Genomic DNA, 72,089 nt, shown 5'->3' with positions numbered 1-72,089 from the left:
TTAGCAGTGGGGTACCACAGGGGTCTGTTCTGGGTCCAGTGCTCTTCAATTTATTTATTAATGACCTAGTAGATGCAGTAGTGAGCAATGTTGCTATTTTTGCAGATGACACAAAATTGTGCAGAATCATCAACTCTCAGGAAGATAGTGTCATATTGCAACAGGATCTGGATAGGATGGCTATATGGGCACATACAGTACATGGCAGATGAAATTCAATGTTGAAAAATGTAAAGTCATGCATTTTAGTCGTACCAATGGTCTAGCACCATACACAATAAATGGGATACAGTTTGGGGACATCAAACTTTGAGAAGGACTTAGGAGTACTCATCGACAACAAGTTAAATAATCGCACTCAATGCCAAGCCACCGCAGCTAAAGCTAACACAATTTTGGGATGCATTAAAAGGGAAATAAAAACTCGAGATGCTAGCATAATGTTGCCCCTGTTTAATAATGGCCCATACTCACGAGGGACTTTTGTCGCCTCAACACGCGGCGCGCGCGTGTTGCGGCGACAGGTCGCCCGTGAGTATGGGCCGTCGCACGCGCGCGCACCCCGAACTGTCGCCCGCCGCTCTTGTCGCCATGCGATTGAAAGTTTCAATCGCATGGCAACAGTCGCCGCCGCACCTCCGCCGCAACTGTCGCTAGTCCGCGTGAGTACGCGGACTAGCGACAGCAACCTCCATAGAGGTGAATGAAGCTTCCGGCGGGGGGAGGAGGAACGTCGGCGACAGCTTCCGTCTCGCCGCTGGTCCCTCTTCCGCGTGTGTACGCGGAGGGACCTGGAGAGAAGCTGTCGCCGGCCTGTCGCTAGCACGCTCACGTGTGCTGGCGACAGGCCACTTCTGCAGCCCGTGAGTACTCTCTAGTGAGGCCACATCTGGAATATGGAATTCAGTTCTGGGCACCACATTATAAAAAAGATATTGCAGTTTTAGAGCAGGTGCAGAGACGAGCAACAAAATTGATACGTGGGATGGAAGGTCTCTTACCTAGAAAGGTTAGATAAACTGGGTTTATTTAGTCTAGAGAAAAGACACCTTAGAGGGGATCTAATTAACATGTATAAATACATCAGAGGGCAATATAATAGCTTGGCGGATGAGTTTTTTGTCCCTAGGCCTTCTCAAAGGACTAGAGGACATGATCTGCGCATGGAGGAAAAACGTTTTAGCCATTTTTTTTAGGAAAGGGTTCTTTACAGTAAGAGTAATTAAGATGTGGAATGCATTGCCACAGGAAGTCGTTATGGCAAACTATACCTGCATTTAAAGGGGGCTTAGATGCTTTACTTGCGTTGAAAGACATCCATGGCTACAATTACTAGGTAATGCCTAATGATGTTGATCCAGGGATTTTATCTGATTGCCATCTGGAGTCAGGAAGGAATTTTTCCCTTTTGGGGCTAATTGGACCATGCCTTGTAAGGGTTTTTTCGCCTTCCTCAGGATCACCAGGGATATGTGAGGGAGCAGGCTGGTGTTGTACTTTATACTGGTTGAACTCGATGGACGTATGTCTTTTTTCAACCAAAATAACTATGTAACTATGTATCACTGGGTAATGAGATGATTAATACCAGTGAGCAGTGAACACAGTACAACGTAAGTGAAGGGAATCACTGGGTAATGAGATGATTAATACCAGTGAGCAGTAAACACAGTAGTACAACCTACGTGAAGGGTATCACTGGGTAATGAGATGATTAATACCAGTGAGCAGTGAACACAGTAGTACAACCTAAGTGAAGGGTATCACTGGGTAATGAGATGATTAATACCAGTGAGCAGTGAACACAGTACAACCTAAGTGAAGGGAATCACTGGGTAATGAGATGATTAATACCAGTGAGCAGTGAACACAGTAGTACAACCTAAGTGAAGGGTATCACTGGGTAATGAGATGATTAATACCAGTGAGCAGTGAACACAGTAGTACAACCTACGTGAAGGGTATCACTGGGTAATAAGATGATTAATACCAGTGAGCAGTGAACACAGTAGTACAACCTAAGTGAAGGGTATCACTGAGTACTAAGATGATTAACCTCCTGAGCGATAATCCCGAGCTGAGCTTCGGGGTATGTCGCGCAGGAGGAGTTCTCAGGCCCTGGTGGGCCGATTTGCATAATTTTTTTTGGGTACACGCAGCAAGCACTTTGTTAGCTGCGTGTAACTTCCGATCGCTGCCACTCGCCACCGATCCGCCGCTACCCGCCGTGCCGCGCAGCCCCCCCCTCCCCGACCCCTTGCGCAGCCTGGCCAATCAGTGCCAGGCAGCACTGAGGGGTGGATCGGAACTCCCTCTGACGTCACGACGTCATCCCGCCCGGTCGCCATGGCGACCGGGGAAGCCCAGCAGGAAATCTCGTTCTGAACGGGATTTCCTGCTTACTCTGATCGCCGAAGGCGATCTGAGTGGGTGGGGGGATGCCGCTGCGCTGCGGCTATCATGTAGCGAGCCCTGGGCTCGCTACATGATTTAAAAAATTTTTAAACAATAGTGCTGCGCCACCTCCTGGGCGATATAATTGTATCGCCCAGAGGGTTAATACCAGTGAGCAGTGAAAACAGTAGTACAACCTAAGTGAAGGGTATCACTGGGTAATGAGATGATTAATACCAGTGAGCAGTGAACACAATACAACCTAAGTGAAGGGTATCACTGGGTAATGAGATGATTAATACCAGTGAGCAGTGAACACAGTAGTACAACCTAAGTGAAGGGTATCACTGGGTAATGAGATGAATAATACCAGTGAGTACAGTACACAATGTCACTTACTAAATAAACTGCACTGGCAGTGTGACTGTCTGTAAGTAGTAGCTGAAGTGTATGACTGGCTAGCTGAATACAAGTGAGCAGTACACTCTGACACTGCCTGCCTGCCTGCACTACACACACTAATCACCACCAGTACACTCTGACTACACTGACTACAGCAATGACTCACTGCCTACCTAACTAAATACAACTGACAACTACAGTATAACACCACTGTTAGCAGTTAAAACGCTGGGTTTTCACACACAAAACGCTCTTGCTTTAGCTACAATGGCCTGGAGATCCTCTCAGTGCCACAGTCTAGCAAGGACGGAGCTTTCCATCATGGCCAAACAGGAGGGGTGGGCATAGCCTCCCCTCCTATGATTGGTTGCTAGGAGGGGAGGCTGGCTGGGATCCTCTGATTGGCCAGGGAAGTAACTTCGGCCCATTTCTACGCATTTCCGGTAACCACGGCTTCTGCGCCGGATTTCACGAGCGTGAATGCGATCGAATGTACGCATTCACGGTCTGCCGAAGCGGATTTTAGTGATTGAAAATTGGTCCATGACGACGAATACCCGTGGCGGATAGCTTAAAAATGGTCGTGAAATCACGGCAACTCGTGATCACGACCTGTCGGTGAGCACCACTGCTAGACTGTGGCATGCTGGAGGGGGATTCATGGCAAAAGTCCCACCAAAAATTACGGAGTTGACGCAAAGTCAGGTTTTAATCCTTAAAGGACAGAAATCACATTATGCACAGCTCTGGGTGTCAGTGGGCTGTGGAGTGTCACACACAGAGAAATGCTATAGTACTATCAGAATACAGTGAAATAATAATGCACAGGAGTGGTCCTGTGTCTGCAAGTTAATGTAGCAACAGCATTGGTGTGCACACAGCTCTAGGTGTCCGTGGACTTTGGAGTGTCGCACACAAAAAAAACACAGGAGATCGATGTGCTAGCCCTCAAAAGGGCTGTTTGGGGTGCTTTCACAGCAATTAAAGAACAAGAACACAGGCTTAGCTAACGCTTTTCCTACCTATCTGCAGCAAGTCTGGCCCTGCTCTCACTAACAGTCAGCAGCCATCAGAGAATTAATCCAATATGGCCTCTGCAACTGCTTTTTGATAGGGGGTGGGAGGTCCAGGAGGGAATGCTAGTTGATTGGCAGCCAAGTGTCTGCTGACTGTGAGGTAAGGGGCCAAATTTTTGCTCCATGATGATGTATAAGGGGCGGGTTGAACACTGCATATGTTCACAGAGAACACGAACAGCGGAAATTTGCCGGATACTGTCCGCCGGCGAGCCATTCGGCCATCTCTAGTGTGGACTAGGGAATGAGCACGGGATAGTTTTGGCAACCACAGGTTGCCTTGTTTTCGTTCCAGTTGCAGGGTCCTGATACTATGGAGCATGAGGAAAGGAAACTGGGTGGGCCTTCTGTTCCAGGCCCTGTCCAGTTCTGACTTTGGAAGCAGCCAGGCCAGGAGATAAGAGTGCTCTGTGAAGGGGGCGTGGTGTCCAGAGTATGCAGCAGGTGAGCCAGCTAGCAGGATGTGTGCTTGCTGTAGACAAGGACTGCTGGTGTTTTTGCTTGGCCCAAAGAGAAGATTAACCAAAGCTGGATTGTTCTGAAACAATGGACTTTCCATGGACTGAGGACTTCATTTTTCACCAGGCTGAAGTAAGCCAATTGCATTTAAGTTTTGTTTGCAGAGGAGAAAGCACATTTTTCATTTGTTTATTACAGAGTCCCTAATAAACTGAATTTTCATATGCTCAACTGTCTCCTGCGTGCTAGCTGTGGTCCCAGGGCTACCCACAACGTCACAGTATAAAGATTTGGCAACCCTTAAAGTGTACCAGAGACAAGAAGCGTCTCTGGTACAATAGAGAAGCGTCTCTGGTACAATACTTACCTGGGGCTTCCTTAACCCCCCCCCCCCGTTAAGACTGCTTGTCACTTGCCGTCTCCCTGGGTGACTCTAGTCACTCACAATTGTCCCGAAAGCCTGGACAAGTTGTGCTCCGTCGCGCATGCACGGCCTGGTCAGGCGCGCTCGCCCGCCTTAACTGGGCTTAAAGAGAAACTCCAACCAAGAATTGAACTTTATCCCAATCAGTAGCTGATACCCCCTTTTACATGAGAAATATGATTTTCACAAACAGACCATCAGGGGGCGCTGTATGACTGATTTTGTGCTGAAACCCCTCCCACAAGAAGCTCTGAGTACCGCGGTACTCTGGGCAAACTGCTACAATGTAGCAATGTTCACAGACAGGAAATGGCTGTTTACAGCTGTCTGTAACAGCCAGAACAGCTAGAAACCGCTACATAACCTGCCCACAGTAACAATGTCACCATGTAATACATGTCAGAATGTGAATCTGGGAGAGGAAAGATTTTACAATGAGCAAACACTGACTAAATCATTTATACATAATTATGATAAAAAATGAAGCATTTTTTTTACTACATTATTTTCACTGGAGTTCCTCTTTAAGGTAGCCATACACTGGTCGATTTGCCATTAGATCGACCAACTGACAGATCCCTATCTGATCGAATCTGATCAGAGAGGGATCGTATGGCTGCCTTTACTGCAAACAGATTGTGAATCGATTTCAGCCTGAAACCGATCACAATCTGTTGAGCTGCTCCTGCCGCCTGTCCCCCCGTATACATTACCTGAAGCTGGCTCCGGGTCCTCTTCTCCGCGCTGCACCGCATCCCGCACCGCACCGCATCCCAGTGTACACTGTGTCACTCCGTGACCAGGAAGTTCAAATAGAGCGCCCTCTATTTGAACTTCCTGGTCACTGGAGTGACACAGGAAGTTAATGTACGCTGGGATGGAGCAGGAACAGAGCGGTGCAGCGCGGAGAAGATGCCCGGGAGCCAGCTTCTGGGCAAACTGCCACAATGTAACAATGTTCACAGACAGGAAATGGCTGTTTAAATCTGTCTGTAACAGCCAGAGCAGCTAGAAACAGCTACATAACTTGCCCACAGTAACAATGTCACCATGTAATACATGTCAGAATGTGAATCTGGGAGAGGAAAGATTTTACAATGAGCAAACACTGACTAAATCATTTATACATAATTATTGTAAAAATGAAGCACTTTTTTTATTAAATTATTTTCACTGGAGTTCCTCTTTAAGGAAGCCCCAGATGAGTATGGAACCTGAGACTCTTCTTGTCTCAAGTTCACTTGAAGAGAATGTTGCAATATTAAAGGTTTTCTAAGATTTACTTAGTTTGGATTATTATGTTGACATCTTCCTCAGCGCTTTACAGACTGTATAGTTTTCACACTAACTGTCTCTTCGAGTAACTAATCCCCACTAGTCATATGCTCATTAAAGTCTAAAGACAATTTTGAGATGCTTTGTTTTTGGGATGTGGGAAGAACCTGTAGTGCTCAGAGGAAACCCACACAAACACAGGGAGAACATACAAACTCTGTGGAGATAGTGTCCTGGGCCAGATTCGATATGGGTACCCAGCACTGCAAGGAAACAATGCTAACCACCACTATACCATGACTTTCGCATACCTAAAGCACTAATGAATAATATAACCATGTCTCCTTTATTCATTCTTAGAAAAAAGGCAATAATAATATACCCTTTAACCTGATGTTTGTTTGTTCCATTACATTCAGATACAATACAATACAATAATACAACACAATAACATTTCTATAGCGCTTTTCTCCCATTGGACTCAAAGCGCTTAGGCTCTCTCAGATTCAGTAATAGGTAGTAGGATGAAGTATTCACACAACAAAAGTTATATTTCTGCAAATGCCAAACTGAACAGATGGGTTTAAACGCGTCCAGGGATGGAGCTGTCCTGATCTGTTGAGGTAAGGAGTTCCAAAATGTAGGGGCAGCATGACAGAAGGCTCTGGGACCAAAAGTTTCCAAGTGAACTCTGGGTAGGACTAGATTATTAGAACCTGTGGATCTGAGAATGCGGGGATTGCTACGCAGTAGCAACATTACTTTCATGTATCCAGGGCCCAGATTATTCAGTGATTTAAATGTCAGTAGGCCGATCTTGAATAGGACCCTCCATTCTATAGGTAGCCAGTGAAGGGAGTGCAGGACTGGCGTTATGTGGCAGTGACGGGGTTGGTTGGTTGGTTGGTTAGCAGTCTGGCAGCAGTATTCTGTATCAGCTGTAGGCGGTACAAGCCCTTTTTTGGAAGGCCAGTGTAAAGAGCATTGCAGTAGTCCAGTTGGGAGGTAATGAAGGCATGAACTAAAGTTGGTAGATCTTCTTGGGGGATGAGGTGCTTGATTTTTGCGATGTTCTTAAAGGACTTTGAGGCGAATCTACTAAAAAAAGTTATTTACCTTATTGCAATAGCTGACCTCAGACCAGACGATCGGCGCCTCCCTTGTCATTTTCAGACTCTCTCTTATCTAAATCCACGCTTCATTACACGACCCGACCCTCCCTCGGGTCGCCTTATCTGATGGCGATTAGAATCGCCGCTTTAAAATTCAAATGCCTTCGTAGGTTCGCATAGCCGCTGTTGCGGCTGCGCAGGTTTCCAGCCCTGTCTGCGGGCCGTCCTAGCTCCGTGCACGCTGAACTACGTCATGTGGGCGTCCCCACATGCCTAAGTTGTCGGGAGGGTCGGATCGTGTAATGAAGCGTGGATTTAGATAAGAGAGAGTCTGAAAATGACAAGGAAGGCGCCGATCGTCTGGTCTGAGGTCAGCTATTGCAATAAGGTAAATAACTTTTTTTTGTAGATTCGCCTCGTAAGTCCTTTAAGGTAAAATAGGATGATTTCACCACAGCAGAGATGTGAGTTCTGAAGTTTAAATCCCCATCAATTAGAACTCCCAGGCTACGCACATGATCAGAGCAGCGTAGATCCGTGCCTCTTATTATCATTGGTGATGACTGCTAGTTGTTTTGTTGTCATGCGTTGCCCTCCGATCAGAAGGACTTCAGTTTTGTCTGCATTTAGTTTCAGCCAGTTGTCATTCATCCATTGCTGTAGTTCACGTAAGCAGGCGTTTATAGTTAGTTGGGTCTGTCACACCAGGCTTGAAGGAAAGATATAGTTGGGTGTCGTCCGCATAGCAGTGGTATGTCAGACCATGTTTTTGGATTCGTTTTCCAAGCGGCAACATGTAAATTGTGAAAAGCAGGGGGGAGAGGATTGAGCCCTGGGGCACCCCATACTTAAGTGGTACAGGGGTGGACAGGAAGGGCCCCATAGACACTTATTGGGTTCTGCCACTCAAGAAGGATTGGAACCACTGAAGAACTATGCCATCAGTGCCGCAGTATTCCTGTAGCCTGTTTATCAAGCTGTCATGGTCAACTGTATCAAAGGCTGCAGAAAGGTGTAGCAGTATGAGGATGGAGCACTCTCCTCTGTCTCTTGCCATGAGCAGGTAGTTGCATATTTGGATGAGGGCAGTTTCAGTGCTGTGGTGTTTCCTGAAGCCAGACTGGAATGGGTCATAACTGTTGCTTTGTAGGATTTTGGCTTCTAGATGGAGGTATACAGCTTTTTCTATTAGCTTACCCAGAAAGGGAAGGTCTGTAGCTGGTCATTGCATCTGGGTCCAGGGAGGGTTTTTTGAGGAGAGGCCTGATGATTGCTTCCTTCAGTAAAGCAGGAAATATCCCTGATTGTAAGGAACAGTTAACAATTTTGAGGAATACCGGTACAAACATGTCGGAGCTGTTCAACATGAACTGTGTTGGGCCAGGATCCAGGGCACAGGTAGTTAGGCGGAGGTGAAGGAGGATGCTTGATGTGACTTCTTCATTAATTTCTTTGAAGTTTGACCAAGGTGTTACATTGTCTCTGCTAATGGTCTTCAGCACTATATTAGGCTCAGATGCTGCAGAAGTTGGATGGCGGACCTTATAGCGGAGACTTTGTCTGTAAAGAAATGGGCAAATTGGTCACAGCAGATTGGCAGACATTGACACCCACATTTTAGGTGAAAAGTGTGGGGCAGCCTATCTGCAGGTGAAATACCATGGGTGACGTGTGCAAAGACCCTCAGGTGACGTGTGTTAGATCCTGCTGCAGAAGGTATAGCTATCTGTCCTTGCTGCGGCTTGCATCCTCTAGTGTCCTCAGCCAGGGCTGGATTTACCATAAGGCACTATATAAAACAGAAAGGACCGGCACCGCTGTCTTGTATCAAAGCTCTTTTAATAGCACCAAAGTGGCAGCAGTGACAGACTGCTGTTTCGGTTTACACCTTTATCAAACTGCTCAAAGCCTTTGAGCAGTTTGATAAAGGTGTAAACCGAAACAGCAGTCTGTCACTGCTGCCACTTTGGTGCTATTAAAAGAGCTTTGATACAAGACAGCGGTGCCGGTCCTTTCTGTTTTATCTGGACTGCACTTCCCAGGAGGCACTGGGGAGAGACCTTGGGCACGCTGCATACTCTTTTTTGGAAACGGTGCTCCCTCTCTTTTGTTTATGTCCATAAGGCACTATAGGCATGTGCCTACAGGTGCCTGACGATGGAAAGGCGGCTCAATCCCCTCCCCTAGTGCCTCTCTCCTTCCTTATGCAGAGTCTCGAGTTCATAATGAGGTAACTCACCCAGCTCTCAACATTCCACTGATGAGATCGCCCTTCAGTAGGGGGCATCTCTAGCTGAGTGTACCTCTGACTACCTAATGCTAAGGGACACCTGTATCTACCTATGATGGGTAAGGGAAGTAAGATAGAACTGACATCTGGGCCAGCCAGCACACTTGTGGTGAGCTTCAGTGGGGGTTTGTAGATTCATGGAGCGTGAAGTCTAAGGTGCCAGGACATCTTTGCCTATGATGTAAATCCAGGCCCGTCCTCAGCAGCTTCTGAACTCACTGCTAGAGCTCCAGGTTCACTGTCATGTGACTGCAGCTCTGGTGGCCAGTTGAGAAGCTGCACGGGACAATAGAGGATGCAAGTTGGAGCAAAGACAGGTAGCAATACATGCTAAAGCATGCTTCAATGTGCACTCGGTGGGGTGCCACTACTCCAGTGCTCGATCTGCATGGAGGGATGACAGCAGCACATGGGGGGTGGTTTGTCAAATTGGCAGGTCAATGCTTTTAGCCTATACTGTAGGCCGTGTGCGTTCGTGCAAATGCATATGCATTCTATTCTTCCTGTGAGGGTAAATAATTTATACTGTTGAATTCTGTTATTAGCTAAACAAAAATATACACACCAGAGTTTTGAAACTGAAGCACAGTTGGCTGTTCTCTTGCATCTGGAAGTGGCCCAGCACTGACACTCCTCTCTGGCACCTGCAGCAGATTCCTGTGTCAATGTCAGTGCCAGATTAAGGCCAAACAGGGCCCCACACAAGATCACAGCTGTAAGTTTCCCTGCTTTAATCATGTGTTGAGTTATGCACATGAAACTTTATAGTCAAGTGAGCCTGTAAGTCTACTCTACTTTATGCAGACCATTTCATAGAAGGTATAAAGCAATATCTGCAGAAACTGAATGTGTGATGTCTGATGAAGCTTGAACTATTGACTCTGATTCAGCTGACAAACTTGCGATGAAGCTATGGCAATGCTGCAGTGAATGGAGCTTTGCACTGTGTGATTCTACCATGAAAATATGGCACTATGCAACAATCTGTTAAAATAATCTATCCTCGTGGTACACACACCTCACTGGCTGTACTACATTCATTTTTGTGCAATTTTAATGGCATTGAATGATATGTGCCACAGAGTTTTGAACCCCAGCATGCTTTTATCTCCCCCCCCCCCCCCCTGTCCCCCGATTCATAACTCCTAGCCTCTTTACCTGGCCTACCTCTAACCGATTTTCCCTCAGCATGACCAACACAGTCCTTTGCCCTTTACTGTTAACCCACACCAATTGCACGTACACACTCACACACTCACACACTCACACACTCTCACACTCTCACACTCTCACACTCTCACACTCTCTCTCACACTCTCTCTCACTCTCTCTCTCTCACACTCTCTCTCTCACACTCTCTCTCACTCTCTCTCTCTCTCTCACTCTCACACTCTCTCTCACACTCTCACACTCTCTCTCACACTCTCTCACACTCTCTCTCTGTCTCTCTCTCTCTCTCTCTCTCTCTCTCTCTCTCTCTTCTCTCTCGCACACTCGTGCTCTCTCTCTCTCTCACACACTCGCTCTCTCTCTCTCTCTCTCTCTCTCTCTCTCACACTCTCTCTCTCACACACTCACATTCACTCACTTACTCTACTTCCTGTCAGCGGCGTTGGAGACCTAGAAGACGGAGGCATGCAGAGCTCCGTTGCCGCCTGGAATCAGGAAGAGCTGAGTCCCCCTCCCCGCTGCTGTGTGCCCGCTGCTCCCCCTCCAGGCTAGCTACACTGGGGGCACCTATAGACCTAGCTACCTATACTGGGGGATACCTTTACCTGACTAACCTATGCTGGAGGCACTATACTGCTATCTATCCTGGGGTGCACCTATAGCTGGCTACCTACACTGGGGACTTCTCTAGCTGGCTAACTAACTATACTAGTGGCACCTATTGTTGGCTACCTATACTGGGGACGCCTATAAGTGGCTACCTATACTTGGGGCACCTATAACTGGCTACCTATACTGGGGGGAATAAAACTTGGCTATACTGGCGGCTACCTATGCTGAAAGGTGTATACCTACTGGATGGCCATGCTCCTCATCACGCCAGCCACTACGCGTCATCATGCTGGCCGGCGTGATAGTCCTGAGCATGCGCAGTTCAAAGTCAGAAAACCATGCATGCACAGGACTGTCACGCTGGCCGGAATGATGACGTGGAGTGTGGCCGTCCAGGAAGTATACTGATGACTTTCAGCCTGAAAGTTGCCGGTAGCAGAGCCACCAGTGGGACCGGGAGAGCAATGTCTGTTTTTTGGGAGGGGGGTTCTAAAGTTATTTTTTTAGTTACGCCCCTGTTTAGAGGTAAGCATTTTAATTTTATTATTGGTTGAGCATGCATCGCTATAATTCAAGTTTGGAGTGCCTCCTACCCTCCAAATTTAGCCCTTTATGTTGTAGTGCGGGACATGTTGTTTCTAGTTCTTTGAACTTGTTATAATTTAAGTAGACCTCAGTTATTTGGACTGAGTTTTAGGTAAAAGGCTTGTTCGCAGAGTATACCTTTTTAAATAGAGGTTTTCGTGATGCAGGCAGAAGCATTTCAGTGTCTGCTTGAAGCAGATGATACAAGCAGATACTGAGAAGATGTTCCTAGTCCAAGGTCTTAGGCCTACACTGCCCCAGACAAATGGGCTATGGGAACAATCAACATGGGCCATATTTATAAACATAACATTCCTGCAACTAGGGCATAATATATTCTAGAATATTAATCGAGTAGTTGTGTGTCCTGACATCACAAGGGGTCTAAGCCAATAGTCGGTTCTGGGGGAGGGCTCAGATGAGGTCACATTTAACTCTTTCCTAGTCAGTATTAAAGGGCCGGATGGGCCAGCGGAGCACTCTCTTACTCTAACTTTCATGTTCTCCATCTACTGACTTCTACTGACTGGAACCATAATTATTTCCTTTCTTTATGTAAGCTGATATAATGTATGCTGTATATACCTAGTTAGATGTAACTTAGAATAGAAAGAAGATGACCTGATTACCTTCAACAGGAAGGTGATCGAGAGCTTGTAACGCAAAGGGGCAAAAGAAGAATCTGCTTGGCTAAGATATGACGAACTGTATCTGTATATCTGTGTATTGAATAAACTCCTTGTACTTTGAAGACAACTGAGAACGGTCTATCTCCAATAATGCTTGCTGTGTGAGAGTCAAGTTATCTCACAGTCTGTGAGGTGCAAATCTAAGAAGTTACTGGTGTCGAAGCAAAAAGGTGAATTATATCAGAACTCTAACAACTTATTTCTGGAGCGAGACCCACCCGACTCAGAGACCTAACAACCCAAGTGAGGACGAGATTTCCTCACTGGCGATTACACTGTGGTTGCTGAATCTTGCAACCCTTGTTTGTGAGTATTACTCATTCCTTTACTGTAACACAAGGCTTGTTTCATGCCCACCTTAAACAAGCATGCAGCATATCCAGTCAAACTTTTGTCAAACACCTGGTCTGCATGTCTGTTCAAGGCCCGTCCACTAGCTTGCCCTGGCGGGGTCGGGCAGCTAGCTCTCGCCTGCCTGGTCCCCACTGCATGGGTCACTGTCGCTGTCTTTATCACCACTGTATCATCACTACCCATCCACTATCAGTAGCAGCTCTATTGGACTTACTGTTGCATCGGGACTGTTTCACCTGAAAGCACATCTATATCACTACTGCATTTCTGTACTTGTATCATTGTTAACTGTGTGTTTGCGCAACTGTCCTCTGTCCTCATACTATGTCTATGCCATGTGTACCACAACCAATTCCGAGTATAGCTCTGCTGTACTTGGCGAAATAAAGTGATTCTGATTCTGTTCAGGGTCTATGGCTAAAAGTATTAGAGCAGCAGGGCAGCCAGGCAATTTGCATTGCTTAGAAATAAATAAATATTATAGCCTTCATATTACTTTCATTTCAGGTGTCCTGATGTCTTCAAAGGTAGTTTTCAGATCATAACCTTGTTGCCAAGAACATCAAAAATAAAAAAAATCTAAATAGTAACATAAAGCCTAAAGCTAAGTGACACACTACATTCCACTCAAGCCTTTCTTTAGGCTGTGAAGAGAAGGATGGGTGGGTGAAGTCTGAAGAAAAATACGCCCCTAAACTAAAGCTTGAAGGGCCAAAAAACAGCTTCTTGGTGGAGGTGATTCTAGAGCCGGACAGCATTATTTCCCTGCATTTTTCGTCACATTTTGTTTTTTAAGAACAAAAAAGACCTGAACCAATTCACTTTTTCTACTACATTTTTCCTAGTTGATAAGTTTCATCATCTGTTTAAAATAACTTTTCAGCACTCTGTATTTTTTAAAAAGTACCAAAAAATAGGTGAAAAAAAGTACTGACAGACTTATACTGAGTATTTTCTTGCTTGCTGGTGGCTTAACCTTCCTGGCGGTAACCCCGCCAGGCAGCGCTGAGGGGTGGATCGGGACTCCCTTAAACATCACGACGTCCATGACGTCTGTGACGTCATTTCGCCCCGTTGCCATGAGGCCCTCCAGGAAATCCCGTTCTTTGAAGAGGGTAGGGGGATGCCGCTGCACAGCTGCTATCATGTAGCCAGCCCTAGGCTCGCTACATGATTTAAAAAAAAAAAAAAAAAAAAAGACTGCGCTGCCCACTGGCGGTTTTTAATAGACCGCCAGGAGGGTTAAAGGGCATTTTATATCATATTACCTCTGTGAAAAAGTGAACTGCATCATGCCTTATTGCTGCAATTTCTTCTCTTGTAGTTTAAATAGCGTGGGACCACATTATCAGTGACTTAACCACATTGTGACTGCATTTTGACCACTAATAGACTGGTACCCCACTGTATGGTCCTTAGTGAGTTTTTGCCACACCAATTGTATATTTTGCTGTCAACTCCACAATTATTTTCTGGGAGAAGCATCACTATCCCTTTCTCCCCCCTCCTCCGACCACCTGATCAATAACTACAGTCACCCACCTGTATCCTCAGTGACTGGATATCAAGCTGCTGCAAGCAGTCAAAAGGGGGTGCAGATTAAAGAAGTTACTGGATACCGGACGAGTAGAAAGTTCAGTGTGGAGGTAATCATAAATCATTAGGGGTTTGAAAGTTCTGAGATTGCAGTAGACTTCCTGTACCCCTCTGTTTGCGCTCCTGCCAGAGTGACTTTGAGACCAATAATGAGAAGTAGACAGGCAAGATGGCTGTATGTTGGAGGAAGGCAGAAAAGTTCACTTGGGCCTGCAGAAGAGCATCGCTGTTAGTCACCAGTAGAGATGGCCCGAATAGTTAGCCGGCGAGCAGTATTCTGCGATTATCAGGTATTAGTGCGGGTGGCGAGCACTTGGCGCTATTCGGCCCGCCCCCATACAGCATCATCATCCTATACAATATCTCAGCGCACATCTATTATTATGAATACATCAGTCCATAAATTGCATAAACGATTTCGCCTTCAGTATCTTGCTATCAATGGTAATCTCTTCAGGTCCACCACCAGATACACCCTTATAAAAGACACACTCACCAGACGTCTCTGACCACTGTTAGACTGGTCAGAGAGAGCATGAATCCAGGAGCCTTGGTGCTTCAGGGTCCTGGCACAGGTGATCCCCTTCAGATATTACATGTCTTTCGTTCCTCCTTAATAATAGATTACCTCAAAAAACATCCTCTCATAGCGTGATACAGTATAAAAATATAACATTTTATTTAAAAAATGCACTCACATGGTCCTTGGCATCATATGCACATAGAGTTTTTATGGCGGGCTCTCCCCCGCTGCCTATGCTGGGCTGATGATCGTCTCCCGTCCTAAGAATTTCTCCCCGGGATTCGCCGCATACATCAGGCAGGGCCCGCCGTGCACATCCACTGCTAACTTCCTAGTATCTCCAGTCTCCGCCCTATCGATTTCGTCACTGCCTCGTGACTCATCAGGGGCACGGAGACTGGATAGCATACCAGGAACTATATTCCGTAGCAACACTAGTGATTGGTCAGCCGCCGTTCGCCGTCACTCCCACGGCCACTCCCACGCTTCATCGTGATTGGTATATCAGCCCTCATGCTTCAGCCGCACCCCTTCCGATTCCGCACAGGGATTAGCTGTTTCTATCATCCATAACGCTTAGCCGCGCCCCTACCATCACTATATCTAATCCTCCGCATCACTGTCTGTTTAGCCCAGACCTACCCGTCTCTCACTTTGGCTACTATTCCTTCATCCCTGCATAGGCTTAGAGGGACAGCCCACTTACAATAACGTTCATTGCAGGCCTATAGACAGACATTATCAATCCCTATCCACAATCATTTATACATCACTGTTATCACTTCTATTGTTCCAAACTCTTCTATTTTTACCATTATATTTATCTACCTTTGCATACATGTTGTATTTATACATTGCAATGATCTCCAATATTATAGGTCACACCATTTTCCATCTACCTCTAATCAGTTATTAGCAATCCCCAGCACCCCCCATACAAAAACAGCATATGCATTATCCCCAATTTTCAATTATCCGCAATGAAACAATTCAAATCCAATTCTATATTGTGACCCCCAGGTTGTAAACACCCCATGCTATAGATCCACCTTGTTTCTCTTCTTGACACCTGTCTTACTTTGTGACAACCCCTCCAACTGTATTTAACTTTTTCCAGTCCACAGAAAAATAGCTCCCCAGGATCACATTTATGTTGAACCCTAAAATGCTCCGACACACTATGTCCCCTGAATCCCCTCCTTATATTTCTGATGTGCTCCTGGACCCTTGTTTTCAGTGATCTGGTGGTTCATCACTGAAAACAAGGGTCCAGGAGCACATCAGAAATATAAGGAGGGGATTCAGGGGACATAGTGTGTTGGAGCATTTTAGGGTTCAACATAAATGTGATCCTGGGGAGCTATTTTTCTGTGGACTGGAAAAAGTTAAATACAGTTGGAGGGGTTGTCACAAAGTAAGACAGGTGTCAAGAAGAGAAACAAGGTGGATCTATAGCATGGGGTGTTTACAACCTGGGGGTCACAATATAGAATTGGATTTGAATTGTTTCATTGCGGATAATTGAAAATTGGGGATAATGCATATGCTGTTTTTGTATGGGGGGTGCTGGGGATTGCTAATAACTGATTAGAGGTAGATGGAAAATGGTGTGACCTATAATATTGGAGATCATTGCAATGTATAAATACAACATGTATGCAAAGGTAGATAAATATAATGGTAAAAATAGAAGAGTTTGGAACAATAGAAGTGATAACCGTGATGTATAAATGATTGTGGATAGGGATTGATAATGTCTGTCTATAGGCCTGCAATGAACGTTATTGTAAGTGGGCTGTCCCTCTAAGCCTATGCAGGGATGAAGGAATAGTAGCCAAAGTGAGAGACGGGTAGGTCTGGGCTAAACAGACAGCGATGCGGAGGACTAGATATAGTGATGGTAGGGGCGCGGCTAAGCGTTATGGATGATAGAAACCGCTAATCCCTGTGCGGAATCGGGAGGGGTGCGGCCGAAGCATGAGGGCTGATATACCAATCACGATGAAGCGTGGGAGTGGCCGTGGGAGTGACGGCGAACGGCGGCTGACCAATCACTAGTGTTGCTACGGAATATAGTTCCTGGTATGCTATCCAGTCTCCGTGCCCCTGATGAGTCACGAGGCAGTAACGAAATCGATAGGGCGGAGACTGGAGATACTAGGAAGTAAGCAGTGGATGTGCACGGCGGGCCCTGCCTGATGTATGCGGCGAATCCCAGGGAGAAATTCTTAGGACGGGAGACGATCATCAGCCCAGCATAGGCAGCGGGGGAGAGCCCGCCATAAAAACTCTATGTGCATATGATGCCAAGGACCATGTGAGTGGATTTTTTAAATACAATTTTATATTTTTATACTGTATCACGCTATGAGAGGCTGTTTTTTTGAGGTAATCTATTAATGAGGAAGAAGGAAAGACATGTAATATCTGAAGGGGATCACCTGTGCCAGGACCCTGAAGCACCAAGGCTCCTGGATTCATGCTCTCTCTGACCAGTTTAACAGTGGTCAGAGACGTCTGGTGAGTGTGTCTTTTATAAGGGTGTATCTGGTGGTGGACCTGAAGAGATTACCATTGATAGCAAGATACTGAAGGTGAAATCGTTTATGCAATTTATGGACTGATGTATTCATAATAATAGATGTGCGCTGAGATATTGTATTGGATTTAAGAACGGTGTGGCCTAAACCTGATTGAAGCGCACTCTGTTAAGCATGTTTTAGTTTTTAATTGGATGTATACTGGAGCGCTTAGATACTGATTAACGAAGCATCATCATCCTGTAGCAAAGCAAAAGAGGCACCCAATATATATAAAACACTTTAAAATCAATAAAATAAAGAAGGTTGAGGTGTCTTACCTCATAGACGACAAACTCACTTAATTAAGAAAGTTTAATGGATAATAAAGCACAGGCAACTCGTTTCATGGGACTATGCCCACTTCCTCAGGCCAATCAAAAGTGCCAGAGCCGTCTATATGCCAGACTCGAGGCGCCCGAGTCTGGCATATAGACGGCTCTGGCAACTTTTTACTGTTTTGTGTTTGAACTGTTGCGTATCTCGTTGTGACACTATGCAGCCCACTGACAACCAGAGCGGTAATACACTACTGCTTTTGTTGTTGCCACATTCAGTTGCAGGCATAGTAGCACCTCCACTGCATTACTCTTCGCTTGTAGGTATGGCCCAGCCTTGGAGAACTCATGGAGAAGCACATGATCAGTTTGATCAGCTGATAGATTTGTAAGGCTCTGATTTGCTGGTCATGTGTTAAACCAGGAAGTCATCACAGCAAATCAGAGGCTTACAAATCTATCAGCTGATCAAACTGATCATGTGCTTCTCCATGGGTTCTCCAAGGCTGGGCCATCTCTATTCACTTGTTGCAGGCACAGTACCCCAATTAAAAAAAGACAGGCAGAGGCATGCCACCCAAGTGTCCTCGAGGTTGTGCTGCTGTGATTTCCTGCAGCCCTAGAAGAATGCACAGTGTTCAGAGGGCACGTACCCTCAACCCCCAAAATGTACAGTGTAGGGGCAAGGGTCCATATGACCACTGATACTTGGTCTGCAAAACATGGTCAGGGCAGGAATAAGCACATACACTGCGCATTGGGTCAACCTGTTGATGGCTGCCAAGCATGGAATACATGGCTGTGCAGCGGAGTTGGTGACACTGCAGGCAGCCCTGCTGCCACCTCCTCTTCTCCTCCTACTCCTCCTCCATCCTCTTCACTATCTTCCTTGACTGAGTCTACAACTACTACTACACCCGCTCCCCCCTCCAGGTCCCCCCCCCCCCCCAAGGTAGAACGGTGTCACGCCATCCTGGCCATGACTTGCCTGCAAGCCCAGAGTCACACTGGACCAGCACTCCTGGCTACTCTGAACAAACAGGTGGATCTTTGGCTGACCCCGCACCAACTGGAGATCGGGAAAGTTGTGTGTGACAATGGAAGCAATTTGTTGGTTGCATTGAGGTTGGGCAAGTTAACACATGTGCCTGGTTCATGTGTTGAATCTCATTATACAACCATTTGTGTGTAAGTACCCAGGCTTACAGGACATCCTCCAGCAGTCCAGGAGGGTTTGTGGCAATTTCAGGCATTCCTACACGACCATGGCATGCTTTTCAGATATTCAGCGGGAAAATAACCTGCCAGTAAGGCGATTGATTTGTGACAGCCCGACTCACTGGAATTCAATGCTCCTTATGTTTGACCGTCTGCTCCAACAAGAAAAAGCCATCAACCATTATCTCTACAAGTATGGTGGTAGGACAGTCCATGGGGATCTGGGGATTTTTTTGTCGTTTTCATTGGAGCCTCATGGGCAATGCCTGCAGGCTCATGCGTCCGTTTGAGGAGGTGATAAACCTGGTGAGTCGGAATGAAGGAACCATCAGCGACCTGAACCCATACGCGTTCTTAATGGAGCGCGCCCTGCGAAGAGTGCTGGATCAGGCTGTAGAGGAGCGTAACCAAGAAGAGGAAAAGCTGTGGGAAGCATCAACACCACCACAACCAGGCTTGTAGTCAACACCTGCTGTACCTGCAACAACACAGAGGGAGGAGTTGTTTGAGTTAGAGGAGTCGGAGGAGGAAGGTGGCTTTGAGGAGGAGGTGGAAGACCAAATGCAGCAAGGCTCCCAGGGGTCTTGCGGTCACCCTTCGGGTACCCGTGGTCTTGTACGTGGCTGGGGGGAGGAGGAGACCTTGTGTGACCTCAGTGATGAAGAGGAAGGGGGGCTGGCTAGCTTGGCATCCAACCTTGTCAAAGTGGGGTCATTCATGCTGTCCTGCTTGTTAAAGGACCCCGTATAAAAAAGCTGCAGGAGAAGCACTTGTACTGGGTGGCAACACTACTGGACCCTCTGTATAAGCAAAAAGTGGTGGAACTTTTACCAAATACAACTCAGTTAGATAGGATGCACAATTTCCACAACACGCTGCGAAGTATGCTATACACTGCTATCAACGGTGATGTCACAGCACAACGGCAAAGAGATGCCCGAAATCCACCTCTTCCTCTCACGGCCACGCCGGCAAGGACAGCACAGTCTTTGGATGTTATGGTGATGTCGAACATGCAAAGTGTTTGTTTTGTATTTTATTTTTTTTATCCTCCGCAATGGCCAAAGCCCTTCGGGATCCAGCCTCCGAGAATGTCTCGACCGCCAGGTAGCGGACTACCTGGTTTTAACTGCCGATCTCAACACTCTGAGGAGTGATGAACCCCTGGACTATTGGGTGCGTAAGCTTGACCTGTGGCCTGAGCTTTCTCAATTTGCCATCAAACTTCTCTCTTGCCCCGCCTCAAGCGCCCTGTCAGAGAGGACCTTCAGCGCAGCATGAGGAATTGTCACTGAGAAGCGCAGTCGATTAGGTCAGATAATTGTGGATTACCTTAACTTTATAAATATGAATGAGTCATGGATCCCGGCGGGCTACTACCTACCCAAAGACTTTTAAGTCAGTCCGCACCCAGCATCTCTGCATGCAGACTGTCTGACTGACTTCTCCACCACCACCAACAGTGTCCAGACCAGGACTCCACTTCACAGGTGCTATAGCAGCAGCCGCTAAAAAAAATATTTTTTTTCTGGCATGTATACATGCCTAATTTTTCTGGCCTATGGTGCTGAACTGTGGCTGCAAATAAAAAAAAGTCATGTACATGATGTCAATTCCCCTTCGTGATCGTTCATTGTCGTGGTGAGAGGCCTTGCGTATCACAATGAAGGAATTACCTATATGAGTGTGTTGGGGGCACACCCAGGAGGAGAAGGTTGCTGCTTCATTGTGGACAGACCAAATTTGATTGATCGGATGAATATGTTTTGGCAAAACCTTTGGTCACATTACGTGATCATTCAATAAAGCCTACTAGGCCAACACTGGGCCCACACTGCAGAACCACTTTTTTCTGGGTGGCCACTACACAAAGATTGCGGTCGAGAGGACTAACTTTTAAGTCCTGACAGTCTCAACTATTAACAACTCTTTGCGGTGTGTTAAATGCTGAGTTTAGTCTGTCAGAATTTGGTCTGTGTGAAGCGGGGATAACCCTTACATTACTATTCTGGACATTTTGAAGCAGCCCTTTTCCTCAAATGTGGGAATGTACTGTGATTTCTGCTCTTTAGGGTTTAAAACCCGACTTTCAGCATGGATCCCCCTCTATCATGCCCTTGTCCAGGCGTTAGAGCCTTTGAAACTAGTTTTCCATCACTTTTGTGGCCAGAAACAGTCTTTGTAGATTGTGAAATTCACCTGCCCATTGAAGTCTATGAAGGCTCACCCGGTTGGCACGAATCTTCATTCCCTTATAAACTATGCCAGTTGCCAAAGTTCTGTGCTGATGCTCTGCCGCTAATACTTTAAAGGAAACCTCAATCAAATAATGCTTCCCCATGATATACTTACCAGGGGCTTCCTCCAGCCCCTTGCAGCCGACAGGTCCCACGTAGCATATTAGCGCGCAGCCGCCGGACCGGGATCCCCACTGGTGCAGAGGACAAACTCGAGGTCGTCTCTAGTGCACCTGCGCGAGCACACCTGTCAATCAAGCCCACGTCCACAGTGTACTGCGCAGGCACAGAACTACTGCGCCTGTGCAAAACTGCATCAGCGGGGTCCCCCGGGCCGGTGGCTGTGAGCGGAGATGCTGTGTGGGACCTTTTGGCTGGAGGGGTGGTCAGGGTTAGGCACCACCAGGGTGTGTGGTGGTTACGGTTAGGCACCACAGGGTGGTTGTTTAGGCATCACCGGGGGGGCGGGTTTGCGGTTATGGGTTGGTTAGGGTTAGGCACCAACAGTGGGGTGGTTAGGGTTAGGCACCACCGGGGGGGGAGGGGGGGTTAGGTTTAGGCACCACCATGGGAGAGTTTTGTGTGGGAGTAGGGTTGGGCTAAACTATATTGTTGAATTATATATCTATTTTTAACGTTAATATCTTTTCGTTATCTCCCCTCTGTTTTAAAACCGTATTTATCGTTAACCAATTTAGTTAACAATGTATATTGTTACTGAGATTTCGTTATCCAGCCTTTTTTCCTGGCACCCTTTTTTCATGCACGCCTCAAGAACAATAAAGCCAAAAGCTTAGCATGACAGCCAGGCAACTGGCATTGTTTAAAAGGGAATGGAGATGGCAGCCTCCGTATCAATTTCATTACAAGTTCCCTTTAATCCAGCAGACTGATACTCCCCAGTACTTGTTAGCCACAGCTATCAGGGAAAAGTTTTGCAGACATGCAGATTTTTCCCAATCTAGCCTCAAGCTAGTACATACGGTAGTTGCAGTTAATGTTGCTTATTTCAGAACTGATTAAATCTGTCACATTCAACAGTTGAGTATCACTGTTAACAGCTCACAAATTCTCCAGAGCCCCTCCTTTCTATGTAATCCTTTTTTCTTTTTTTTTGCCAGTAGCTGGATGATACCTTGCTTACATAAGTCTGATTATTTTCTTGACAACGGATGGCAATGTTGCCTGACGTGATCAGTGAACAAGGGGTTAGTCTAAATTATTCATGTTTCCTGGAGCAGAGGTTTGGCTGTTCCCCTTCCATTTACAGAAAGAAAACAAGCTGCCACATTCTTCACTGGTGAATCATCCTCCAGCTCTGTTTGATGTTCTCTTGTTGATTGTGCAGAGCTTGTATACAGTAATACAGCACAATTCCCAGGGACAATACAAGTATACACAAGGACCACAACTTTTTTATGTTATATTTAGTAGTGTGAAATATATAAGCCTGTATAATGCAGACTAATGCAGATTAAAGGAGACCGCCTGGCTGCCATACATTTTTTTTATAATTTAATGGGAAGGAACATTAGCAGCCCGTACTGATCACAGATGTTTGCATTGGCAAATGTGCTCTGAATTATTTTATCCTAGGCATATGAATTAGGATTCCTGTTTAGTTCATTCTAGCAGGTTATTTGTAACAAGTAGACCTAAGCCTGTTTTTAAAAACGGATTCTAGGTCTCTCTCACTGTAATAGACTGATTTTTGTGTAGAAAAATCTGTAAAGCAGTAATTTCCCAATAAGCTATTGGAAAATAATCCTATTCTTTGAAATATCTATGGAGATAACAGGCTGAAATACAGGATCAGGATTTGGGCTATCTATTGCCTGAGTCTGTGTATGTTTAGCAACTTGTTGACCTGGGGAAAGTACCTAAGGGGAGGCTCTAGGCCTGCTGCCTCATTCTCATCAGACATGATGCAGATTAGAGGAAGCATGCTCATGGAGTCCTTATTTATAATTCCCTTTTTCAGGTATTTTATCCATATTTTGAGCTCAAAGTGAATTCAGTGATTGCTAGACAGTTATTGTATGTTATATGAACAACTTATGAACATGTTAAATGTATGTGAAGCAGATATTTGCTGTGGTTAAACTGAGCAGTGCTGTATGTGTTATATATTAGGCAGCTAGCCATTCAGCCATTTTAGTGTATAGGTGTTATATATCAGGGAGTTATACTGTATATTAGAAAGCTAGCTAATTCAGTCATTTCAGTATTATATGTACTATATGTTAAGCAACCAGCACTCAGCCATGTTAGTGATTTGCAGAAGAAGAGCAGATCCGGCCTCACAGCCAGTATGTAATGTGTGTGTTCACATGAAGCCTTATAACTCACAGATCAGTAGGAATAATGTGTTTATTGCGAATGCATTTGAGCTAGTGTGCAGCCACATGTGTGTTTAGTGACTCCCTGCAGTCAGCCATGCTGGAACCACGTGTCACAGTGAATCTATGCAGTTATAAAGATCAGCCAGCAAAGTTAATGCATCTTTATCTGTTCAGCAAGAAATGCTTTTGTATTTGCACTTTTATATGACTGTTATATGGACAAGAACGGCATGTTTAATGTGAAATAGTTCTTATTGGAAACCTTTTATTTGCTATACAAATGATTTTATTTGAATAAATTCTCATCAGACATGATGCAGGCAGAGGAAGCATGCTCATGGAGTCCTTATTTATAATTCCCTTTTTCAGGGTGTAACATTTTGGAGGTCCCACCGAGATGAATGTGATGAGGATTAGCTGCCCAGACAGACATCCCTAATCATCATTCAACTTCAAACACGCTGATTGCCAGACAGAACAGAGAGGTCGTGGTGGTTCAACAGCTGTGGAAGGAGAGACTTGCATGTGATCTGAGGTTAACGTATAGTGCCAGGAGAGCTGCGCTGTCTATCCTACAGGAAAAGGTTGACCATCAGACTAAATTTGTCCCAGGGCTAGGAATCGAGATGGAATCATCGGGTGTTGAGGACTTGAAAGTACAAGTGGGCGGTGCCTTGTATGCATTATCCAAAGATGCTTTGCTGGAAATATGTGACTTTTTATCTATTGCTGGTCCATCATCTAAAAATGTAGTAGATAAAAGTCGGTCATTTATAATCTTGCATATTATGAGTTATCTGGAGAGGGAAGAGTTATGTGAACTAGAAGATCAGGGCATGTCTGAGTTACTCATGCTACAGGATAAAGTGAAAGAGCTTCAACAATCTTATGGGGATAGTGTACAAAAGCAGGCAGCTTCAGAGGAGACACAGGCAGATGTGGTACAGGGACAGGTAGTTCCTCTCTCAGAAGCTGAACAGTTGAAAAAAGAGATAGAAGCACTACAATTGAAATTAACGTGATCACTGCAGGAGCAGAGAAATCAGATCAGTGAAGCAAAAAAGTCAGTGAGGGGAGGAGATAAGCGTTTGAATGAAGGCCATGTTCCCGCTCAGCAGACTTTCCAGCATCATGTTCCTTTGCAGTGGGGTAGAGAATTTAAAATATCAGGTCAGATAGGTCAGCCAGGCCAAAAGGACAAACTGACTTTTTCTAGCTTAGCCCACCAAATTGAGCAGGGAATCAGCAAGGGGTTTCCTGAAAAAGAAATTGTTGATGCAGTAATTAGGGCAATAGCACCAGATTTGCAGCTGCGCAGTTACCTGGAGGGTAAGACCAACCTTACTTTGCCCACTTTGAGGAGAATTCTCAGGTCTCATTACCAAGAGAAGGGTGCAACAGAATTATACAAACAACTGACCTCAGAGGTACAAAGCAGTAAAGAAGACCCACAGACTTTCTTGATCCGTGCCTTTGATTTAAGACAAAAAATCCTGTTTGCTTCCCAGGAGGCAGAATCTGGTCTAAGATATGATCCTGTACTGGTACAGAGTATGTTTCTTCATACTGTCTTAACAGGTTTGCAAAATGACAACATCAGAAGTGACCTTCAACCATTCCTGCAGCAAACAACAACAAGTGATAAACTGCTTCTGGAGAAACTCAACATTGCCTGTGCAAATGAAGCAGAGAGACAGAACAAAAAGAAGCTACTCACTCACCCCACAACGACCAGCCACAGTGCACTCAGTCCAATCAGAGACACCTACAGCTACAAAAGGTAAAAGCACCCACCTGTGCCAAACTAGTAACACTCAATCTGAGGTACTAAGTGAACTGAAAGAAATGCGTTCTGACCTAGCTTTATTAAAAAACCTGGGTGCGGAAGTTGCACAGATCAGAGAATCGATTCAACAACCTACCACTGTCCAGACACAGTATCAGACACCACCTGCAGTAAAGGAGTGCATACCCCCTCAACAGTTACAGTATTCTCCAGAAAGCTGTTTGTTTCACCAAGAACCGAGACAGATGGCCACTACCCCCTATCAACAAAGGTTTAGACCTCAACGCTCATATCCTTCTTCAACATATGCCCCTCTGAGAAAGTGTATTTGGTGTCAGCAAAATGGAAATGAGTATTGCAGCCATTGTTACCGATGTGGAAGTAGTGAGCACTTCCTTGCAAGATGCAAAGCGAGAGGTACAAGACTAAACAAAGATAATCCTTTAAATGGGAGATGGTTACTTCCGCGGGACAGGGAGTAACCAATAGGAGAAGAATGTCCCAACCATGTTGTTTCCACTGTGGTGTTCAGGGGAGAGATCAGAAGCTCAGCCGATGTACATCTTGTAAAAAAGCTACCTACTGTTCAAAAATCTGTCAAGCTGAACATTGGCCTAAACACAGGAAATCGTGCGGACAGCATCATGGTCCACCAGTGCATGCCAGCAGCCCTAGAAAGGAGGATAGTCATTCCCGCATTGTCACTCTGGTAGGGAAACAGTGTATAGCTGAGTGCTACATACAGGGGCATAGAACACGAGCATTATGGGATACAGGCTCCCAAGTATCCATTGTCGATGAAGAATGGAAAGAGAGATATTTGCCAGATGTGAAGTTAAGAGACATTTATGAGTTAATTGATGCTTCTGAGGATTTGAAGATCACAGCTGCTAATGGACAGAGCATCCCTTATTTAGGATTCATCGAAGTCACATTTGGATTAGCTACAGATAATGATGCCCTCACTGAACTTGTTGTACCCATCTTAGTGATGAAGGGTGGACAGCTCTCAAAACCCATTATAGGCTTTAATGTTATTGAGCGAATAGTTAAATCTAGCGCCACAGCACAAGTATCGGCAACAAAAAGAGAGCAACTGCATGAGACACTAAGAGCCACCTTCCCAAACCTTGAGAGAGAAAGTGTCACTGCCTTCATAGATATGGTGACAACTGAGCAACCATGCGACTATGTAGTGAGAACGACCAAAGAGAAAGTCATTGTGCCAAGACACACCTCTGTTCAGATAGATTGTAAGGTGCAAACACAATCAATAACTAAGGACACTACAGTTCTCTTTGAGCCAGATGTCAGTCCCCAGTGGCCTGAAGGACTTGAGTTTTGTGAGACGTTAGTAATGCTGAGAAGTGGTGTGTTGCCTTATATTGTCCTTACTGTACAAAACCCAACTAACCATGACATTGAGATATTAGGAAGAACTGTAATAGGTACTGTACAGCAAGTTCAAGCTGTGTATCCAGATACCATCTTGGAGAAACCCAACAAAAGCCTTCCAGTGTCAGTGAGTCTAGTAAAAGCAGGAAGCGAGCAAGTTGCTGATACTCCATGGGATCCACCAATCGACCTGAGCCACTTGAGTGAACCAGAAAAAGAGGTGGTACAGAGACTACTTCGGGAAGAATGTTCCTCTTTCTCCAAATCAGATGATGATATTGGAAGCATTGAGAAGCTAAAGTTAAGAATCTCCTTGAGTGATATGAATCCTGTGGCGCGCACATACATATCCACACCGAAGCCACTCTATAAAGAAATGAAAGACTATCTTCACAACCTTATTATGCAAGGATGGGTACAAAAATCCTGCTCATCTTATGCTTCACCAGTTGTCTGTGTAAGAAAAAAAGATGGTAGCTTACGCTTGTGCATAGATTTCAGAGAACTGAATAAGAAGACTCACCCTGATAGACAACCAATTCCTCGAGTACAAGACATCCTTGATAGCCTTGGTGGCCACTTATGGTTTTCATTACTGGATCAGGGAAAAGCCTACCATCAAGGGTTTATGGATGAAGACAGCAGGCACTTGACTGCATTTGTGACTCCATGGGGCCTGTATGAATGGATAAGAATTCCTTTCGGGTTAATGAATGCACCTGCAGCTTTTCAACGTTGTATGGAAGAATGTTTGGAAGATGTACGAGACAACATATGTATACCCTACTTGGACGATACATTGGTGTACAGTCAGTCATTTGAGGAACATGTGAATCATGTCAGAGAAGTACTTCAGAGGTTGAGGAAGTATGGAATAAAGCTGAAGCCTAAGAAGTGTGAACTGTTTAAACGTGAGGTGCGCTATTTAGGAAGAATTGTTTCATCTGAAGGTAGCAAGATGGATCCAGCTGACACTATTGCAGTAAGAGCTTTAAAGGAGAAGAGACCAAGCACTGTGGGAGAATTACGTGCCATCATGGGCTTGTTAAGCTATTACAGACAGTATATACCAAACTTTTCTCGTATTGCTGGACCACTTTATGATTTGTTGAAAGGGACCACAGAAGACCATATACCACAAAGCAACATGAGTACACGAAAAGTTCCAATGAAGAGAAAAGGGGTGTCATCACATAAATTGATTAACTGGATGGAAAAACATCAATGTATCTTGGAAGAATTAATAGACTGTCTAGTTGAGCCACCAGTCCTTGGTTTTCCAGATTTTTCCCAGCCCTTCATCCTCCACACAGATGCCTCCAATCAAGGCCTCGGTGCAGTTCTATATCAACTACAAGAGGGTAGACTTCGTGTGATAGCCTATGGCTCCCGGACCTTAACTGCAGCTGAACGGAATTACCATCTTCACTCTGGAAAATTGGAATTCCTTGCTTTGAAGTGGGCCATTACAGAAAAATTCAGAGACTACCTGTATTATGCACCAACATTCACAGTGTACAGTGATAACAATCCACTCACATATGTGCTATCGAGTGCCAAGCTAAACGCCACTGGATACAGATGGGTAGCAGAACTTGCAGATTTCCATTTCACCATTCGTTACCGACCTGGTAAAGAAAATGTGGATGCAGATTCGTTGTCAAGAATGCCATTAAATATTGAGAGGGTGATGGAACAATGTACTGAAGAGCTGACATCTGATTGTGTGGCCGCAACAATCCAAGCTATTGAGGTTCAAGACTCTAACCTACCATGGGTTTGCCTAGCAGTTACAGATACCCAAAGTACAGGAGTGATTGATGAAATAGGTAAACCATTTTCAGTTGATGAAATTCGACGAGCACAGCAAGATGACAAGCACATTGGCCCAATAATACAGTGCAAGGTGAAGAACCATAAGCCATCAGGTTATGAACTGAATACTCTTAGCAAGCAAAGCAAGTGTCTACTTCGCAACTGGGAAAGACTTTGTATTGATGAAAAAGGAATTCTCCAAAGAAGAACATTGAACAAGACACAACTTGTATTACCTGAAGAATACAAGGTTACCGTGTTAAAGGAATTACATGATGAGATGGGCCATCAAGGTATTGACAGAACACTATCATTGATCCGGGATAGATTCTTTTGGCCTTACATGCAGAAGGAAGTTGAACATTATGTGGCAAGAACTTGTACCTGTTTGAAACAAAAGACGCCATGCAAAGAAACACGAGCACCTCTTACAAGTATTGTTACAACACAGCCATTTGAACTTGTGTCAATAGATTTTCTCCACATAGATAAATGTAAAGGTGGATATGAATATATCCTGATAATCATCGATCACTTTACTCGTTTTGCTCAAGCTTATGCCACCACCTCAAAGTCTGCTAAAACAGTTGCTGATCGAATCTTCAATGATTATGCTCTAAAGTATGGAATGCCAATGCGAATACATCATGATCAAGGCGGTGAATTTGAAAACCAGCTTTTTGCTCAGTTGAAAAAGAACTGTGGTGTATTAGGATCAAGAACAACACCGTATCACCCCCAAGGGAATGGACAAGTGGAACGCTTCAACAGAACATTGTTACAGATGCTTAGGACTCTTACTGAGAAACAGAAGACAAATTGGAAAGACTCTTTGAATAAGCTTGTCTATGCATATAATTGCACACGATGTGAAGTAACAGGCTTTTCCCCTTTTTACCTCCTTTTTGGAAGATCTCCAAGATTGCCTATTGACCTCTTGTTTGGACTTACCTCAGAGACAGGAAAACCTGATCATCGAGCATACATGGAAAAATGGAAACAAGAAATGCAGGATGCATACGAAATAGTGCGAGAAAATATGAAAAAGTCAACAGAGAGAAGTAAGAAACATTATGATGGAAGAATAAGAAGCTCAGTATTGTGTCCAGGTGACCGTGTCCTAGTCAAAAACCTGACGCCTAGAGGAGGTACTGGAAAGCTCCGTAGTCATTGGGAAGAGAACATTAATGTTGTGATTCGTCAAGTTGGAAAAGATCTCCCAGTCTATGAAATCAAACCTGAGCAGGGTAGAGGAAGATCAAGGATCATGCATCGCAATCTCTTGTTACCATGTGATTATTTACCACTGGAAGTTCAACAAAAACCACCAGTTAAACAGAAGGAAAGAAAGAAAGAGCTAGATCACAAAGACACAAATCAAGAGGAAGAAGATGAGGAAGAAGAATATGTGTACTATTACCATCCGGTAACGCAGCCTCAAGAGCTCAATGATGATAGAATTCGTGAGACTACTAATGCACAAGTGGGTAGTGAGCAAGAGACATCTGCACTTAACAATGAACTGAATGAGCTGGATGAAGAAGCTCCTTTGACCAATACAAGTGAGCCTGAGATACTACAAGAGACTGTTGAGCAAGAAGATAATCCAAGGGAGGATGAACAATCAGTTGAGATGCAGGGTGAGGTTCTAGTATCCCAATCTCCAAATTCAGTTGAAGATCACACACAAGTCCATAGCTTACCCAGGAGAGAAAGGCGAGCTCCTAAAGTCTTTACTTATGACCAACTGGGAATGCCAACATGCTATAATGTAGTGAATGCCAATGAAATGCTTTACCAGTATTATCCCATGCCAATTAGAGGGGTTGAACCAATGACAATGTGGTCTAATCCATTTCAGATCTACCAACCAACATTTCTACAGGCATACTAGAAGTCAAACTGTGTTCGTTATGAAGCATAGTTAGAGATTTCAGACCCTAAAGAAGAGTTCTAAGAATATGTATGAGGAGTAGCTGTGTGCTGTTGATTTAGCTAACCAAATTGATCACTGTATAGTGCAGATAAGTTACCAGAATGCCTGGGGTTGAGAAATTGTCAGGTTAAAGTATGTGTAGATGTCGGGACGCCATCTAATTTTGCAGGGGAGAGTGTAATAGACTGATTTTTGTGTAGAAAAATCTGTAAAGCAGTAATTTCCCAATAAGCTATTGGAAAATAATCCTATTCTTTGAAATATCTATGGAGATAACAGGCTGAAATACAGAATCAGGATTTGGGCTATCTATTGCCTGAGTATGTGTATGTTTAGCAACTTGTTGACCTGGGGAAAGTACCTAAGGGGAGGCTCTAGGCCTGCTGCCTCATTCTCATCAGACATGATGCAGATTAGAGGAAGCATGCTCATGGAGTCCTTATTTATAATTCCCTTTTTCAGGTATTTTATCCATATTTTGAGCTCAAAGTGAATTCAGTGATTGCTAGACAGTTATTGTATGTTATATGAACAACTTATGAACATGTTAAATGTATGTGAAGCAGATATTTGCTGTGGTTAAACTGAGCAGTGCTGTATGTGTTATATATTAGGCAGCTAGCCATTCAGCCATTTTAGTGTATAGGTGTTATATATCAGGGAGTTATACTGTATATTAGAAAGCTAGCTAATTCAGTCATTTCAGTATTATATGTACTATATGTTAAGCAACCAGCACTCAGCCATGTTAGTGATTTGCAGAAGAAGAGCAGATCAGGCCTCACAGCCAGTATGTAATGTGTGTGTTCACATGAAGCCTTATAACTCACAGATCAGTAGGAATAATGTGTTTATTGCGAATGCATTTGAGCTAGTGTGCAGCCACATGTGTGTTTAGTGACTCCCTGCAGTCAGCCATGCTGGAACCACGTGTCACAGTGAATCTATGCAGTTATAAAGATCAGCCAGCAAAGTTAATGCATCTTTATCTGTTCAGCAAGAAATGCTTTTGTATTTGCACTTTTATATGACTGTTATATGGACAAGAACGGCATGTTTAATGTGAAATAGTTCTTATTGGAAACCTTTTATTTGCTATACAAATGATTTTATTTGAATAAATTCTCATCAGACATGATGCAGGCAGAGGAAGCATGCTCATGGAGTCCTTATTTATAATTCCCTTTTTCAGGGTGTAACATCACCACCGCCCCGCCGCATGTCAGCACACGCACCTGCCTGCTGCGCACACGTATGCACCCGACGCACGCACGACCCCCTGTCCCGGTCCTCCTGTCCCCATGGTTACACATGCGCAGTAGCCAAAACACACGGGGAACAGGAACAGGAGGATGACGCCGGGACAGTTAGGGTTTTATTATATAGGATTGTGTTGTTAGCATAGCTCCCAACTGTCCCTTTATTGGAGCCGCAATCTCTGTCCCTTGGTCTTTCTCATTTGTGTCCCTCTTACAGGACTGATGTACATAAGACAAACACTTATATTGTGCTTTTCTCCTGGCGGACTCAAAGCGCCAGAGCTGCAGCCACTAGGACGCGATCTAAAGGCAGCAGTAGCAGTGTTGGGGAGACTTGCCTACAGTCTCCTGCTGAATACGTGCTGGCTTACTGAACAGGCAGAGCTGAGATTTGAACCCTGGTCTCCGGAGTCAGAGGCAGAGCCCTTAACCATTACACTATCCAGCCACCCATATACAGATCTGTATACATACATTCATCTATTATCATATTTTTTTAGTCCCATCTTCCAGTGGCATTGGTAGGCAAAAATGTTTAGGGCTTGTGTCCCAGACAGCAAGCATCAGTGCAGCTGGCTCAGAAGGTGAACATACCTGATCCTGACCTGATGATGCGGCATTGTATGGATATTCTGAGCAGCCACATCATACGTTTGGGACAAACCCCCAGGAAGACAAACACTGCTCAGATGCAACTTCATGGGGGGTGTGGGTTTCTGTCTACTTCTCGTGCAAGCTCCTGGCTGGTGCTGCTCATGGAAAAGAGGCCTTAGCAATTCATTAGTCAATTTTAGGGTGTTAGGTGTGGATTCTATTGCATTAAAATGGGGTGTGTGATTTAGCCCTTTTGCTTGTGCTGTTATGAGCATTGCTGCCACAAGAAATCATGGAGCCCCAAAGAAAACCTTCATGGGGCTCCTGGACCTAGAGACACTTCAACAATGACGACTTAGTCTGCCACATTGATATGAGAGAACATGGAAAATATACTTACATGCATTGTACAATACAGACAGAACATGGACACTGCAGTGTAAACTAAAGAGGTGGGAAACCACAGACTAATTAAACGGGGAGTGTCATTAAAGTGATCCTAATCTTTGGGACACTGATCCAATTAATTTATCTCCACAGTTTTGTCACAAGAGATGTTAGCACATCTGATTGATAAAATACTTTTTCAACCTTTATCAGCAAGTAAATGTAATTTAAAAAGTTGTCCAAAATAAAGCTTGCTAATACTTTTCTTCCTCTTCCGCCTCATTTGTTTAGTTGACTTTTCATGACCATATGTACTTTTGCAGATGTGTTTGTCAAACAACAGGTATCAGTAAATCATTGCTTTTTTCAGCTGTTGCATAAGCGTGTTCATAGCGTCACATATGATGTCTAGCCATCTGAGCCTCTGTCATCCTCTTATTTTGTCCTCAATTTTACCAAACATCAATGATTTCTGCAAAGAATCTGGTCGTCTTCTTATGTGACCAAAATACTTGCGTTCAAATAGTGGTATCAGCCCTTCTAGTGAACACTCTGACCTAATTTCTTAGTATTGACTGATTAGATCTTCTAGCAGTCCAGGGAATTCTCAGTAGCTTTCTCCACACCTGCAGTTTAATTTTAATTTTTCTATGCATTACCCTATTATAGTCCAACTTCCACAACCATATGCTACTACTGGAAAGACCATAGCCTGAACTATCTTGAACTTTGTTGGCAAAGTGAAATTTGTATTCTTTAGTATCTTGTCCAAATTTGCCATAGCTTTCCTACCAAGTAACAAGTGTCTCTTAACCTTGTGGCTGTAGTCACCATCTGCAGACATGCGCGACCCAAGAAGATGAAATCAGCAACAACTTCTATTTTTTTCCTCATCTATTGTGGATGTTTTATTGGAGCAGATGACATGACTTGAGTTTTCTTTATGTTAAGCAGTAGACCAGCTTTGGCACTTCATTGTTTTACATTCATGACTAGGCTCCTAATTTTTTTCTCAGTTTAAGCCATCAGAGTGGTATCATCAGCATATCTCAGATTGTTAATATTCCTGCCAGCTATTTTTATTCCAACAGTGTGACTCCTTCAAACCAGCTTTCTGCATTACATATTGGGCATACAAGTTAAATAAGGATTAATTCCCAGGATGTCAACTTTTACTTGCCATCTTCTCATTGATCACGTCCAATTTTCCTTGATTCATTGTTACAATGGTATATTGTCTTTTGCAGCATTGGACTGTATGTGATATTTTTGAGCACCTCAGCATATTAACTCTTGTACTACTAGTACTTCTGCCCAGTAGCTTGTTGGGCATCTTCAGACCTGGGGAACTCATCTTCGGCTGTTATATGGACATAACCCTGGTTTCTTCTGTTAATTTTGGCAAAAGTTATCTTCGAGTGGGCTGCCGCCTGCCAGTATTGTCTCCAGTGTAATGCATATAGTCTGATATCTCTGTGATGACCTTCTTGTCTTAGGTGGCCCTACACCTGGTCATAAATGACTACCGTTTAGCTTTTTCCAATTTTTTTGATCAGCATGATGCTGAAGGGGGGCTTTGTCCGCATGTTTAATCCTTATGGAGTGATGCTGTAACGGAACGGATACAGCAACAGTACCGCTAGTGATTAGCCCAGTGTCGCCCAGGTAATGTTTTAATGACATGGCACAGTGGTTGGGATGGGGCCAACAGCGTTCAAAGACTCAGACTGATACTTTGATCTGCCACTTATGTCGGACTATGTCTGACATTGGACCTATGCTGGAAAAGGCCACTGTTGGACATAGTCCGTGACATAGTCCAACATAGGATTGGAAAGGATACATCTCATTTTTTTTTCTTTGTGAATTCATTTTAATGTAAATATCACAATCTAATTACAATCTAATTAGGTATTTTTCTCATTAAAAACATGAAAAGGTTGTTTGTAAATTAAATTTTTTTGCATCATTGAAGGACTTCATAGAATAATCTAGAATTTTCCATGTGAATTGAGAATCTTGGGAGACCTGTGTTTTGGGAGAGCTGGCCCTTCTGCTGCAATCTACAGATGACACATGTCAGCTGACGGTATTTCGTGACACCATCCTCATTATTATTTCAGTAAGCTGTATTGTCATGGGAATGTGTCAAAACACCCATCACAGAATTTGTTAGAAATACTTTGCGCATATTCTTTCAAACAGCTTGCAGCATGGTAATGTATCACGTACCAGCAATAAATTACTAGACTGCATACCATTTTAGAAAGGTCTGTCATAGGGGCAATCGTAAAACATACTGACCTTTTTTTTTTTTTTTTCTTTTTTTTTTAAATGGACTATTGTGTTAGCTACTAACAATGATAAAGATGTTCTTAGAACATTTTGCATGCAGTAGTAAAGGGAGATATTACTAAACTGCCAAGATTTAGCAACTTACCTGATTGCTTTCATCTTGTAGTGACCTTGCAGTGTTAGCAGAGTGCAAAGACATAAAAGTATTGCCCAACCTAGGCAGCTGCTTCAGATACTATTTATCTCATATGTCCAGATAACTTTGCTGACAGATATTAGGGGAGGAGTCAGGTCAAGTAACCTTCTCAACTCCATTCAAGAGTGAAATATAAGTTTGGGGTACTACATGTTAGCTTAGCTTACTTTTACCATTCTCTGCCTTATTGCCTAAGAGCTGAATCAACAGTGTCCTCTAATGGTCCAGTGTGGTCCACCTGGAGTCCAGAGCAGAGGTATTTAAACCATAGGCTTCTTTGGGAAATGAATTGCTTGTGCAGAAAAATCATGCAGGCTGGAACATTGTGTTCCGCTGGCCTCAACGGGTCAAACGGATCCGTTGCAGACTGAAAAGTTAAAAAGGGTCCTATTAAAGACTGGAATCCACTAGAGTGCTTTTGGCAGCGTTTTTTGGCAATCTAAGTGTATGGAGTGGGACTCACAAGAGCGACTGCGATTAGGCAGGTTCTGCAGCATTTTGGGAGAGATTTGGAAGAGATTGCGCTTCAATACAAATCGATTTTGCAGTGATTTGGGGACCTGTTGTTGTTGTTTTGCACTGTACAATTACTGTACTGAGCTTCCAAATATATAGGCATCACTTGCAATTGCGCTGGGGATCTAAGCACTGCAGTGATTACAGTAGGTCGCATGCCTAACATAGGGTCCGTAAACTGTTCTGCGAAGCAGTATAATACAATAGTTTCTATAGCAATTGCGATCACTCCTTTCGTCATGTCACATGACTCATCAGGGGCTGATGAGTCATGTGACATGACGAAACCAGTAGGGCGGAGCTACAGGACACACACGCTGAGTCTATGAGGCGGTCGAGAGGCGGTGGAGATGCAAGACGCTGAAATCCTGCCTGACCAAAGGGATGGCGATATACAATGCTGTGATTCTATTTTTAACATGCACGGGCATTACTTGTATTAAACTGGTTTTACACATAGTCGGTTTCTCTAAGTTGCTTGCAGATACCATGTGGAAATCCCAGGTGGCGGACATTTGAGAGTTGATCAAAGAATTTATTTGGTAAGCGGTGACATATGGGGGGGGGGGGCCTGAGCCCGCAGGTGGTGGACCCCTTCTGTGTCTACACTCCCAGTGTTGTCTATGGATGTCTGTCACGCAAGGGTGATATATGAAGTGTAAAACAGGTTACACTATATGCTTTTTCCTATCTCTCTTTTAAAGGGAACCAGAGGCCCCAGAAAAAAGGTTTTATACATACCTGGGGATTCCTCCAGCTCCATACGCACGGATCGCTCCCACGCCACCGTCCTCCGCTTCTTGCATCCGGCGGTACCGGGTCCCGTAGTATCGGCCAGTAGAGATGGGCCGAACAGTTCGCCGGTGAACGGTTCCAGGCGAACTTTGGTGGTTCGCGTTCGCAGAGAACCGGGAACTTTTTTTCAAAGTTCGGTTTGCCCATAGACTTTAATGGCCGCCGGTTAATAAACGGTTAATAGCAAAATCCCCTTACATAGTAGACACACCAAAATTGTTGGGAATGTTAAGTGGAATAGTGGGAACAAGAGGAAAAATTTTTTTTTCAAAAAGACCTTATACTTTTTGAGAAAATCAATTTTAAAATTTCAAAGTAAAATGAGCCGATTCATAAAAAAGAACCGATTCATTAAAAAGAACCGGATGATTCAAGAACCGTTAGTATAGCAGAGAATGCGTCCTGAGCAGGACGTGAAGCTGCCGGTTCCGCTGCTGTCTCTCCCCACCTGCCTGCACCTGTCACCCTCACCTAGCCTGGCACCCAGTGCACCCATGGGTGCCAGGCTAGGTGAGAGTGATAGTTGAGGAGGTGGGGAGAGACAGCAGGAGCCGGCAGCTATGTTTTCAAAAGGACGCATTCTCTGCTATGTGGGAGGCATCGGAGATCTTCAATTAACTTAATTGAAGATTGCAACATAAGAGGATACAGTTCGTTGGATCATTTACCGTGGATATTGGCGTGGGAAAACTTTTTTAAAGGTACAGGTAAGTATTTATGGTTAATTTAGAATAATAAAATACTTTTTCTCGTGGTTGTGTTTTTATTTCATTTAACCCTTTGTGGAAATGGGTAAGGGGTACTTTGTACCCCTATACTCATTTCTCCTGGGAGAGGGGTGGGCATCTGGGGTCCCCTTCTTAAAGGGGACTCCCAGATACCAACATGAACCCCCCAGGGAGTTGTCGTCGCCCCCACCTCCTCCTGGGGCACCGGAGGTGGGGAAGAGCCCCTTGTCCATGGATTGGACAAGGGCTCCGGGGGGGAGGGGAAGGCTTGGCCGCCCCTCCCCCCCCGGAGCCTCTCATACCATGGACCATGGGGGCTGGTATAGCTCAGGGTGCGAAGCCCCAGTCGGCCGGGGCTCTGCATTCTGGCTATCCCAGCCTGCATGGGGGACAAGGGGTTACAGAGGCTCGGGAGGGGGACCCCACACCATTTTTTTTTTTTTTTTTTATTTCCCACACACAGCAAATAAAAAAAAATAAAAACATTTTTTAAAGGACTTCCGAGGCCACAAATGTGAAAAAAAGTTAAATACCTTTTTTATAATCCATATCCATTGAGGACATGCGCACCCTCCCGTTAATTCTGCAATGGCTCCAGCACTAATAATGGCCCTGGTCGAGTCCCAACTCCTCTGAATGGGTCGGGTTCTCAACTCATTCCCCCCTCAATATGGCCGCCACAGATTGCCGCGGCTGCGCAGTCCGCATAGACGCGATTGCGGCTGCGCAGCTCTAGCACTTCCTCCCGATGCGTCTGATGTATGCACACATATTGATGACGCGGCGGGAGGAGGGCCTAGAGCTGCGCAGCCGCAATTGCGCCTATGCAGACTGCACAGCAGCGGCAATCTGTGGCGGCCATATTGAGGAGGGAATGAGAACCCGACCCGTTTGGAGGGGTCGGGGCCCGACCGGGGCCGGTATTACTGCGGGAGCCATAGGGGAATTGAACGGGAGGGTGCGGATGGCGTCCTCCATGGATCTGGATTATGAAAAGGTATTTAACTATTTTCACATTTGTGGCCTAGGAAGTCCATTAAATATTGTTTCCAGCTATCTTTTTAACATATCCTGCAAATTTGGTGTTGCTAGGATGTAAGGGGCCTTTGCTATTAACTACTAAGGTCGGCGGGTGATGATGATAACCAACCAGAATTATAGGGGTGCAAAAGTGCTGAATTCTGCCATAGGCTTCTATTAGGCTCCCTATTTCACTTTCAAAAATCTCAAATCTTTTCAAAGGGCTATGGCTCAGCAGTGGCAAATTTTCTAGCATTGTAGGGACTCTTAGGGGGATCATGACTGGTGAGTTTCGGGCCCCTAGGCCAAAGAGGTCATAGCCTAGGGCAGGGTGCCCACACTTTTTCGGCTTGCGAGCTACTTTAAAATTTGCCAAGCCCAGGAGATCTACCAACATTTAGGTAGCTAGGTATACGTGCCTTCAGTATAGGTAGATAGGTATAGGGGCCTTCAGTATAGTTAGCCAGGTATAGTGTAGTTAGGTGTGGGTGCCTTCAGTATAGTTAGCCAGGTATAGTGTAGTTAGGTGTAGGGACCTTCAGTATAGTTAGCCAGGTATAGAGTAGTTAGGTGTAGGTGCCACTCACCTCCCTCTAGTTCCAGCGGCGGTGTCTGGGGCTCCTCCTGGTCTCCCCTCCTTCGGCCGCGCTGGCTAGAGTCAGTGCAGATGCGCGGCATAGAAGAAGACTCCGGCGAGCGAAGGGGGCGGCGGGCAGCATTACGCTGACGCATTGTGCCCAGCACCGCCCACAGCTTTGACGTCGCGGCGTCCTCCATTCCCGCTGCGCCGCCCCTCTCCTCTCTGCTTCTTCCGATTGGCTAGCAGCCGACAGAGGTGCAAAAGAGGTAAAATCCCCCATAGGCTTTCATTGGGTCTCCTATTTCACGTTCCAAAATCTCACACCATTTCAAAGGGTAATGGCTCAGCGGTGGCAAAACTCACCAGTCATGATCCCCCTATGAGTCCCTACAATGGTAGAAAATGTGCAACTGCTAAGCCATCGCCCTTTGAAAAAATGTGAGATTTTGGATAGTGAAATAGGGAGCCAATAAAAGCCTATGGGGGATTTTACTACTTTTTGCACCCCTGTAACTCTGGTTTACAGAGATGTAGGGAACCCATCTTTGGAGTCCAAGTCTAACAATATGTCTTCTACCTGCATGAGACATTTCGTGAGATTCAGATGTTGCTAACGGCCGTGGCTGCGATTTATGTACGTCAGAATCGCCACCATTGAAATTGCCCAAATAAACAGGTTTTTGTGACCCTAGGCTATGACCTCGTCGGCCTAGGGGCCCGAAACTCACCAGTCATGATCCCCCTAAGGGTTCCTACAATGCTAGAAAATTTGCCACTGCTGAGCCATTGCCCTTTGAAATGGTGTGAGATTTTGGAACTGTAAATAGGAGGCCCAATGAAAGCCTATGGGGGATTTTACCAATTTTGGACCCCTGTAACTCTGGTTTGCAGAGATGTAGGGACTCCATCTTTGGAGTCCAAGTCTAACAATATGTCTTCTACCTGCATGAGACATTTCGTGAGATTCAGACGTTGCTAACGGCCATGGCTGCGATTTATGTACGTCAGAATCACCACCATTGAAATTGCCCAAATAAACAGGTTTTTGTGACCCTAGGCTATGACCTCTTCGGCCTAGGGGCCCGAAACTCACCAGTTATGATCCCCCTAACAGTTCCTACAATGCTAGAAAATTTGCCACTGCTGAGCAATTGCCCTTTGAAAAGATGTGAGATTTTGGAAAGTGAAATAGGGAGCCAAGGAAAGCCTATGGGGGATTTTACCACTTTTGCACCCCTGTAACTCTGGTTTGCAGAGATGTAGGGAACCCATCTTTGGAGTCCAAGCCTAACAATATGTCTTCTACCTGCATGAGACATTTCGTGAGATTCAGACGTTGCTAACAGCCATGGCTGCGATTTATGTACGTCAGAATCGCCACCATTGAAATTGCCCAAATAAACAGGTTTTTGTGACCCTAGGCTATGACCTCGTCGGCCTAGGGGCCCGAAACTCACCAGTTATGATCTTCCTAAGAGTTCCTACAATGCTAGAAAATTTGAAACTGCTGAGCCATTGCCCTTTGAAAAGATTTGAGATTTTTGAAAGTGAAATAGTGAGTCTAATGGAAGCCTATGGCAGAATTCAGCACTTTTGCACCCCTATAATTCTGGTTGGTTATCATCACCCGCCGACTTTAGCAGTTAATAGCAAAGGCCCCTTGCATCCTAGCAACACCAAATTTGCAGGATATGTTAAAAAGATAGCAGGAAACAATATTTAAAGGACTTCTGAGGCCACAAATGTGAAAAAAGTTAAATACCTTTTCATAATCCAGATCCATGGAGGACGCCATCCGCGCCCTCCTGTTCATTCCCCCATGGCTCCCGCAGCAATACCGGCCCCGGTCGGGTCCCGACTCCCGACCCCTCCGAACAGGTCGGGTTCTCATTCCCCACTCAATATGGCCGCCACAGATTGCCGCGGCTGCGCAGTCCGCACAGACGCGATTGCACCTGCGCAGCTCTAGGGCCCCCTCCTGCCGCATCATCAATATGCGTGCATACATTGGACGCATCGGGACGAGGACCTAGAGCTGCGCAACCGCAATCGCATCTATGCGGACTGCGCAGCCGTGGCAATCTGTGTCGGCCATATTGAGGGGGGAATGAGAACCCGACCCGTTTGGAGGGGTCGGGACCCGACCGGGGCCGGTATTACTGCGGGTGCCATGGCGGAATTAACGGGGGGGGGGGGGGGGGAGCGCAGATGGCATCCTCCATGGATCTGGATTATGAAATAGTATTTACCTTTTTTCATACTTGTGGCCTCGTAAGTCCTTTAAAAAAAAAATAAAATATATATATATATAGATAGATAGATAGATAGATAGATAGATAGATAGATAGATATATAGATATAGATATATATATATATATAGATATATATATATAGATATATATATAGATATATATATAGATAAAAATATATATATATATATATATATATATATATATATATATATATATATATATATATATTTTATTATTTTTATGTGCTGAGTGTGGGAAATCTGAAAGAAAAAATGACGTGGGGTCCCCCCTCCCGCGCCTCTGTAACCCCTTGTCCCCCATGCAGGCTGGGATAGCCAGAATGCGGAGCCCCGGACGACTGGGGCTTCGCACCCTGAGCTATACCAGCCCGCATGGTCCATGGTATGGGGGGCTCCTGGGGGGAGGGGCAGCCAAGCCTTTTCCTTCCCCCCCCCCCCCCGGAGCCCTTGTCCAATCCATGGACAAGGGGCTCTTCCCCACCTCCGGTGCCCCAGGAGGAGGTGGGGGCGACGACTCCCTGGGGGGGGGGTTCATGGTGGCATCTGGGAGTCCCCTTTAAGAAGGGGACCCCAGATGCCCACCCCCTCCCAGGAGAAATGAGCATAGAGGTACAAAGTACCCATTTCCACAAAGGGTTAAATGAAATAAAAACACAACCACGAAAAAAGTCCTTTAATTTTCTTAATTAACCAGAAATACTTACCTGTACCTTTAAAAAAAAATTCCCATGCCAATATCCTCGGTAAACGATCCTACGAACTGTATCCTCTTATGTTGCGATCTTCTATTAAGTTGATTGAAGCTCTCCGAAGCCCCCCACCCACATAGCAGAGAATGCGTCCTTTCGGAGGCATAGCTGCTAGCTCCCCCTGTCTCTCCCCACCTGCCTGCCTGCACCTGTCAACCCCCACCTAGGCTGGCACCCAGTGCACCCATGGGTGCGCTGGGTGCCAGCCTAGGTTGGGGTTGACAGGTGCAGGCAGATGGGGAGAGACAGCAGCGGGAGCCAGCAGCTTCACGTCCTTCCGAGCACGCATTCTCTGCTATACTAACGGCTCATGAATGAGACGGATCTTTTTAATGAATCGGTTCTTTTTTATGAATCGACTCTTTTTTTTTTATTTTACTTTAAAATCGATTTTCTCAAAAACTATAAGGTTTTTTTGAAAAAAAAATGTTCCTCTTGTTCCCACTGTTCTTCTTAACATTCCCAGTAATTTTGGTGTTGCTAGCTTTTAAAGGGGCTTTGCAATTAACCATTAAATTCGGCGGGGGTATTTTTTCTCACGGTCAGAAGGAAAATTTACATTGAAACTTTGAAATTGATTTTCTCAAAAACTATAAGATCTTTTTGAATATTTTTTTTCCTCTTATTCCCACTGTTCTTCTTAACATTTTCTGCAAGTTTGGTGTTTCTAGCTTTTAAAGCGGCTTTGCTATTAACTGCTAAAGTTGGCGCGCGCTTAATTTTCCCACGGTCAGAAGGAGTTACTTTTAAAATTGATTTTCTCAAAAACTATAAGGTATTTTTGAAAAAAATGTTTCCTCTCTTTTAGTCACTGAAAGATCTCAGGTGTTAGACACCTTGAAACATCTTTTCCATCACTTTTCTGGCCAGCATAAATGTTTCTAGTTTTCAAAGTTCGCCTCCCCATTGAAGTCTATTGCGGTTCGCGAACTTTTCCGCGAACCGAACCTTCCGCGGAAGTTCGCAAACCTAAAATCGGAGGTTCGGCCCATCACTATCGGCCAGTCGGCCAGTCGGCGGCAGGACGCGGCCAATTGTCCGCATCACAGGGGCTCCCGGCATACACTTACGCGTGCAGCTGCATACTGAGCAGCCGCACGCGTAAGGGTATGGAGGGAGCCCCTGCTCATGCGGACAATTGGCCGGAAGTGACGGGACCCGGTACCGTCGATACAGGAAGCGGAGGACGGCGGCGTGGGATCGATCCGTGCGTATGGGGCTGGAAGAAGCCCCAGGTATGTATAAAAGCTTTTTCTGTTTTTTTTTTTTTAGTTCCTCTCCGTTTCCCTTTAAGGTGTTTCTTTGCAGTAACATTTTGACTGGAACGGTGATTGTGCAAGGAGTGATCACAATTGCTATAGAAACTATTGAACTTTACAGATTGGGAATCTGGGAGCTGAGCGATCCACGGAAGATAAGGACTGGCTTATGTATATAGATTGTGACTTTAGTATAGGGCTAAGCGCAGCACTATTTATCAGATATTGATGCAGTAAAATAGACTAGAAAATTTCTGTTTTGCATTATGAACCAAGCTTTCCTGTGAGACACAATAAGGTTAAAATAAGTTTTCAACCCAATATGTATTTGTTTGATATACTAGTGTTGGATTTTGTGGAGCTCCTTCTTCTACACTTAGATGGCACGCCCAAGACTCCTCTAGAGTGGCCACTGTAATTTTAATGCAAGTAGTCTTGTGAGGTAATAAGCAGAAGCCAGTTTGTCTCCTTTACCTCCTCCCTCTGTTGGTAAGAGATTCATTGCCTGTGGCCAGTACTAAAGCTTTCAGATTCTAATGATAACATTCTTCTGGGACTCTGGTGCTGGCCACAAACAGTGAATTTGTAAGAGGTGGGGGTAAGAGTAAGTGGGTGGTGTGACTATATCCTCAGCAGGGAGAGGTGTTGGAACATCTACTCTCTTTGCAGCTGTAAACTTTTGTGAATGGATCCTGGGTCACATGTCTAACATTGCAAAGGGTATTTCTCTGGAATGGCCGCATCAAATACACACGCTCCATCTTTCTGAAATGAGATAGATGAACATTTGTATGCAGTCATATTTAGGCAAAAGACTTTCCTCACCAAACCTCTAGTCATGCCTTTATCTCGCTCCCAGTTTGGCACGCCTTGAGGAAGTTATGGGCAAGAGGCAAATTTTTATTTTGCAAAAACTCTATATACTCGACTTTAAGTCTAGAAATTTATATCTGACTCATTAAATAAAAGTAAAGGGATCGACCTAAAAGTTCACGAGTCAGACCTAAATTTCTGACTCATGGCCAAAGGTTGGTGGGCGGCGCACCTCTCTCTCAAACTTTTCAGAGGGAGCTGCAGTGGCCAGCATGCTTTATAACCCTCTCCCCCCTGTTTGATATACTGTACTTTCTTTAGCTTACTTTTTGATTTGAGAAGATTTGGTATCTCTGGTCCTTGTATCTATCGCCTATCTTCTAGCTTTTAGAGCAAAGAGGGCAATAATTTAGAAAATGGGCATACAATTTAGCACAAAATAACCACCTTTTGGTAAGTACTCTTGTTTGCATAGAGGTTTTCAATAGGCCAAGAAAAGAAACATTAGATTCAGAAAGAGGTACAGTGGGGTGTTATTCCAAAAAAGCCACTGCTTACTTCTAAAATGTTTGCAAATGAACTTGGGATTCAAATATGTGTAATTAGTGTATTTGCAAACCGACCTTGCAAGTAAAAATTCTGTACAGATGTGCAACTGACCAATCATTTTGTTTGTAGTCAGACTGGTAGACAAAAGCATCTATAGTATCCTGGCGAAGCCCCAGACTGATGCCACTAGCAAGAAACACCCCAAGGTTGTTAGCTGGACCCCCGCTTGCGAGAACGCTTTCCAAGCGTTGAAGCAGGCACTCGCGAGTGCCCCTGTGCTTCAAGCCCCGGATTTCAGTCGTCGGTTTATTGTGCAAACCGATGCCTCTGACTACAGTCTCGGCGCAGTCCTCAGCCAGGTGGATGGAAAGGGAGATGCACACCCTATCCTCTACCTGAGCTGGAAGCTCAAGCCCCGAGAGGTAGCCTACTCCAAAACTGAAAAGGAGTGCCTAGCAATCATGTGGGCCCTACAGAAACTACAATCGTATCTGTACGGCCGCTCCTTCACGATCATTACCGACCATAACCCCCTCAGTTGGCTAAACCGTACTGCTGGGACCAATGGCAAGCTCCTACGGTGGAGCCTGTCATTGCAGCAGTACGACTTTACGATCCAACACAAAGCAGGCAGCCGACACCAAAACGCTGATGGGCTGTCCCGGTGTCAGGGGGAACTAGACCCAACAGTGCCAATGGCTGCTACGAAGGATGTCTTGGTGACACCCCCCTACACAGCATCAGGAGGGGGAGGTGTGACGCTGGGCGACGCCCAGTCGGCAAAAACGTAATTGCGGTTGGTTTGCGACACAAATCGTTAAACCGAGTTGTGATGTGTAGTCTCCCTCTGACTAGGAACAGCTGGGAGGTTTGTCTTACCTGAGAGAATCCCTGTAAAAGCCCTGGGGAGAGGTGTTAATTAGCTTGGACATATTCCCTGTGGAAGGCAGAATAACATGGAGGCATGAATTCCCTTTTCTGTTCTGGGAACCAGGCGACACCTAGCTGATCTCACTCAGATGCTAATTGAGTACCAAGAGGCCTTTCCTGGCCAGCCTCACCAGGTGTGAAGCTTCCCCAGCAGCAAGCAAATGGCAAGTGTTCTGCCTTTTGGAAAAGACAGGATGAGCTCACAGCAGGAGATCAAACTACCCAGCCAAAGTGTCTCCATGGTTTAAAGTTATGATGCATGTGATTTATGATTTCTGCTTATTAAAGGAAAACAGAGTATCACCCAGAGGTGGGAGTAGTGTATTCGGATTCGTTAAAATTGGACCAACGTCTCAGTCATAATCATAATCATACCTCGTTCGGTTAAGGAGTTATGGACCCCTCGGTAACACCCGCATCCAAAGGTATCATATTAATTGGTCGGTTCTGGGGATCGATAATATGCAATTATTATTTGTGTGCTGGCCGCGTAGGTCGGCCTAGAGAAAATGTCAGGGTTATAGGGCTTGTGAAAGGCCCTGCCCAGATGTGATTACCATAGTCCGGGCCGAGGGCCGACTCTGGAAGCCCGCCTCTGAACGCAGCTCCATTAAAAGTAAATGAGCTGCCCGGGCAAATTAGTCCTCCCCTGTGTACCATCACTTAAACAAGCCAGCCAGAGGACCATGTGGCTGGCGGCCATTTTCCTGGACTGAAACAATGGACATTTTCCATGTGCTCGGATTTTCCCAGAAAGGACATATTTTCACGAACAAAGTATTTTCTCTCTTTTTTATTTTCATACTGGCTATTAATGTTTCTATAATTGTTAATTTTAATGATTTTCTGTATATATTAATTATTTATATTGCATTTTAATAAACCGATGCTAACGTCAGTTTGTTTGTTCCGCTACCCTATTATTCAGCCACACAGAAACTGAACCCGGGTCTCTGAAGAGACGCTCCTATTGTCGCTAGCTAGACAGAATAGAGTGTGTTTAACTGTTTTTATTTAGGTCTAGACTTAACCAGTCAGTGGGCTCCTCTGTCCCATGGTAACAGAGGTGGTGGCAGTTATACCCTGAAATAGTGTGTAATTTGTAATTACCGTAACTCACAGGCTCCCTTCTAGTCGGTCTGCTGCCAAAATTCCAGTGGTTTCTGCGCACTGAATGCGACCGCAGCTTGCATGGTCTGTGTGCTGAAACCGATTGGAAGGCATTTTGCGGTCCGGCCACTAGGCGTCCTGTGACAAATGCGACTACCAGACTGACTTAGATATGACCTTAGCTTTACTGGCCACTCTCTCGCCTAGTCCTCTGTACTGCAGCCATCTGATCTAATGTGTATATCCCTAGCTTGTTACCTACTCCAATTCTGCCTAGCTCACCGTACTGCAGCTAGCTGATATTGTGTATTGGTCCACATAGCACCTAGTGTGATAGCTGGTACAACAATGTGTGGTTACACAGATGCAGTGAAAAGGTTGCAGTGACTGCTGGTACAGCAATGTGCGGTCACACAGGTGCAGTGAAAAGGTAACTGCTGGTACAACAATGTGCGGTTACACAGGTGCAGTGAAAAGGTGACTGCTGGTACAACAATGTGCAGTTACACAGGTGCAGTGAAAAGGTTGCAGTGACTGCTGGTACAACGTCTGGTTACACAGGTGCAGTGAAAAGGTGACTGCTGGTATAACAATGTGTGGTTACACAGATGCAGAGAAAAGGTTGTAGTGACTGCTGGTACAACAATGTGCGGTTACACAGGTGCATTGCAGTGAACAGGTATGCAGTGACTGGTATATAAAACTGTGTGCTGTTACACAGGTGCAGTGAAAGGTTTGCAAGAAGTGGTATTATAAATGTGCACCTTCTGGAGAAGTGACGGTTGTCACGGAACGTATGAGGGGAGCGGACTGACAGTAGACCACCGGCTTGCAGGTCTGAGTGAGATTCATTTACCATTCATATGTGAGGCAGATTGATGTAATATTATGGAAGGTGTACTGCATGATTTTTATGACATATGTTATGGCTTCATACCTACACATACAGTGTAACCTGTATTAGCGTTTATTTGTGGTTTCTACTTGTCAGCCTGTGTGCTATGTTGTTTTAATTGATTTTAATTTTTAAAGGGATAAGTCCTAAATAAACTGAGACTGATTTTCATTGCATTATGGTGTGGCGATTTTGATTTATTCTACTTAGTGCCTAGATAGACACTTTTGCTTGTAATTTGGTATTATAAATGTGCAGCTGTCACACACACATGTACAGTGAACAGGTATGCAGTGACTGGTATATAAAACTGCGTGCTGTCACACAGGTGCAGTGAAACGTATGCACAGACTGTGCTGGGCCTGCCACAGTATAGCAATAAGCAAGGGCCAGCTGCGACACACATGGCTGTAATATGCAGTGTCAATGGCACAAATGTGTAGTCACACACAGATGCAGTGAAAGGTACTGACTGCTTGTATAATATGTGCAGTCACACACACAGGTGCAGTGAAAGGTGTACACTGAATGTGCTGGGCCTGGCACAGTATAGCAATTAGCAAAGGTCAGCTGCGACAGAAAGGGCTGTATATGCAAGTGTCAATGGGCCACACACAAAAAAAAAAAACACATCACAAGAACATTAGCTCTCAATAGAGCTGTTTTGATGGTGCTTTTTAGCAATAAGTATCAGCAAGGAGCAAGATAACAAGCCTAACAAGAGCCTAACTAAGCTTTCCCTATTCCTCTGCAGCAACCTCTCCCTTTTCTCACTACTACAACAGCAGACTGTAGCAGCAGCAGAGTGAGATTATGGCTGATGCTGCTGCCTTATATAAGGGGGGAGGGGGGCTCCAGGAGGGAGTGCAGCCTGATTGGCTGCCATGTGTCTGCTGACTGTGATGTAGAGGGTCAAAGTTTAGCCCAATGATGTAGTATGGGGTGGGTCGAACTTGCCATAAAGTTTGCATTTCAACGCGAACCAGCGATGTTCGCGCAAATAAGTTTGCGGCCGAACCGTTCGGGACAACTCTACTGATAATATGCGCTACTACAGGGCCGGACTTCTAGGAAGGCCACAAAAGTCAAGGCCTAGGGCGAAAAATTCAGCAGGGCGCAGGACTTGGAGAGATAAGAGGTCACATGTCAAAGTAAATCACTTCTGCTTTGCTCTATTCTGCCTGAATTCCAGAGTTACCTGCATCTCTCTCACTGCAGAGTGTGTGTGATGACAGCATCTGAGGATCTTGTCCTTAGTATAATGAGTGGGGACATACAAGCTGCTGTGAGAAGAAAAATATATGGGCTCAAGTAGTAGAACTTTTGAGTTCAGATTAGTTTCTTTACACACGCATTCACTGACAGGAATTATCAGCTCTCCTCTCCCCCTGACTGATGTTTATTACTTGGTCAGAGCTGTTAAAAACCTGAGACCTGTTGAATTTATGGTTTGTTTGTTTTTCCTAAGGAATGACAGCAACATTCCATGTGCTACAGTTTAACTCTTTTCTGACATGTTTTAGAAGCAGCAAAGCATTGTTCTGTGTTAGCCATCAGTGAAAGCAGGATGTTTTGAAACAGAATGACAACTGTATTACATTTATTTATATTTACAAAACAATGTATGCATCTCCTGCTGACTGTATATATAGCTGTGTGTCCTAACAAGATGTATTTAGGAACAAAGGCTCACTGTTTTCTTTTGGTTAGCCAATAAATACAGTATTATCATTCTATTACAAAACCTAAAAACTTCCTGCTGACTGATTAAGATCTGTCTTAACTTGCCCCAAGTGCTAAATTGTCACTGTGTAAAGTACCCATGAGCTTATGCTAGGTACGCATGATGCAATTTACTGTCAGATCGACTATTTCCAACATGTCCGATCTGCTATCTGACAGATATTCTGAATGATTTTTTCATAGAAATGAACGGAAAATCGATTGAAAAATGTATCAGAAATCAGATCAGACATTGGAAATAATCGATCTGACAGTAAATCTGTCAGAATTGCATCGTGTGTACCTAGCATTACACTACATCTATGCCAGCGTGTGTAGTGTTGGATCCTTTTACTTACCTGTTCTGTTTTGGATGGGTTTCTCTCCTTTGCGCTGCACCATCACCTGTTTGTGACTCTGACTGAAGCAAGTCGCACAAAGGACAAAGAAGCAGTGCATACTCTGTCCTCTCAGGCTTCTTGTAATGTCGCACTCCTGTATGCAGGCGCACAGCAGCTGAGGCTTGGAGTGTTATGGGTATGTGTACTTGACAAGTGCTGCTCATATATGAGCATCATTTCTGAATTATGCAAGCCCTGAACACTATCGGCTGCTGTGCATCGAGGCTGGAGTGCAAAATTACATGGAGTGGACAGAGCATGCACTACTTCTTTGTTGAACAGGGGGGGCAAAGCAGCAAAACAGACAGGAGCCCATTTAACTCAGTGATCACTAGTCAGAGTTGGACAGAATGCGGTGGTGACAGCCGGCCTAGGGCGCTGGAAAGTACAAATCCGGCCCTGCGCTTCTATAGTTGTTTTGAAAAGTAGTGCTCATTAATACAGTTTTCCATCCCCTTCTTGCACCTCTGATGCTGTGGTTGTCCTTGCTTGATTTTAGTGTGTTGTATTAATTGTTATCTATAGCATGCTTGTGGGGCCCCAATGCTAAAATTGCACTGGGGCCCATGGCTTCTTAGCTACGCCACTGGTTCTCTGATAAGCACTGCAGAAAAGGTGTCAGGGCTACATATATAAATGTGTAAAAATAACAATGTAAGTGTTGGTTACACTGGCGTTTTGAACTTTGCACTTTTTTTTTTTTTTCATTTTAGCTGTCATGATGATGTCTGAAAATACTGCAATGTATATCACAGGGCAGATCTTGTTCCTGCTCATGGTGCCCCAGGCATGGGCCAGTGCCATGAGAACACCCTGTTCTACAGAAATAAATCCTAACTCTACAATTTTCTTTTCTACGACTGTCATCTAACAATACAGCTGAAATTATAGAATTCTTTTAAGTCTTTGCAGATATGATTATCTGGCTAGCTGTTGTGCTTCACAGGTGTCATTTTACAAAATGCCTCTAAAATTACTGAGTGCAGACAGCGCATAGCTATTTTACTTGTGTTAGAGCCAGTCCACACTAGGTCCGGAAATGTATCCGTGGCTGCGTTTTTCAAACCTGATGAAAAACGGAGTCCCGGATACTAATGTTGAAAATAGCATCCAGCCTCACCCAAGTAAAAAACGGATCCGTCTGCGTTTGCGGGGATCCGTTTTCAAAACCTGAACGGAAGGTCCGGATCTGCTGCACTTTCACGCAACGGATCAGGACCACGGATACACGCAGGGGTAGTGAAAGTAATGAGAAAACGCATCTCCAGCTCCACAGGCAAAAAAACGGATGTTAAAACGGATAGCCTGAGCTTTATGATTGGCCCAAAAAAATCCTCCAACTCCTTCCTAATGATGGAGACGTTTTCTGTCAGGGAAAAACCTGAACGGAAACTGATGCAAAACTGATGCACTTTCATCAGTTTGCAGTACGGTGGGTACTTCCCCTGATCCGGACTGCAGTGTCCGTCCTGCAACCGGGTCTAGTGTGGAATAGCCTTAATGCAATTGACGCAGCATGTGTTGCACACATAGCACACCTCGAGTTATGTAGGTGACGTGTGCATTGCTTCAATAGTGCCTGTTATGCATGTAGTGCTTTATATTAGCAATGTGCACATTAGCTACATAATATGAGTTGCAGTTTGTGTGTAACATCACTTGTGTACTTACCGGAAAAATAACCGTGCACAATCTACACATAGCACTTATACTGACATTTAGTGCATCGAAGCGAACGTCTGCCCAACCAATTCTGATACTTAGTTTTGAGGTCAAAAAGTGATTTATTTTGTACCATACATTAAAGCCCAATTCCAAGACTTATTCTTACTGAGCCATACTCCCCATTGATTAATCTAAAACTATACCACACTCTCCAATCCCCTCTTCCCATTCTCACCTCTTCGGGGTCACACGATCCCACCCTGACGTTTAGCAGTCCATAGGGGCCTGCTTCTTCCTCCGCCTCTGCCTCACTCTCCTTAATCGGCAGAATACCACAGCAGAGCTTTACCTACTCCTGCCACGTCAGTCCACTTTACTTTTTTAGAGCTGCAATGCACCACTATCTTCTGCTTTGTGTGTCTCTTAATGTATGACATCATTGACATGGGACATACATTGGGATTTGCAGAGGTGTTCTTTACAGAGTGGCTATGGTGAACAGAAGTTTGGAGCAGGTAAAGCTCTATCATGCTTCAGATAATTTCTTAATAGGGCTAGTGTGTGTAAGCAGAGTGAGGGAGGGGGAGAGGTACTACACTGCCCACAGTTGTTGTTGGTGGGGGATGAGGGGTGTTTATGCAGCTCACCCCTTGTGAGGGAAATTGGGGTTATGTTGGCACATGTTATGTGAGAAATAAGATGGCAGCATTTATTATTTGTCTTGGGGGAGGGGAATGGGTGCTGCATGTGTTGGGGGGCAGAGGAGGGGAGTGGGATTGGCTATACTTATTCCCTAGTGGTGGCACAAAGTGGGATAAGAGGCACCCAGATGATAGTAAAACTGCAGTAAAAACAGTTAAAATAGAAAGAGAGGTGGCTTACCTCAATGATGACAGGGTCAGATAATGACAAAGCACTTTAATATGCACTTGGCAACGCATTTTGTGTGTCTCAACCCACTTCCTCAGGCCGAATACCGTGCTAGAGTTCTCTATAGCCAGAGCTGAAGACTCCCTGCGTAATATGTTGGCGCTTTATAAATACAATAAATAAATAAATTAAGTGCATATTAAAATTCTTTGTCATTATCTGACCTTGTCATCATTGAGGTAAGCCACCTCATCTTTTCTATTTTAACAGTTTTTGGTGGAGAGATGAGCGGGGCAGAGGCGTTGTGCTGACGTGCTGAGAGGTGCGCTCTGACCCACCCCCTCACCAGGAAGTGACTGGAGTACCGCCGTGAGTGATGTGGCGGCGGTACGTTTGATTCTAGAGCTGACTACTACCCAGAGCAGAGAGTCGCAGCGTGAGAGAGGGGGAGCCGGCTCATTGAAGGATTCAGATGGTGGTAGGAGGAGGAAGAGCGCCAACCTAGAGACCGAAGAACGCTAACGACTACAGGGTTTGGTGCGACTGGCCAAAGTACCTGCAGGTCCTAGTCTGTTCGGGTGGTGGAAGGAGAGAGGTGGAGAGGAAAATTGGAGATCATTATACGGTGCGATTGGCCAGAAGGGAAACTTGGAGATGACTCGTGGGAGAAACAAAGGAAAGAGTGATAGCAGTTTGCAGACTGTGGATATACGTGGATTCATGGAGGTGAGATCCAAAGAATCTGCTGGAGGTGGGGAGGAGATGGAGGAATCACCTGCCGAGATCCCTGGTGCTGTCGGACAATCTGGGGACAACTGTGTATCGATTAAAGGCCCTGCAAGGAAAAGGAAAACGTTAGCAGGAGCAGGGACGGAGGAAGAGGAGGAGGAGGAGGAGGAGGACTGGCAGGAACGAGTGAGATGTTTGCCAACTTTGTCTGGTATGGAGAGTCTGATTGAGAGATTGGAAAAATCGTTTCATAAAGAAATGATGGATATTAGAAATGAAGTAATTAATATAGGTCAGAGGGTAGGGGCTGCAGAGGATAAGGTGGAGCAGACTGTGACTGATTTGTCTTCTAAAGTTAATTTGCATAATAAGAGTTAATGTCCCAATTGGATGACTATGAAAATCTGAGTCGCAGACAAAATATTAGAATAAAGGGGCTTTCTGAAAATGTTGCTGCAGCTGATTTAAAGGAGACTGTTTTGAAGATCTTTAATATCATTTTGAAAAATGAGAGACCAATTGAGAACAATAGAGTGCATAGATCGTTAGGTCCCAAGAAAAGTGATTGCAAGAAACCAAGAGATGTGATTTGCAGGCTGTTGCGCTTTTCTGACAGGGAAAAGATTATGTTTAGAGCCAGAGAAATTGGCTCAGTTAATTTGGCTTAAAGTGTAATTGATTTGTATCCGGATCTTTTGTGGAGCACTTTGTCGATTAGGACAGTGAAACCTTTATTGGAAGAATTTTAAAAAGTTGGTGCTAAATACAAGTGGGGTTTCCCGTTTAGTTTAAAGCGGTTTAATTCAATTAAAAAACGTTCTCCTACTTTTTATAAGCCATACGGTTATCATATTTGCATTTGTGCAAAAGTATTATTATTCATTTATAAGCTATAGCTTCCCAAAAGTACAGTTTTTTGCTTTATGAGAGCTAACTTTGCATTTTATTAATAACTGCTTTTATTCATTCATTCATTCATTCAGGCAGACATGGTTTGACTCTCTCTCTGTGTCCAGGAGCTCCTGCACAGTCAGAGAATGTGTCACATTCTAAACTTGATACATTTAACCCCCCTGGCGGTTTGCAAAAAATCCGCCAGGGGGCAGCAAATCTTTTTTTTTAATTTTTTTTTTTTTTTTTTCATGTAGCGAGACAAAGTCTCGCTACATGATAGCCGCTGCTCAGCGGCATCCCCCCAGCCCCTCCGATCGCCTCCGGCGATCGGAGATCAGGAGATCCCGTTCAAAGAACGGGATCTCCTGGAGGGCTTCCCCCGTCGCCATGGCGACGGGCGGGATGACGTCACCGACGTCATCGACGTCGTGACGTCAGAGGGGACTCCGATCTGCCCCATAGCGCTGCCTGGCACTGATTGGCCAGGCAGCGCACGGGGTCTGGGGGGGGGGGCGGCCGCGGCGAGAGGAATTGCGGCGGATCGGCGGGTAGCGGCGGCGATCAGATGCTACACGCAGCTAGCAAAGTGCTAGCTGCGTGTAGCAAAAAAAAAATTATGCAAATCGGCCCAGCGGGGCCTGAGCGGTGCCTCCCGGCGGCATAGCCCGTGCTCAGCACGGGCTTACCGCCAGGGAGGTTAAGTAAACACAAGATTAAATTTTTTAACTTTCGGAAGCGGCCAGCTCTGAAGGCATTGAAGCTTCTAAAGCCTGTGTTAACCCTTTGAATGATGTTCTAGTAAAAAAAAAAATGCTGGTTGTATATAATATGCTGTGAATAATCTATTAGAGCAAAGAAGAAATTCTGGGTTATATTCGGCTTTAAATACAGATTTGAACAGAAAGTCTGAGACTTTGAGGTCACAGGATGATCTAAAAAAGTTTTGCGAGACTTTAAAGATTCCTTTGGTGGAGTTTGAAGATTGGAGATGTGATTATTTCAATGTTTCTTTTTCCCAACAGGATAAATGGCAGAAGAAATAATAAGCTTTTCCTTTTTACAGTAATGAAGCATATAAATAAGTATTAGTTGATTAATATGTATGCGTTAGTTAGATAGAGATTAAACTGGTGGGGGGGGAGGGGGGGGGAGGGTAGCTGCTGAGTCCTCTCGGATCTCTTGTGGGAGGGTCTCTAGGAGGTGGGAGACTAGGAGAATGGGATTCTCTGGAAGGGAGTATCCTGAGGGGATAATTGGGGGTTCTGTTTTTTTTATGTATTTTTGTGTTAATTTTGGTTTACTTTTTGCTTAGTTTTTTCTCCTTCTGATTTCCTATAAGGCCATGTTAAAGGCTTGAGGTCTCCTGTTAAGAGAGGCAAATTGTGCATGGAGTTGCATAGAATAAAGCCTCAGATTCTTTCTTTGCAGGAGACGCATTTTTGAGGGGATAAGATGCCGAGAATCCATGTTCGAAATTTTTTTTTTTTTTCGAATTCTCCAATTAAAAATGCTAAGGGGGTTGTGATTGCGGTTGGAAAGAATTGCCCTTTTGTTTTTTTAGATAAGAAATTAGATGAATCGGGTAGGTATATTTTTCTGAAGGGGCGATTTTATTGGGACAGATTTATACATTTGTGAATATCTATGCACCTAATGGAACACAGGCTACATTTTTTATATTGGTTTTTGAACAATTGGAGAGTTTTAGGGAAGGGTGTTTTTGGGGGGGGATTGTAATTGTGTCTCTGATTCTAAAATGGATGTATCATCGGGCACCAGGGCTTTTTCAGCAGTAGCTAATAAATTAATAAAAAGGTCATTAGAAAACTTGCATCTGATAGATGTGTGGAGAGTGCTTTTCCCTTCTGTGAAGGATTTGTAACGATCGGTGTAACACAGAGAGGGTCTGATTATTGGTGATCTGCAGTATCACCAAGAATACAGATATATACCCGATTATTGATGATCTGCAGTATCACCAATAATCAGATATATCACTAACCTCTAGACACCGGAGAGAGATGAGTGTTTTTGGTGCAACAGTAAATACTTTGAGAGCAATAGCTGGAGAACAGGTATCAGAGCAGTAAGCTATACTGCATAAGAGAACAAGTGCCTTCCAGTAACCTGAGAATCTCCCGAAGGGAGGAGCCAGCCCAGGAGATGGAAGGACCAGAGCGTTAGTGACACCAAAAGGAGAGTGTCACTAATGATCTGTGAACTATCTCTAAGGTAGGGAGATAGCTCTCGAGGTTGGGCAAGCCAGGTCGGCAACACACGGACAGATAAGTACAAAGACAGGAGACAGATTCAGTAATCCTAAGACATGCAGAGTTTGGCAACAGAATATCAGATATAGCGAGGTACCAAATCAGTAATCAGAAGAGCGGTCAGGAAAGCAGAAGGTCATAACAGATAATAAACAATGCCTAGTCTTGGTGTGAGCTCCGTGATCATCAACACCCTGGAACTAGTCTGAAGTATAACAGAATGGTGATACAATTCCCTAATCTGGGTGTGAGGTCCTTGATCATCAACACCCTGGAACTAGTCTGAAGTATAACAACTGGTAACACAGAATCTAACAAAAGGTCTGAGTGCTTCCACGTAGTGATCGCAACGGCAGACAACCAGTGAATGACCAGCACCCAGTATATATAGCACAGCGCTCTCCAGCGCCTCCCCTAAGTGCTGGACCAATGGGAACTGGTTGAATCGTCAGCTGACCGGCTTGGTCAGCTGACTCCCTTCTGGCTGTCATAAAAGTTCTGCCTCTCTGGTCCTGTGTGGACTATCAGTCCCAACCACACCAGCCATGTGTTGTGTACCACCCGCCACGCTGGACGCGGAACCAGCCGCACCGCTATCAGGGCATGCGGTGGTTTCTCCGCGTTCAGCCATAATGGTAGATGTAGGCCTACGCGTGCAAACCGCCGCATTGGACGCGGAATCAGCCGCCTTGTTCTGAACACACGCGTCGGCTTTTCCGCGTTTTCTCACAGGATTATTCTTTTTTTTTCAGGGGTTCATACACAAGGATAGATATAATATTTTTGGACCAATATTTTTTGGATAGAGTCAAAGGGGCCTATATAGGAAATATTACTATTTTGGATCACGCTCCAGTATGGTTTGATTTGGATTTAATGGTGAGAAAAAGAAGTAGTTGGCATTGGAGACTCAATTGCAATCTTCTTGATGATGTGGAAATTAATAATAAGATTAGAAATGCATTAGTTGAATATTTTGATATAAATGAAGTGGAGGGCATGGATAGGGGCCTAATATGGCAAGCCCATAATGCTGTGATAAGGGAGTTTTAATTTCTCTGGGAGCCAAGAAAAAAGAGTATAATGAGAGAATTGCAGCTTTATTATCAGAAATAGAGTGCTGGAATTTAAACATAAGGTTTCTTTGGATCAGGACAGGAGGCCCTAGGAAAACTAAATGGGGTAAGGAAGAAATTGTCCGAATTATTGGAAAACAGATTAAGAGAAAGGATTAAAACATTTTCTGCTAGATGGTTTAAGCATGCAAATAAAAGTGGAAAATGGCTAGCTAGAGCTTTAAAAGGACAGAGGAAGAGTATGTATATACCTAATATAAAGGATGCGGTATGGAGGTGGTATGGAGATGCAGGCACACAGAATTGCAAATATTTTTAGAGTATTATTCTACATTGTATAATCTTCCTAGGAATGGATCAGGTAACTTTGACAGAGGGGTGTGGGATTATTTAGAAGAATCGGGTATGGTTAAAATATCGCAGGAAAATAGAGATATAATGGAAGGGGAGATAACTGAAGATGAAGTGTCAGCAATGATTTGATTAAAGCCATGAAATTGGGGAATTGAACTGGGCCAGATTGTTTTTCTAAGCAGTATTTCTCTACTTTTGGGGATGCGTTGGTTCCTCCTATGTGCAGGTTTTTTAATTCTCTTAAAGATGGTAAAATACTACCCAGGGATCTGTTTGGGCCGCATATTACTGTTATTCACAAGAATGTAAAAGTTCCGGCCTTATGTCTGAGTTGCAGGCCCATTTCATTGTCAAATTTGGACATAAGGGTTTTTGCAAAAATCTTGGTGGAAAGGATTAAGCCATGGTTAAGTTCAGTTATTAAAAAAGGGATCAGGTGGGGTTTGTGCCTGGGAGAGAAGGGAGGGATAATGTGGCAAGGGCAATGGCATTATTTGAGTGGGCATTAGGGAGAGGAGTCCCAATGATGGTTTTGTTGGCGGATGCGGATAAGGCATTTCACAGGGTAGACCGGAATTTTATTATGTCCACTTTACGATATGTGGGGTTTGGAGATATGTTAGGATGGGTTGGTGCATTATACTCTAATCCAACTGCAAGGGTGAGAGCGAATGGTGCCCTGTGGGATGCCTTCTACCTTTCCAATGAGACGAGGCAAGGATGCCCTATGTCCCCCATTATTTTCATTTTGACGTTAGAGGTATTTTTGTGTATGATTAGGAAATATGGGAATATCCATGGGGTTGTAGTTGGAGAAGAGATGCATAAAATGTCAGCCTTTGCAGATGATATTCTGTTTTATGTTTTGGAATCACTGGTGTCACTAATTAATTTGATAAAGGAAACTGAGATGCATAAGGTTTTTCAAATTTTAAAATTGTTTCTAAATCTAAGGCGCTTAATGTGTCATTGGCTCCAGTGGTTTGGAATACAGTAAAGAGTAATTTTCCATTTCCATTCAGAAAGGATGCAATCAGATATTTGGGTATAATGTTACCTAGCGATCTGAAAAAATTGTATTGTCTTAATTATGTCCCATTACCTAATTCAATTAAAAAAGATTTGGGGGGTGGGGAGGGAAGAGGTTTTCTTGGTTTGGGTGCATAGATATTATTAAGATGAACGTACTACCTAGGTTGGTTTTTTGTATGTCAATGATTCCGATCTGTGTGCCTGCAGCTTTTTTCAGGGCCTTGAAATCAATTGTTATACAATTTGTATGGCAGGGGAGGTTTTCGAGATTAGCATATGGAATTTTGGTTAATCCCAAGGAAAAAGGGGGACTGGGGCTTCCTGATCTGGAGTTGTATTATGTTGCATGTGTCCTGGTTAGACTATTTGATTGGACATATGGGGGAGGAGTGAAAAGTTGGGTCAATATTGAAAAAGAATCGGATTAGATCTGGCAAAGGTTTTTTGGCTTCCAGGGGGCTGCCAGGATTAACTCACTTTTGGATTAAGAATATAATTAAGGTTTGGGACAGAGTTAATAAAAAGTGGGGTTGGTCTGGGGAGATGTCCCTTTTGTCACCATTGGAGGGTTTCTCTTTTTTTTCGCCAGGTAAGGAATTTTTTTTTATTTTTTTGGATTATGGGGGAATAGAGGAGGGGTGGTCTTAAAGGATATTTTGAAAAATGGGAAAATCAAGTCTCTTAACCTCCTTGGTGGTTATCCCGAGCTAGGGTCGGGGTGGAAAACCGCAGCTAAGAGCGGTGATCCCGACCTCTGCTCGGGGTAGCCGCCGGAGGCTGAATGCAGAGCAATGTGCACAGCGGGAGTGTTTTTACATACCTCCCGGGGATCCCGACGTCGGCTGGCATTCTTCTTCCTCTCCTCTGGGCCTTTGCTTCCTGCTGGTGAGGCAATTTCAGTTTAGAGTTGCAGTGCCACCCGGAGGATGGAGGCTTAACTGCAGCGCTGGAGCCAGGGAGGTGAGTTATTGCTGGGCTGCTGCAGATCTCCCTGGCAGCATGATTTTTTTCCAGGTTTTAGTGTCTGAAAAGGGTGCAAAAAAATTGAACCACTTTTAGACCCTAAAATCTGGAAAGAATCAGAACGCCAAGGGGGTTAATGAGATGCGTGAGGAATTTGCACAATTTCCATTTTTGGAGATATGCACAGTTGAAGCATTTTTTAGCGGAGGAGAGAACCTCTTATTATAGAGTTGAGCTGTCTAAGTTTTAAAAGTTATTTGTTTTGGAGGCTCCTCCTGTACATCTAATGTCGTTCCTGTATAGAGAAATGAATCGGAGGGGAGAAGGGAATTTTCCGGGTTACTTAGATAGATGGGAGGAGGAAATTGGCATCTCTTTGGATAATGGCCAGAAAAGGAAGATCTGTATTTTAGCTCATGCTACGTCTGTAAGTTCTAGAATAAAATAAATTAATTTCAAGCTGTTATCTAGGTGGTATAGGACACCGGATAAATTAGCTGTAATGTTTAAGGGAATTAGTGATAGATGCTGGAGAGGATGTGGGGCAAAGGGTACACTGTTGCATTTGGTGTGGGAGTGCCCGCTTATTTCGGGGTTTTGGAAAGGTGTATTGGAATGTATTAGGGGATTGTGTGAAGGAGAGGGTGATTTGGATGTTGTGAAAGTGTTGCTGAATGGAACATGCACATCTATTGGAAGATATAAGAGATCTTTGTTACCTCAATTATTGATTGCAGCTAAGAGTTTGATTCCGGCTGTGTGGAGATGCCAGAGTCCTCCATCCCTTAAAGGACATCCGAGGCCAAATGACCAAAAAAAGTTAATTACCTGCATCATCTTTTAAGGCACGGAGGACGCCGTCCGCGCCCTCCGTGCCCATCCGCCGGGTCCCCCCGCTCATTAGCCCCCCGGGCCGGCTCCCGACCCCACGGCCCGGGTCGGGCTCTCCTGCCTCTCCTAAAATGGCCACTTGCTCTGGCCGCGGCTGCGCAGTGCGCATAGCCGCGAGTGTGGCTGCGGAACTCTAGGGCCAACTCCCCCGATCCACGCTACTTAGCTATGTGGACTGCGCAGCCGCGGCCAGATCAAGCAGCCATTTTAGGATAGGCAAGAGAGCCCGGGCCGTAAGGTCGGGAGCCGGTCCGGGGGGCTAATGAGCGGGGGGACCCGGTGGATCGGCACTAGCCTCTAGCAGTAGCGGCTGTGGATCCTTCTGATCTATGTTCTTGGAGTGTAAGCTGGAGCAGCGGTTGCTACCGGCTACCTCATCAGTCTGTCGTGTTTGGATCGCACTGGCCCCTAGCGGTAGCGGCTGTGGATCCTTATGATCTGCTATCCTGTTACTGAACTTGGATCGCACTCGCTCTGGCGGAAAGAGCAGTGGATCTTTCCTATCCTGTTTCCCGTCCATTTGTCTGTCTTGTCTGACATGAACGCTTGCTGTAGGCTCGGTGAGGTAACCGTTAAGCAAGCGCTCACGTCCTCTGTTTCGTGTTTGTCGGTGGTTAGTTAGGTGAGCTTGTCTCTGTTGCGCTTAACGTGCAGAGATCGCGCTGTAAACGAGTTCGCTGTTGCGAATGAGTGCGGTGTTCGCATTTAGTTAGCGTTTATTTTCGTTATTTTCTCATTGTCGTTTGCTGTGCCTTTGCTACTCTTGTGTTCTGTTCTGATCAGTCTTGTGTCACTTCTGGCGATCGCCTCTCGCGATCGCATTCATACTTTGTTTCTGCGAATGTGTGTTCACCGTTGCTGGGTGGCGAATAGTTTGGAGAACTTACATTTAGTCTATCTCTGTGCTCTTCTCTTTAAGGACTGTTCAGCCCCGCATTGTCTTAGATCTGTACAATTTCCATCTGACATTTGTGGCCGTGCAGAGGCTGTGCTCGTCTGCACTCCACAGCACCATCTGCCGGTGGGAATTGCCCTCTGCTGGTGCTTTGCACCTAGCCTGGGTTCACACAATTATACTCTTGTGGAGGGTTTTCGCTGTGTCAGTGTGCATCTTGTGCGCTGACCACGAAAACTATTCCGCAAACGTTACATGGTCACTGTTAATTTTTTTAGTGTCACTAAAAAATGAAGGCAGCTTCATTTAAGTAAATTTTATAATATTGGTTTTACATGTATGGGAAAATATTCCAAAATCATTGTTTTTTTTTTACAAACATTAGGCCATGCTTGTACTTTAAGTACAGTGGAAATTCTTATAAAGTTCTTATAAAGCCCAACATATGCCTCAAAGCCTTTTCGTATGGGGAACTTAATATTTTCTGATATTCACACTAATTCGCTTTATTCGAGCAAAAGGGGACTTAAAACAACAGGATACTGTAATTGAGGTGGGACACACTGGTTCCACCCACTGGCAAAGAACAAAGGTTCCAACTGCTGTTCACAACACAAAATAAAATGTACTACGCTCTCTGAGATTGACTTTGTCCAAAGTGCTGACCGATCACATACTCAGTTAATACCCTTCTAGATAGTGGCATTCTGAGTGCTTGCCAGCCACTCTGCTGTTATCCCTGTATTGTAGTCACTTCCCAGTTTTACTGTTTAACCACAGAATTAAGAGATGTGAAACTGGGTGATTAAAAAAAGCACTTTGAATATATTCATGGTTGAAATACTGCTGAGTACACAAGCTTTACTATCTATGTGTATGATTCTTTGAATCCTATAGGGTGCTATGCTCTGAACACAAAGCAACGGTGCGTGCATAAACTCTCCAAATACTATTGTTATTTAAAGAGGCACTTTAGTGAAAAAAAAAACGAGTTCTACTCACCTGGGGCTTTCCTCAGCCCCCTGCAGCTGATCGGTGCCCTCGACCTGTCTCTCCGGTCCTCCTGGTCCCGGCGGCGACCACTTCCGGTTTCGCCGTCAGGACCCGACAGGCTGGGAACGCGAGTGATTCTTCGCATTCCCAGCAACAATAGCTCCCTCTATGTTGCTATAGCAGCATAGAGAGCTGCTATAGCAACATAGATGGAGCTATTGTTGCTGGGAACGTGAAGAATCACTCGCGTTCCCAGCCTGTCGGGTCCTGACGGCGAAACCAGAAGTGGTCGCCGCCGGGACCAGGAGGATCGGAGAGACATGCCGAGGGCACCGATCAGCTGCAGGGGGCTGAGGAAAGCCCCCGGTGAGTAGAACTCCTTTTTTTTTTTTTACTTAAAGAGAATCTGTATTGTTAAAATCACACAAAAGTAAACATACCAGTGCGTTAGGGGACATCTCCTATTACCCTCTGTCACAATTTCGCCGCTCCCCGCCGCATTAAAAGTGGTTAAAAACAGTTTTAAAAAGTTTGTTTATAAACAAACAAAATGGCCACCAAAACAGGAAGTAGGTTGATGTACAGTATGTCCACACATAGAAAATACATCCATAACAAGCAGGCTGTATACAGCCTTCCTTTTGAATCTCAAGAGATCATTTGTGTGTTTCTTTCCCCCTGCATCTCTCATGCACTGAAGTTTTAAGCTGCTCTTTTCTTCCTGCAAACAGCTTTGCCCTTGTCTGTAATTCCTCACTATGTGAAAGCCCAGCCAGCTCAGAGGACGATTTATCCAGCTTGTAAAAGATAAGAGAGAAGAGAGAAGCTGCTCTAATCTAAATAACACACAGGCAGTGTGCATAGAGGGGCCTGGAAGGGGGAGTTCATAGCAGAACCACAACACTGAAGAACTTGGCAGCCTTCCAGACACAGACCGACAAGTCTGACAAGAGAGAGATAAGTTGATTTATTACAGAGACTGTGATAGTACAAAGTACTGCAGTAAGCCAGAACACATTAGAATAGCTTTTGGAACTTGTAGGATGATAAAAAACAGGATGCAATTTTTGTTACGGAGTCTCTTTAAGGTTCACTTTAAAGTAAACTAGAGACTAACGGCAGAAAAGTACTTATACTTACCTTGGGCTTCCTCCAGCCACCTTTGGTACATCTGCTCCCTCGATGTCCTTCCAGTCATCTCCATTGTGTCACCAAGAAGTCTGCAATCCAGCTGGGTTGTGGGCCACTGTGCATGTGCTATTCCAGCCCACACGCCCCCTCCATTGTGCTCCTGTGAACAGGAGCATTCTGCACTAGGGCAGTTAGTCTTAATGAACTGCCCATTCACAGAATGCTCCAGCGATGGGAGTGCTATCGGGAGGTGATAGCAGCCAGGACCAGATATGCACAGAACTCCATGACTTAGCCAAGATGTGGACTTTACAGTGCTGATGGTGGCTCAGTAGAGTGGACCTGGAGAACATTGAGGGAGCTTCAGGACTATAGTGGTCTCAAGTATGATAAAAAATCCTTTTTCCCATTCGTCACAGATACAATTTAAAGGTGCCCATTAACAGTACAATTTTAACTAACAATCCAATTTTCAATAAGATACTTAAGATTGAAAGAAAAGATTATATTTAATTGATCCACACCACCAAAGAATCCAATTTGTGATCAAATCTTCACCAGTTACGAATATATATATATATATATATATATATATATATATATATATATATATATATATTGTCACATGAGCCCTAGTGGTCAGACCGCAAATGGCCTTCCGAACGGCGCTAGCGCACGAATCGTGCGAACTCTGGTCGCAGTCAATGCGCAGGAACTGTTGGGAATTGGCCACAGAACCAACCAGAAGGGAGCCTGTGAGGTACGGTAATTACAACTTACACACTAGTTCAGGGTATAACTGCCACCACCTCTGTTACCATGGGACAAAGGAGCCCGCTGACTGTCTGTGCCTAGATCTACAAATAAAAACGGTTAAAACACGCTGTATTCTGTCTAGCCAACAACAAACAATAGTAGCGTCTCTTCAGAGAACTGGGATCAGTTTCTGTGTATGCTGAATAATAGGGTAGCTAGAACAACAACTGACGATAGCGTCGGTTTATTGAAAGCAATATAAATAGTTAATATATACAGACAATTATTAAAATTAACAATTATGAAAACAGTAATAGCCAGTATGAAATAAAAAGGAGAAAATACTTAGGGTTTGTGGAAATATGTCCATTCTGGAAAAACTTGTAGAGTTCCTTTTGTTCAGTTTCAGCAAAGTTTAAAATCCAAGCAAACTGGAAAATGTCCTTTGTTCAGTTTCAGCAAAGATGGCCGATCAAGATGGCCGCTAGCCATGTGTCCTTTGCTTCAGCTCAGACAAGATGGCCGCCAACCACATGGTCCCCTGGCTAGCAGAGTGCTTTCGTGAAGGTGGAACTTGGAGGACTGAGGGAGTGGTCCCTTGCAAACACTTTTGAACAATGCCCACCTTTGGGTGGAGCCTCATGTACAGCCCAGGGGTTGGACAGGGGCAGTGAGCTCCCTGGAGGGGTGCTTTAGGCCCACCAAATATGACATTTGCCATATCTCGGCTTACGTTTTTCGCACACACATGACCACCATCACATATTCATATTTCTCAGACTAGGCCAGTTCATATGATACCAAACTTGGGCATGTTTGCATGCCCGGTTAAAAAACGGTGGAATCCCCCGAGTTCAGGTTATTCCAGTGGCCCCAATTTAATATCAAAATACTCACAAGATCCGCACCAGCAGAATGATATAACTTTCACATTTCTCCCCTGAACGGTATTCCTTAAATATGCAAAAAACCATATACAACATTAATTTCTTCCTGCTTTTTGCTGCAGCCAGGATGTCTAGTTTCAAGCTGTGACTAGCTTCCTGGGATAGCCCTGTATGAAAGGGACCTTTTGGTTCCTTTAATTAGCATCTGAGTGTGAAATCAGCTGTTACAAGCTTTGAGTTTACACCTCTGGCTAACAGGTCACAGGCACCATTTTTCATGAAAAGAACTCTGCTGCTCTTATGAAGACAGCAGAGACCGTCCAGGCTGGACTGAATGGTATCCACAGACATGAGATTCTGATTTGGCAGCGCAAGGCAATCGAGGCCGGAAACCGATTGCGGTTGCGTTTTCGTTTCTCACTGCTGTTCCGTGACACCTCCCCTTCCGGATGCTGTGTAAGGGTTGTCACCAAGACATCCACCGTAGCAGCCATTGGCGCTGTTGGGTCTTGTTCCCCCTGACACCGGGACAGCCCATCAGCGTTCCGGTGTCGGCTGCCCGCTTTGTGTCAGTCAACCTGGCTGATGGGTCTCAAGCTGCCGGCACGGCGGGAAAACCCATTGGCGCCTGCGGCTCGGTTCCACTGGACAGGTCGCGGTCTGCTACCCTCAGGTTTGACCAGACATGGACCGTTCTGGACAGGGCATTTGCGCCACTGCGGTCGGATGTGGTGTCTGCCGGGACTGCTGACAACGGGCAGTAGGTTGGTTAAGTCACCAGCCAGCCCACTTAGGGTTTCCCTGCTAAGTGGCTGTGGACCTAAGGGAATCCCTGGACCTTCCCAGCTCCTGACAGACGGCACATGCTTTGCAGTGGTTTGCTACATCCCTGTTCATCCTGGGCCAATAAAACTGGTTCCGAATACAGGCAACTAGAGTGACCTGTCAGGGAATTATCATGTGCGGATTTCAGCACATGTCCCCTGAACGCACTCGGGACCACAAGCCATTTGGTATTTGCATGTGATCTACTGGTAGGGGGCTGTACAGACTCGCTGTACAGTCTCCCACCTTCCCAGTACACCTTGAACGCGGCCCCGTCTGCGAGGGGCTCAGAGGCTTGCTGCCTGAGCACCTCCAGGCTTGGGTCCGTTTGTAGTGCTGCTGTGAAAACGCTGTCAGCCAACTGGCTCATGTCACACGAGGCCAGTGGCTGAAAGGTCTCATCCCTATGGTCAGAGGAGGGGGAGGAGGCCGGAACCCCCGCCACCTGTTCTGAGCTCGGTACTGCTAGCACAGGTATTCCTTTAAAATGGCATAGACTGGCATTACTCAAATCATCGTTGCAGGCATTCATGACAGTGACAGGTTTAGACACATTTTCGTTACAGACCGTTTGTACATTAAACACAGGTACAGTTACATTTTCATCACAACAGACAGTTTGTGCATCAAACTCAGGTGCCTTTGAAGCAGGCTGTAACGATTATGGAACTTTCCCCGTGATCAGCGCACAACGCGTGCGCTGACACGGCGGAAATCCTCCGCAAGCGTATAATTTGCAGGAACCCAGCAAAAGGTGCTACGCACCCGTAGAGGGAAAATTCCTGTCGGCAGATGGCGCTGGGGAGTGCAGAGGAACCAATCCTCTGTACCTCCACAAATGCCAGACAGGAATTGTACGAAACGCAGAACGCAATCGCAAGAGAGGCGATTGCGAATGAGAATGAGCAAAGGGACAGGTTGTATGTGTGTGCGCCAATCCAGTCGCCACCCCGCGACCGCACACACACAACAGCAGATATGAAATAGGAACGCGATCGTGAGAGGTGCGATCGCCAGACGAGACACAAGGCAGATCAGGACAGAATACGAGGTTAGCAAAGGCACAGCAAATAATACAATGAGATACGGAAAATAACAAACGCTAGCTAACCGCGAACACCGCACTCATTCGCAACAGTGCACGCGGTTATGCGCGGTCTCCACGTGATAAGCACAATAGAGACAAGCACGCCTAACTAACCATTAACAGACAAACATGAAACAGAGGACGCGAGCGCTTGCTTAACGGTTACCTCACCGAGCCTCCAGCAAGCGTAGCAGACAGACACACGAAAACAGGGACAAGCGAGAGATAGGATCCACAGCACTAGCGAAAAGTGGCTAGCGCGATCCAAGTACAGAGTAGCAGAACAGAAGGATCCCCAGCGCTAGCGAAAAGTGGCTAGCGCGATCCCAGAAGACAGAACAGAAGGATCCCCAGCGCTAGCGAAAAGTAACTAGCGCAATCCCAGGAGACAGAACAGAAGGATCCCCAGCGCTAGCGAAAAGTAGCTAGCGCGATCCCAGGAGACAGAACAGAAGAGATAGCTGGTAGCAACCGCTGCACCAGCTATACTCCAAGAACAGAGATCAGAACCATTTCCTGTCGACCACCGTAGGGACTGGACAATGGCAACAGGCAAGACAAGACAGAACAGGCAATACAGATAATACAATCCTAACTGCACTAGAGAAAACCTGCCTAGCGCAGATTCAGGAATTACTCTAAGCTGAACTTCAAACAAAGAGCATGGCTGACACTCCCGGCAGGAGTGTTACACAGGACAAAATCCTTATGAACAGCGAAGCATTGTGGGAAAGACATAGTACTTATAGTACACGCCTCCAATGAATGTGGCCAGGCAATTTGCATGACAACGTATGCAAATTCCTCTGCAAGCACAAGCTGCAAAACTGACAGAAGCTCTTCTTTCCAGAGTCCTGCAACATGCAAACCTACACAATGGTCAAAAGGCTGGCTGCCTGCACAGGCAGCTGAGCAAATCATCACACAGGCACTATTGAACCTGGTACCCTTGAACTGGGCACATTCAACCCACCTCCCCCTGGTGCTCCCCCAAGTGTATAAAGTACCTGGTGGTGGGTGGAGAGTCCGTCTCCTTCCGTGAGTGACAAGGCACTCGTGGCAGGTTCGTAGTAGGACACAAGCTTGCCCAAATCAGTCCCTAGCAACACAGGAACTGGGAGATCCTTCACCACCCCAACAACCCTTTCTTGGACCCCTACCCCTAAGTTAAGCTTCACTCTCGCGTGGGCTATGTGTAAAAGGGTGCCCTCCACTCCAGTAAGGGCAAGGGATCGGCTGGAGCCGATGCTCTCCTTTGGCACAAGGTGTGAGTGAACCAACGTGATGTCAGCTCCGGTGTCTCGGAATCCGGTGACAACTTTGTCGTTCACTCTAACAGGCTGCTACTGGTCGGTTCGGTCACGGATTTCCTTTCCGCGGGCATCAGAACAAAATCTGATGATCCAGGCTGTGGTTCGCTGGCGGGTTGCCTCTGTGGGTGAGGTACAGGTGATACAGGTGCTGCAGGTGCTGGTGGTGTCTGTCTCCGCTCCGGACAGTCGAATTTCATGTGTCCGGGCTGGCGGCAGTAGTGACAGGTGACCTCTCCAGGGGCTGCAGGCCTGGGCGCAGCAGCTACGCTGGGTGGCCTCTGTGGCTGACGGCTCACAGGGGCAGGAGAGTCTGCCAGAGTATTGGGCTGACCTCCTCTCCAGCTGGATGGGACAGTTCTGCGTGTATCAGGCACCCGGGTAGTCGCAAAAGTTTCAGCAAGGTCTGCAGCGACAGTTGCTGACGCAGGCTTGCGCTCCAGCACAAACTGTCGTACACCAGCAGGGCAAATGTTCAGAAATTGTTCCAGGACTATCAAGTCCTCCAGGACATCATAAGACCCTTTGGTGAGGCCTAGAGTCCACTGGCGGAGTGTGGTGAGCAAGCTGCTGACCACATCTCGGTACGAATCAAAAGACTTTTTCTGCCAGGCCCTGAACTTTTTGCGATAGGCTTCTGGCATCAGCTGGTATTTGGTAATGATAGCGTCTTTTATAGCAGCATAATCATTATCATTTTCCACAGGTAACTCTGCAAAAGCATCCAGCGCTTTGTAGCGCAGCAAAGGTATCAGATGTCTGGCCCACTGGTCTTGGGACAGACGATACTGACGGCATGCTTTTTCAAAAGACCACAGAAACAAGTCAATGTCAGTGTCTTTTTCAATATTAGCAAATTTAAATTTTGCACTTACGGGTGGTGCAGCTCCTTCAGCAGGGAGGCTGGGCGAAGAACTCCAGCTGGCCTGTTGCACTTTTGCCATGTTTAGCTCATGCTGTCGTTGGCGCCCCCGTTCTCGCTCAGCGGCATCCCTCTCTGTGTGGCGTTCTGCAGCAGCAGCCTTGCGTTCTGCAGATTGGCGTTCCTCTCGCTTTTGCTCCGCCATGTACTGCAGGTACTTGTCCAGGTTAGTCTCCATCAGCTGTCGTAATGCCTGCTGCATTACCGGTTCAGCACCCATGGACAGTCCAGTACTGGCCAGTTCCGGGCGAGTACTTCCAGAAACTCTGAGATTGGGGACCACACTGACAGTCTCCGGCATAGCCGTTAATGCAGGGCCCTCAGGATGCACAACCTCTGTACGGTCAGGATTCTCAGTCTGTGGTTCCCCTCGATTTGAGTCAGATGGGCTGGTATCCACTTCCGCAGACACTCCCGGCTCTCGCAGTTGCTGGGTATCCTATTGAAACAAGTCAGTTACCAGGTCCTGGTGTTTCTTGCGGCCGACATCAATTCCTCTCTCTTGGCAAAGATTTTGCAGGTCCGCCAGGCACATTTTCTTGTAGTTCCTGGACATTTCCACGCCAAAAAAAATAAAACTTTTGGAGAGGGGTACTGGCTACACAGTCTCTCTGTATATATAAAAATATATTGCCTTCCAGCTACATCAACAAATTAGTTCGTTTCTGGATAGCGTTAGCGCTATCTTAGATACTTTCAGCACAACACAGGTCCCAACCGCTGCCAAACACTGTCACAGGAGCCCTAGTGGTCAGACCGCAAATGTCCTTCCAAACGGCACCAGCGCACGGATCGTGCAAACTCTGGTCTCAGTCAATGCGCAGGAACCGTTGGGAATTGGCCAACCAGAAGGGAGCCTGTGAGGTACGGTAATTACAACTTACACACTAGTTCAGGGTATAACTGCCACCACCTCTGTTACCATGGGACAAAGGAGCCCGCTGACTGTCTGTGCCTAGATCTACAAATAAAAATGGTTAAAACACGCTGTATTCTGTCTAGCCAACAACAAACAATAGTAGCGTCTCTTCAGAGACCTGGGATCAGTTTCTGTGTATGCTGAATAATAGGGTAGCTAGAACAACAACTGACGATAGCGTCGGTTTATTGAAAGCAATATAAATAGTTAATATATACAGACAATTATTAAAATCAACAATTATTAAAACCGTAATAGCCAGTATGAAATAAAAAGGAGAAAATACTTAGGGTTTGTGGAAATATGTCCATTCTGGGAAAACTTGTAGAGTTCCTTTTGTTCAGTTTCAGCAAAGTTTACAATCCAAGCAAACTTGAAAATGTCCTTTGTTCAGTTTCAGCAAAGATGGCTGATCAAGATGGCCGCTAGCCATGTGTCCTTTGTTTCAGCACAGACAATATGGCCGCCAACCACATGGTCCCCTGGCTGGCAGAGTGCTTTCGTGAAGGTGGAATTTGGAGCACTGAGGGAGTGGTCCCTTGCAAACACTTTTGAACAATGCCCACCTTTGGGTGGAGCCTCATGTACAGCCCAGGGGTTGGACAGGGGCGGTGAGCTCCCTGGAGGGGTGCTCTAGGCCCAACAAATATGACATTTGCCATATCTGGGCTTAAGCTTTCCGCACACACATGACCATCACATATTTATATTTCTCAGACTAGGTGTAACGATCGGTGTCAACACGCAGAGAGAATCTGATTATTGGTGGGCTGCAGACTCACCAATAATGCAGATATACACCGGATTATGAATGATCTGCAGAATCACTAATAATCCAGGTATGTCTAACCTCTGGACACCTGAGACGTGAGTGTACAGTATCACAGTAACACTTTGAGAGGGAACTGCCAGGAAGGCTGGAGGCAGTGAGGAGAAGGAAATTCACCCCTAGACGTGGGTGAATTCCCTTAGGCCAAAGGCTCCCTAGGAGAGGGACCTAGGCCTGGTTGCAGGAAGCCCTGCTGCTAATATGAACAGATTTGCCCTATCTGGTTGTGAGATTCTATCTCACTACAGCCTAGTGGTGAACCAAGGAAGTACAGATATACAGTGCTAGTCTTGGGTGTGTGGTCCGTAGTTACAGCACCCCGGAACTAGTCTAAAGCATAACATAGAACTGACACAGTATCCTAGTCTTGGGTGTGAGGTCCGTAGTCACAACACCCTGGAACTGGTCTAAAGCATAACATAGAACTGACACAGTATCCTAGTCTTGGGTGTGAGGTCCGTAGTCACAACACCCTGGAACTGGTCTAAAGCATAACATAGAACTGACACAGTATCCTAGTCTTGGGTGTGAGGTCCGTAGTCACAACACCCTGGAACTGGTCTAAAGCATAACATAGAACTGACGCAGTATCCTAGTCTTGGGTGTGAGGTCCGTAGTGCCAACACCCTGGAACTGGTCTAAAGCATAACATAGAACTGACACAGTATCCTAGTCTTGGGTGTGAGGTCCGTAGTCACATCACCCGGGAACTGGTCTAAGCATAACATAGAATAACATAACATGAGTGTAACGAACGGTGAAGCACAGAGAGGATCTGATTACCGGTGATCTGCAGTATCACTGGGAATACAGTTGTATAACAGATTATAAATGATCTGCAGTATCACCGATAATCCGATATACCTGCTAACCTCTGTTCACCTGAGTAGAGTGTAGTGTTTGGTGTAACAGTAACACTTAGAGGACTAGGCCTCAGTGCAGTGAGGAGTACTGCACAGATTCCTTCCGAAGACCTGAACTCTCCAATGCGGGAGGAGTCAGGCCGACAGTAGGAAGGATTGTCTGAAAGTGACACTCAGGAGGAAGTGTCACTAACAGGACGGGGAACCGCCTCCAATAGTAAGGTCGGTTCTCGAGGTCGGACAAGCCAGGTCGTAAACACACGAACAGATAAAGTACAGATTCAGAAGGCAGAGGCGGAGTCTAGGTACAG

The sequence above is a fragment of the Hyperolius riggenbachi genome, chromosome 10 (assembly GCF_040937935.1).
Source record: "Hyperolius riggenbachi isolate aHypRig1 chromosome 10, aHypRig1.pri, whole genome shotgun sequence".
Lineage (NCBI taxonomy): Eukaryota > Metazoa > Chordata > Amphibia > Anura > Hyperoliidae > Hyperolius > Hyperolius riggenbachi.
Note: the sequence above shows the minus strand (reverse complement) of the source record.